The 71,689-nt window shown below is 51.2% G+C and overlaps 1 long non-coding RNA gene across 1 annotated transcript; it reads right to left on the bottom strand.

Moving 5' to 3' along the window:
• Nucleotides 1–19,159: 19,159 nt before the first annotated feature.
• LOC107518330 lies at nt 19,160–60,781 on the bottom strand. The gene is made up of 3 exons (XR_001598823.2): nt 60,627–60,781; nt 60,046–60,363; nt 19,160–21,669 (listed from the first exon to the last, which is right to left on the bottom strand). It is a non-coding gene; the product is annotated as an uncharacterized LOC107518330 (long non-coding RNA).
• Between the last annotated feature and the right edge of the window lie 10,908 nt (nt 60,782–71,689).

Genomic DNA, 71,689 nt, shown 5'->3' with positions numbered 1-71,689 from the left:
TGGGGCTGTGACACTCTCCTGTCAGTGGGGACTGTCACGGACCCTTCCATAGGGCTGTAGCAATGACTGAATGTGCTACTGCATGCAGAACCCACCGAAACATCTAACCCACAGCATGTGCTCAACAGACATTAGCTATTCTGCAGGAGAGGTACGGGGAGCCGAGAGGCAGAGTGATTCACCAAAGCTCCACAGCACGTTAGGGCAGGGCGATGGTCTGGACTCAGCCCCCTGGGCCTCTAGGTGGGCGTGATGCTCACCGCACCGTGGGGCCGCTGACTCACGCGTCCATGGGCTCCGACCCTCACGCATGCATGACGCGCCCAGTTTTGGGCCATAAATATAGCAAGAGCACAGGGACATGGCGCCAACTCTCTGGAGCACCCAAGTAGGGAAAGGGGTATGAGTAACTGAGAACAGAAGCCAGGGGGACCCTGTTATGAAGCTCACAGCACCACCTCCTTCGAGTCTAGCTTTTGTTAACGAAAGTTATCATAATTCATTATGTACGTCATTCACACTGCCGTAAGGCAGTAATGGGCTTGGACTATCCTCTCAGTTCATTTCAACAGGTCACTGCTCTGGTTACAGGCAAGGAGAGAGTTCTGAGATTAGAACGAAAGACAAGTGTGAGGGTAGAGCGGGGTTCCTGGAAAGTGGCGGCTAGAAGGAACAGCAAACGCTCCAGGAGACAGGTCTGAAGGGAAGGCTACAGGCGAGGGGTAGGGGTTACCTGGGATCCCCCTGCAAAAAGAGGAGGATCCGAGTAACAAGAAGAAAGGGAAGTTACATTCCCTGAGCACCTATGAGTGCCCAGCACTGGCTAGGAGCTTCTCTGCACACATGTGTTTGCTAATTCTTTGTGGCAGGTATTTGTATCCCCATTTTGCAAGATGGGGAAACCGGAGCTCAGAAAGTGAGCTGAAGGCTTGTCCGCAAACAGACATCTATGTCCGTGCTAACTCCCCATTCTCCAGCCACAGGATGAGCCTGCGAGTCTTTGTGATATACACCTGTCAGTCTGGGGGTCAGGTTCTCCAGAGGCGCAGACTGCTATGATTACAGTGCATGGATTTTCCAGGGGGAGGGATAAAGAAGTCACCCTTCTCTCTGGAAGCCAGTGTGGGCAGCACTCCCCAGATGCATTGGTGGCAAGTAGAGTAGGATGTGTCCACAGGTTGCTGTGGCCAGAGGGGCTGGTAGAAGCTGGCATCCAAGGCCAAGCCATCCATCTTCCCAGGGTGGATGGGTCAGCTGGGCTGCTGCCTACCACAGGTCAATGGAACGTCTTTGGGGAGATTGTTGTGTTCTTAGAAGGCGTTGTTGGCATGGTGCTCTGTTTGCAAAACAGTTCTCAGTCACTTTTAAGTTTGGAGATACTTGGGGCAAGTTCTTTAATGCCTGAGCATCCATCACATTTCCTTGGGAAAGCCACTTTTTGGCAATTCCTGCGAAAGGGAACAGCACCAAATGAGAAGGTACTGCTACAGAGTTGCTCTGGAGACTCGCTAGATGTGGCGGCATCTTTTTAGGGGCTAGAAATGGAGCAGGAAGGACCCCCTCGTCCAACTCACTATTTAAAGAGTGCGGACACCGAAACCCAAGAAGGTTCTGTGACATTCTCAGGATCATCCAGCCAGCTAGTGACCACGCCAGGACTGAAACCCAGCTGCCCTGACTCTGTGCCCTGGACAGGAAACGTGAGGGCGTGGGGTCCAGATGCAGAAGGCTGATCCCTTTGAGTCTCAGGGGAGCTCGCCAGGTCACTGTTAATAGTCCTGGAAGTTACGTGGGCCCAGCTGGTTAGTGGTGGAGCCCAAATATGAATCTGGGTCTTCTCAGGGGAATCAAGCTCTTACTACCTCCAAAACCAGCACATAAACCCCCAAACTGCCAGCTTGTCCAAAGGGAATTTTCCAGCTAAATCAATGTTCTGAATAGATGGTATAATGGACCTTTGTCCTGTCACTCAACATTTGGGAACGCTTTTCCTGTATTTGAGGTAATTGCCAAATTTCGAGTTTCTATTCCCCAAATAGAAGCCATAAGTCAATAGCTCAGCAATTCTTGACGCTAAGAACATTGCCTAGACTGAGACCTTCAGAGGTTACCATGTAAGCCTTTGATTTGGAAGAAAGAGGAACAGAGCCCGCATGGAACCTTTTCCTGGTGAGGATGGCAAAGATTGGGGGCAGAGGGAGCATCCAGATCGCAGAGCCAGCAGAGCCCAAGGCCACAGCAGCTGCATCCTGCCTTGGCATCTACAAGGCCTGTACCCACAGGCCATGAGAGCTTTGTGCACAGCGGTGATTTGGACACTGTTCCTGGTCCTGTGACCTCCAGGCCCCCGTCTCTGGCTCTCTTGGACATTCTGTGAGCTCTTAACAATCTTTATGCTTTCCATTTCCATTTAAACTAGATAGAGTGGGTCCTACAGTCCGCAACTAAAAATCCTAATCAGTACAAATATCGTCATCATCATGGTGGCTGTGATTTGTATTTTGGATTTAAATCAACTTGGGAAGAAAAGTGTTTCAGTATTTGTTTTTAAAACTTTATGTGCAAGCGTAGTAAGTGTTCATTAATGATTTGCTGGCTGCTGGCTCGTTGGGTAGAGAGATGGATAAAATTCTCATGGTAAAATATGCTACAAGTCTGATATTTCATTCTGGCTGAGTGTTCTTATTTAGATGATTTCAGCAGAATATAATAGATGATTCCATTAAAAGTGGTTTAAACAATAAAAGACACAAGTCACTTCTCATAACCAGAAATTAGAGTGGAACCAGAAATAGGGCAGAGTCAGCGTTGCTTAAGTCAGAGGCTCAATGTCATCATCAGGGACCCAGGTTCTTTCCCAATTTCTACTCCATCTGCTCCGTGTGGAGGTTTTATTCTCAAGCTTATCCCCTCATGGTCACAAGATGGCTGCAGCACTTCAAGACATCACCAGATAGACCCCAATACAAAACACCTGCTACATTTGCAGATTCCTTTTAAGGTATCCATTTCCCTTTTGACAACCTGATTATAATGTATGTAGAGCAATCTTCTTTGAGTTGATCCTGCTTGGGATCCTCTGAGCTTCATGTATTTGGATGTCCTTATCCCTCCCAAGATTTCAGACATTTTCAGCCACTTTTTCTTTAAATAAACTTTCTGCCTCTTTCTCCCTTTCTTTACCTCCCGGGACTACAATTATGTATGTTAAATTTGTTCATGTGACGATGTCTCATAGGTTCCATATGCTTTCATCACTCTTTCTCATTCTTACTTCTTTCTGTCCCTTTTGAAATTTAACTAAGTTATTCCACGGTACTGCTGTTTCTCTATCTATTGTTTTGGCCAAGTGGCTTGCAAGGGCCTTAAACTGACACTAGCCCCATTATGCAAGTGCATGTCATAGATAGCAGCCTAGAGTCATAAGCAAATGTAAGCTTCTATATGATTTCCCAAGAGCCCTTGTGATCAAGTCTCCCCTGCTTCTTAGCACTTTCTCCTTGTGCACCCCTTAGATGAGATCCCCATGAAGGTGACCAAAACCCTAATATTTTTAGTTTGAATTGATTGAATGATTTGAACTTAGCACAGGGACCCCAAATCACTCCACCCATGGACCCTAATACAGTCACATGCCCCAGGTCCTGTCACTTTCTCTGTGGCTATGCCCTGCCTTGACCTCTCTATGTGGGCTCTTGAGGCATACCATGTATTTCCTCCAGCACTCATGAATAATAAGATTTTTTATTCCAATTTCTCTTGTGGTCTTTTGTTGAACTGTGGCTCCCTGTGCTTCACTTAACAAATGCCAATTTAACAAAGTCTTAAGCAGTTCTCCAACTAGCTATTTCATAAGACTTGTCTTCGAGTTCTCTGATTCTGTCTTCTGCATATTCAAATCTATTGTTGAAACTCTCTATTGAATTTTTAGATTTTATTCATTCATTCATTCATTTGTTCATTCAGTTAGTTATTGTCATTGTGTTCTTGAGCTCCAGGATTTGTTTGGTTCTTTTTTGTGGTTTCTATTTATTTATTTGTTTGTTTATTATTATTATTATTATTATTTACCAAACTTCTCATTTTGCTCATGCATTCTTTTCTTGATTCCATGAACATCATTTATGTTCTCTTGCATCTCACTGAGCTTCTTTAAGATGATTATTCTGAATTCTTTGTCAGGCGTGTTGTAGATCTCCATTTCTTTGTGGATGGTTGCTGGAGCTTTATTAGTTTCATTTTGTGGTGCTGTGTTTGCCTCTTCTTCATGATCCATGTAGTCATGTGTTAGTGTCTGTGTATTTGAAGGGAAAAATATCTTCTAATCTTTATACAATGATGTGGGCAAGGAAAGGCCTCTCCCATCAAATCCTCAAGCTGATGGTATTTTTTCTAGGACTGCAGTGGAATGGGGTTGGAACCACGTCACCTGGCTGCTATTGGGTCTGCAGTGGGGTCTGTGGTTGGTGGGCCTGTTGCCAGGGCCTCAGGTGGGCATTTGTTCTGTCTGATGCCTGAGTGAACAGGACTGCTTCCAGGAACCCACTCAGTAGGGCTGGTGCTTGGACAAGAATCTGCTTCGAGGTCCACAGATGGCAGGACTGTTACCAGGTTCGAATACAGGTACGGCTCTCTCTGGGTCCCAGAAAGGGTTCCTCACAGGCCATTGGGCAGGTCCCTGGGCAGGCAGAATTGCTCCTGGTCTTCAGGTTACAGAGCCGTTTCAGGATCTGAAGTCAGGCCTTGGTTGGTGGGCTTGCCTCAGGAGCACAGATGGACACGTCTCCTGCCTGGTCACTAAGTGGACATGACTGGGGGCTAAGGGGCTGTAGCCAGGCCATGGGTTGTTTCAGGGTCCACAGTGGGGACTGAGGTCAGTGGATCTGTTACATGGGGGCACAGGTGGGTATGATTCTTATAGGGTTCTTTGTGGGATGATACTAATGGCAGAACCAGAGCCAATTAGTGCTGTAGCTGAGTCCATGTGTGTGAGGTTGTTTCTGGGTCTGTAGCCAGGACCACAGTCAGCAAGTCTGCCCCCGGAATAAGGGCCTGCCTTTGCATTACGACCCTCGTTGGTCTTAGGCTCCACTAGGCTTTCACAGTCTCCTACCTGGAACCTTTAACTCCCACGAAGGCACTTTTGTCATATGTGGCTGCAAATTATTGTTTCTGAATAGGGAAATGGGTGGATGGGGCCTCTTCTTCCATCATCTTGCTGATGTCACTCTTGAGGTATCCTTTTTGGAGGTGACAGTGCCTTTCCCAGAAGCCTCACCCCACTGCGACCTATTTCTCATGTCTCATTGGCTGATACATCATGTCCTATATTATTTCTTAAACCAGCCATGAAAGGGGAATAGAATTATCATGAGTGGTATGTGTAAATCAGGAATCATTATCCTGGGTGGGGAAGATCATACCTTCTCTTATGTATGGCCATCCAGAGCCTGAACAGAATGGCAGCTTTGTTATAGAGAAGTATGATGCTTTTTTGGGTAACCACGAAATTCGCTGACTGTCTTCAGCGTGGTAGCCCCCGAGCCGGCCACTCCCATATCCTTTCAATCAAGTAAGCCTCTCTCCTCATTTCCTTGAACTTGAAGCCCAGAAATCTGAAAAATGATTTGCTTATGGTCATGCAGCTAGTTCCTGGGAGACTTGCTATTTGAATCTGATTCTAAGTTAGGAATCTCCACAGTGCCCTGAGGGGAAAGCGCTTTACCTGCAATTTATGCAGAGGTCTTGCTAAAAAGCAAGAAAAACCTCAGCACTGAAATAGCTGGTAGGTTGGAGGAGGAGGCAATGTCTTTTCTTGCAGGAGTTAATTTTCTATTTTAATAAACAGTTTAAAGGAAAGAGAAAAAGAGCTTCTTGTTGGCTGTGGAGAAGCCTAACTTTGTGCTGCTGAAATATTGGCCATTTCTCAGGCTTGAACAAAATGCTGCACAGAGGAAAAAAAAATCAACAGCGACTTTCATCGGAAGGAACTACTGCCAGTGGCTAACCGTGGTTCACTAATGGGCTCCTCAGGAGGCTCACTGGGGATTTATTTGTGGGCAGAATTAATTTCTGTTGAGAGGAAAGAACCTCAGCTGCCTATTCTGGAGGGAGTGGGGAGTGGATCTTGCTGATTTTCTTTCCATGTGTCTGGAAAATCTTTCTCCCCAAGCCATGAACTATGCTGGTAAATTGCTTTGAATTTTAAGGCAGTTTTGTTTCTAATTCAGATAAATTCTGTTTATTTGAACTCCCATGTCAGTATCCTGAAAACATCCATGGTGTGATGCGCCCTGGGCCAGGAACTCTCCGGAAGTTCCTGCCTGTCCCAACGGCTCCACTGTTAGCCAGGAGACGATGCTGATAATCTAAACACAGACAGACAATCCTAGTGTAGTGTGCGTGTGAGACTGTGGGTGTTCTCAGTGGTTCCTACTCCCACCTGGGGAGGTGCAGAGACAGGAAAGGAAGACTTGATGGAAGGGGTGATGCCTAGCATCAAAGGAAAGGTAAGGAAGGGTATTTCAGGATGTGGGAATAACATGGGCAAAATCACGAAAACCTAAACACTTCAGTGTCGCACACACTCTGCGATAGCAAAAGGAACACACACAGATCACTTACTGTTTCAGAATCCATCCCAAGGGTTTTATATTTTTAAACTTCTTTAATTCTTACAGCAACACCGCATGGCAGAGATTCATTATTGCCACTTAACAAGTGAACAAACAAGCACAGAGAGAGTAAACAACGTGGCCAAGCTAAATTCATGGCAGAGGTGGGATTAGAACTCTGGCAACCCATCTCTAGACTCCCTGCTGGGCCACCTCTCTTTTTCTTTAAATATGTAAAATTTATTCTTACATTGTATTCATTTACTATTGGAGCAACATTTATTTACATGATAAACATATATTTGATTTAAATTTCAAAAATAGGAGTTTACATTTTCTTCCAGACTCTCAGCGAATTCTCTTGGGCATTCCCACCCTCGAAGCAGCAGCATATTAGAGAAAAATGAACCACAACAAAATGTGATTGGAGCAAACTGACCCCATAGGGCATGTATTTTGCTGCAAGTGGCATCTGGGATGAGGAAAAAAAATCTTCGTTTGTTTTGGGGATCTCAACACATGCTGAAATTGGCCTTCTGATAGTCTTCTTCTATAGTACTAGTGAGATTGACGGTGATATCTACAACAGAACTTTACAGTTCACTGAAAGACATCTAAAGTCTCCTTTGCTTCTCACTACACCTTTGAGAAGGAATCATGGCAATAGTCTTAGTTGTCAATTCACAGGTAGGAAGTGAGGTTCAGAGATGGAAAATGAGTCAGTGCATGTCATACAGCAAGCAGGTGACAGGGTCAGCCCAAGAAACAGGGCCAGTAAAATTGGTACCTGCCAGCAGTAGATGGGAGGCTTTGAATAAGGAGGTGTGTAGGTGCCAGGGGAATCGAGGTGATTTTAGGAGAGACTAAACAGGTATGGGTAATTCTCAACACTTCTCCTTTGATGCCCATAAATCTGAAAGATGACAAATGGGTGTTCCACTCCCATTTCTTTTTAGATCATGGGACTGAGAGGAGGTGCAGAGAGAGGTCAGAGATCCACTGGGGCAGAAGGTCTGGAGCCCCTAAACCTGTAGCAAACAGAACTTGGAATGGGAAGCGACAGGAAAACACCTGTCCGTTTTTTGGATGGCGACAGCTTCACCCAGAGTCTTAGGAATAAGGCAGGTATGGGTTCAAACTGAAGTATTTATTCTCTCCGGGCTTCATCTGAAGATAATAGAAAATCTATCCTATAATGTTAATTGAGATGGTATATGGAAACATTTTGTGAGAGTGCCTGACACATGGTAAATGCAATTTATGTTAGTAATTGGTCGCTACATGTCGTTGGGATGTTTGCGATAATGTATGTCAAATGTCTCACTTGGGCAGCTTAACAACTGTGCTAAAAGGTACTTACTACTGTGCTAAGAGCCAATGTTTATTGAGTTGTTTCTCTGTGCCAGAAACCACTCTACAGACCTTTCACATACTAAGTTAAGTGATTTAATCATCAGAATAACACCATGAGGTAGGTACTACATTGACTTTATTTCACAGAGCAGGATGCCCAGAGAACTTGAATAACTCACCCGGGGTCTACACAGCTAGGATTTGAAGTCAAGTGTCCTTCCTCTGGAAACTGCATTCTTAACCACTGTACTAGTCTGCCTCTTGCTGTTTAATATTAGTCCTACTGTTGCGACATTGTTGTTATTACTTTTTTTGATTATTATTCTTACCATGATGCTTCCCATCAGTGGGTGCCAAACCAACAGCGATGGTTTCTTCAAGAATAGTCTTAGCGTAACTGATATTTCCCAGCAGTTTCCTTGTTGCAGTTTGGGTGTGCTCACCAGGTAAGCAGTGAGTAATGGGGAAAATCCTGGATGGAGTATCTTGTTTGGAATACATGTGTATCCCATCCGACTGTAGATCCTTGCAGCAAAGACATATCTTCTTGAAAGATGATAGAGCCCCCAGCTGTCATAAAACAGATCAGCACCACGGAGAGCTCCTCCCAATCACCAAAATGGAACAACGGCTGCTGGTTAATGAAGATGAAATCAAATCTCTGGTTCTATAATGGAAAAAACTTCAATTGATGGAGTGACTTTGATGTGCCATACATGTCGCATACCTGATATCATTTCATTCTTACAACTAGCCAGCCCGGGCGGGTGTTGTTATTCCCATTTTGCACATGAGAAGACTGAATTTCAGAGGTGACGCAACCTATTCTTGCTTGGTCCCACGTCTAGTAAGTAGAGAAAGCGGGGTTCAATCGGGTCTTTTAGCTTCTAACTCTCTGCTTCTTACACTAGATCATGATGCTTGTGATTGCCCTGGTAAGCCAGTCGTACGTTTCACTTTGCCCTCCTGACCAAGAGCCGCCCCCACAGGAACCCTTAGCCGTCCAAGCTAAAGGGGATTTGTGCTACTGCTTCTCCTCCTGCCGTCCCTGTCTAGTCACTCACCTGGGCTTATCCTCGTGGACATGGCCCTCCATGAGAGTGGACCATGTATCTACACTGTTTACTAGGGTAGCTCTGGCCAGGTTCCAGCATATAGCGGGCAAGCAACAAGTATCATTGAAGAATTAAATGAAAGTGTGAGCGAATGAATGAATGTGTGACTTGCTTCCAAAAGCTCTTTCCCCAAAGGCGTGGCCTCCAGCCTCTTGCCACCCTCCTTTTACTGCTTCCTGAGCTTTATTGGTCGCCTCTTTGTTTCTGACGTTCTGACAAAGGCAGGGTGGCGAGGGGACAAAAAGCAAGGGGGTTTCTTCAGGCACATAGGGAGCTGTTCTTTGCTGAGATGCACAACAGAGTCCAATAAACCTGCGGGGAGACCAAGCGCTCCATGTGGAGAATGCTCTCCTGTGTGTGTGTGTCTTAGAGATGGGGCTGTAACTTTAATCCCTTCATTAATTGTTGAGCACTACTGCATATCAGGGACTGGTCTGGACACCAAGGAGATGCTCCAGCCACACTTGACGTCTTTTAACCCCCTACGTATGCCACACACCTTCGTTTCTTAGCTTTCTGAAATTCTGTTCCCTTTATGGGGATACTGTTCCCTCAGCCATGTAGCCCTATACCTGGATGATCCTATTCTTCCTTCAGGTCAGAAGTCAGTTCCTTCTGCGGGAAGTCATCCTCTAACTCCCTGAATCTGGAGTCAGTGCTCCCTGGGCTGCCATGTTGCCCTGGCTTCCCTCATCTTTGCATTTCTTAGTACTCTGTAATGTAACTTTAAGCTTCCTTATCTGAATTCTCCCCCAGGAGACAGTGGTGGGGAGGACGAGGGTTCCCGATCTGCTCTCTATTGTAGTTCCATGGTACCTGGCAGGCATGTAGTAGGCGCTCAATAGATATTTAATTGAATAGTTAAAATGGAACATACGAATGAACTCTCTGAGCAATAAAGAACTATATAAACATAAGTCATTCCCATTGTCCTCCTTTGGGACTGCAGAGGAGCTCATCTCCTTCTTACTCAGATAGTGGACCCTGAAATCATGAGTCCATTCTGCTGCTAACTCTTCTGTATCAGATGAATGACTCTCCTTTTAACCAGTGTCTACTGAACACATATCTCTTCCCAGGAACTGTTTTATCTTTTTGTATACATTAGCTTATTTGATCTTTAAAACAATTGTCTGAAGTAGGTGCCATTATTAGTATCATCTTTATCTTACGGGTGAAGAAACGGAGGCAGAGAAAGGTTAAGGAACTCGTGCAAGGTCACACGTCTTCTGTACCAGCCGAGGCTGTGGTAGGAGACAGCATACACAGACTGGTAAATAGAGGAAGGTTCCACGAAATAATAGTTTGTTAAGTTGAAACATGAGCTTACCAATGTTTGATCGTTTTTGACCTTAATAATGGCAATTTTATAAGGTTAAGCCTAATACCAATTGAAGGGCAGGGTTCAGGGTAAGCAATAAATGATGATGCAGTAAGTACCCTGGGGCCACTGTTAGGTCTGAAAAGGGAGAAGCGGGAAGAGTAACCAGAGCTCAGAGGAGAGAGCTGGATGGAGAGGCCATCTGACAGGAAGTGTGGCCTCGGAGGAGCCCCCAGTCACCCACCAGGGAGGAATCTGGGGTGGCGCTAACCTCAGCCTGCCTCTTCTCAATTCCTTCCGTCTCTACCAGGGCTGCCCATTGGCTGAGCTCAACTGGAAGTCAGAGTTCAAGGGTGCCTGTTGCTGTAGTCCACTGAGTCCAGCCTTTTGGGACCAAAAGCAGAGTAGGGAAGGGCAGAGAGTGATCTGGAGGGGCACGTAGAAGACGTTCAGCATAGTTAGTAAGTGACAGAGCTGGCCGGCAGCTCCAGACAGGCTGGCTCCAGGGGCCGTGCTTGGAACCAGCACGTCTCACTTCGAACTTGGTGGGAAGAGCAGTGTGTACAGAGTCGCTGGTGCACCCAAAAGCTCCTCTCAGTGATTTCCAATGTGCTTCTCAGATGCTCCGCCCCGCCAATGAATTATTCACCCTTCATATTAATATTTGATTTCTAACAAAAGAGCTGGTTTTAAGAGTGCCTTGGCACAGAATGGAGCCAGTCTGAGCCCAGGGCTGTAGCCCAATCTTTGCAGGTCTGGCTCACCTCTGGACGATAAATATTTTAGAGGATATATATATATATAAGGGCCTATGCCATGTTTCATAAATATTTTAGAAGTGGAGGCTGGCTGTCAAGATGATGGTACATTTATGAACATTGATGGCATCCAACCAATTGAAGTCAGCTCACTCAGACCACAAAATATTGACCCTGGGAAGGGTAGAGAGAGAGAGTCTGGAATTTAAAGAGCCCATGCTTTGAGGAAATTTTGATATTAAAAAAACATCAGATTCCAGGACAATCCAGCATTATTAGACAGTGACAGAAAGAGATGGGAGCATATGTACTTACCTATGTGCCGGTAGGTGTGCCCTTGAGCTTGAGATAGCCCCAACCTCTCTCTCCCTTCGGACTTGTTGTTTTCTCTGCCTAGAACATCCTTCACCCTTAACCCCATCACAAAATCCTACTCATTCTTCAAGTGTTGCCTTTTCTAGGAAGACTCCCATGATTCCCCATTTTGTCTCAGGGCGAGTGAAGCATCTTAGGTATTAATATATTTAGCTATCTGTTCTCTTCATGGCCAGAGACATGTAACAATAATCTCTGGAACCTCTGACCTAGCGTGGTGCCTGGAACACAGTAGGTACTCCATACATTGAATGAATGAATGAATGAATGAGTCCATAGACGCTGCAGTTCCAGAGGCAGCTGTCCTCAGTGTTGGAGAAAGGGCTCGCTGGAGGTCTGTAAGAAATTCCACTGAACACTGCTGTGTCTGTTCTGCGGGTACAGCAGGGGGCATCAGCTGGAATTCTGAGTGCCCGACGACGGCAACAAGGGATGCAAGAGATAAGTGCCCTGGGATGCTGGGTTCCTTCCCGGAATGCACATGTGCCTCTAGTCCCCTGAGGTCAGTCTGCCTCTGCCCTTCGTCCCAGGGAACAATGAGTAGAATTCTTTAGCAACATGAAGCCGAAGCCCAAAGCCTTTGGTGTTAGACAGTTCTGGTTCAAGTTCTAGCTTTGTCACTCACTCGGTAGATGGCTAACCCTCTACGAGCCTCAGTTTCCTTGTCTATCGCATGAAGATAATTATACCTGGCTGTCTGAGCTACTGCAAGTTTTAAATGAGATCATATATGCAAACTTTTGAGCCCATATTCAATGATGAATAATGGAATTATATTTCTTCTCTCCTTATTTAGATTGTTTTTACCTAAAACCAGTAACATCAAGTGCAGGAGTCTGCATAGTATTTTTTGCTCAGAAAATAATTGGGTTTTATCTGTTACTGCAGATACAATACTTGCCCTAAACAGGATACCAGAGTTCGGATATGAAAGCAAAGTCTGAATTCTGACTCTACTACTTATAAGTTATGACCTTGGTCAGGTTGCATAACCTAACTCTCTTTTTCTCTCTCTGCAAAACAGGGATAATGAAAGCACCCACTTCGTAGGGAGCTTGCAGTTTCGAATGAGATCAGGAGCATAAAGCACTTAGCGCAGCGCCTTGTACAGAGTAAGCGCACATCAGTATTGGTGATTATTAATGTTATTCTCTGCAAGAGGTTTTGGATCTTGAAACTGTTACTTGTATCCTGTCTGTCTTTGCTCCTTGTATTATAACTCCTTTAGGGATCTCATGGGGCAGAGAGGCTGTAGTTAAAGTCAGGTTCCGAGTATTTTTCAGGATCCCTCATTATGATATTTCCTATGAGCCCCTCCTGTCATTTTTGATGACTGACATAGTAACAGACTATAACACGTAACGATGGAGAAGACAGAACTAGTTCCCCATTTATAAAGTGGAGCTAATAGCACTTGCTCCAGAAGAATGGGGTCCCCCAGGTTATTTCCTACTAAAGCTTTGCCAGCACCAGGATTGACTATGCTGCAAACATGACTATTGTCTCTCAGGTGTTTTAAGCAAGAGCCCAGGCTCCCTAAATTAAATAAAGTTCAACAGGGAAAGAAATTGTTTAATGCAACCTTAACGTTGCATCTTTGCACATGCCCTCAGCAGGGGACCTCCGTGGGCTTTGCACACGTACGCAGCTGGGCGTTTCTGCTCTTGCCCCCCAGAAAGAGCTCTCCCGTGAAAGGCTAATTTATGAGCAGGGAAAGGAAGTTGAGTGATGCCTGGTGGTGGCGGTGAATTTCTCTCAAGCATTGTTTCAAGTAAGTACAGTTCAATAAGTGTTTGCTGAGTACCCGCTATGTGGCAGGTACCGTGCTGAACACTAAGGGTCTCAGGGAGGTCGGGTGGGTGTGGCCACAGGGACCTCAGTCTAATAGAGATGGGGTGAGTCCTCAAGTCCTGTAGGCCAAAGCAGGTATGCTACTTCCCACCCCCCCAACAGGACAGAGGGGCTCCAGGAAGGAAGAAGAGGGGCAGGAAGGTGGGTGGGACCACGTCGTGGAGAACTCTGAAAGCCAGGCCAAAGGTCTAGCATCACTGGAGCTCCTGAAGCAGGAACATGGCGTGATCGGAGCTCAGTGTCAGGGAGACCGGCCTGGGGTGGGGGGCGGGGGGCGGGGGGCGGAAGTGCCGAGGCCGGACGTCAGCCCAGGGAGCAGGGTGGCGAAGGAGCTCACGCTCCAGGACCAAACGGCCTCGATTCAGACCCAAGTCCCACCAAGAGTTAGCGGCGACCTTTGGTGAGTCCCTTAACGTTTCTGTGCCTCAGTTTCTCCATCTGTGAAGTGGGGCTGATAACAGAACCTGTCTCATAATGTCGATATGAAGACCGGCTGGAGCGATGCTCCTGAAAGCGGCCGGCCTGGGTTTGGATCCAGGAACCGCTGGCCGTGTGTCCTGGGTGGACCACGCCGATGATCAGAAACCCTAGAATAACCACCCGGGTGTGGGGTGTTGTGAGGCTTAAGCAAAGCGATGACGATATACACCACATTTGGTACTGTTCCGGGCACACGGCATTCTCCAACAGAAGCCCGCCCTTGAGACCGATCTGTGATGAAGGGAGGGAAGGAAGAAGCAGACGCAGGGAGGAATCACGGGCCCCCGTCCACCGGCCCCTCGGTCACCTAAACCAAATCCCAGCTGGCGGGGCAAGCCGGAGGATCGGAGGAGCGGCCCTGCGCACGGAGAGAAGGGCCCAGGCCTCTACGACGGAGTCCAGTTCCGTTCATTACAACCCACGTGACCTCTGCAAGTCATCAGCTTTCAGAGTTTGTTTCCTCATCTCAAGAACAGGGACATGCAGCTGGGCTGCTGCGACAGTTAAGTGAGAATATCACAGTGCCGAGGACAGTGCCCGGCACAGACAGCAGCTCTGTCTCCTCACCCCAGCCGAAAGCTGGAATGGAAGCCAGGAGAAAGGGAGGATACGCGTTCGCTCATTCATTCATTCATTCATTCATTCAGTGGTCACTGCTTGCCTGCTATGTGCCAGACACTGTGCCTGCCACCTCCTGGAGCTTCTATTTCAGTCACAGGAACTTAAAAAACTCTGCTGGCATTAGAGGCGACAACCTGACAGGCCCAAGGAGTCATGTGTGCTGGAGTTTTCCAGTGCCCTCCCAGATCCACTGTCCAGTTTTCTTCCTTGGTGACCTGAATGGACTGTCGAAAGATGTCCTCGTCCTCTGGCTCTCAGTGGGTCCGCCCGGCGGGGAGTTCCAGCAGGAGACTCCTTAGAGTCGAGAGGGCAGTCGACACCCACTGTGAGATCTGATATCTGTTGTGTCTTGTGCCTCGATCAAAGCCATTATTTAATTTGTTTTTAGCTATGGGAGAAAGTGGGAAATGGAAGCCTTCGAGCTTGAAAAGAATTGAAGTGACTGACGGAGATTTAAAAGGTCCTGTAGCGTTGAGGACAAGGACACCTTACCCCCGAGTCTGTTTTTTCATCAACAGGACTTCAGAAGCACTTCCCAGGTGTGTGTGAGAGGCGACCCGGCCGTGAACGACACAGAGCCACTGCGGGCCCTCGGCCGTGGCAGTGAATCGCCGTTCCGTGACTCACTCAGGTGACAAGTCATTTCATTCTCACGACGAGCTTATGCGAGCGTATGCAGCCATCAACACTCCCGTCTCACCAGGAGGACTGCTCACACGGAGAGGGACTGAGTAACTTGCCAAGGTCTGCTGGTGAATACGCGGTAAAGGCAGGACTTGAGCCTAGAGAGGTGACCTCTAGGGCTTCGGTGCTGATCTCTGTGCCATATGATCCCCCGATAAGTTACAGCTCCTGCCTTCTGTCCTTCGAATTCCGCTGGCTTCGCCCCAGTCCCCCCTGCCGTGTCCTCCACACCTAGTTCTGTCTTCATCGTAGCCTGACAAGTTACACAACCCCGTGGGGTCGATCGTGCCAAAAATTTGGAGCGATAGCCCACACATGGACGTTTGGAGGCGTGTGCCCGAATCTGGGTTTTGGAACAAATCTTGTTCCTTAAATGCCTGACAGTCTGCGTGCCAGACTTCTGAAGCCAACAGACATTCTCCACCTCGACAAGGATTCTCAGGGCATAAACCTAGTGGCGGCTGTAAAAGAGGACAGATATCTCACATCACATCGCTTGGCAGGAAAGGGTGCCACACTTCCAAGCGCCATCAGAAAAATGGGTCGTGTCGACTTCTCACCATCTGGCAACCACACCCTCTGGAGAGGCAGCCAGTCTGTAACCCAAGGCGGCCTGTAAGTTAGGAGCCAAGCCCGGCCTGGCGCTTCCTTCTGGTGTCATTGAGGAGGTAGGTAGTTCTCATCCGGGCATGCCACCTGCTCAGAGTGTGACTTCGGGCTGGTCACTTCCCCTGCCCGAGCCTGTCTCCCCAGTTGTACAATGCAAAGGGCGGACTAGAAAGAGCTAGCTGGAGGGCCCCCTGGCAATGTGGGATTATTAATTTATGGGTCCATGCATGTCAGATAGTGGGGGGTTCAAATGCTGAAGCAGGTCCGTAGGCCTGCAAGCTAACTGGACATCAGCATCTTATGATCGGATGTGTTGAGTAAGAGATGGTCGTGGAGGAAGGGCGAGGTTCGGGTTCTCAGGAGCTCAGAATAGGGCCATGACATTCTTCCTCCTACCTCGTTGCCCACGGACCCTGACAGAGTGTGAGGAGAGAGTCTGCGTGGTTGTCAGCTTGGGCTCTTTTGATCGCTCGTGACGGGTAACGCAAACTTTTTTTGTAATATACAATATTTTATTTAATTACATTTATTGGGGTGACATAGGTTAATAAAATTATATAGGTTTGAGTGTACAATTCAATCATATATTATTCCTGTATTGCATTGTGCGTTCATCACTCAAAGTCAAACTTTTGTCACCATGTATTTGACCCGTTTTAGCCTTTTCTACCTCCCCCCTCCCCCTTCCCCTCTGGTAGCTGCTGAACTGTTGTCTGTGTCTATGAGTTTTCGTTTGCTTGTCTTGTTTGTTGCTTTCGGTTTCATATCGCACATGACTGAAATTATATGGTCTCGACTTTTTCTGTCTGACTTATGTCACTTAGCATGGTTATCTCAGGAGCTGAGAAAACCGAAAAGTCACACACGAGGGAATAAAACTAGACTACTGTCGCCATATGCCGAAATGAACTCGAAATGGATCAAAGATCTAAATAGAAGACTGGAAACAATAAATTGCCTAGAAGAAAACGTAGGTACTAAATTCATGGATCTTGGTTTTAGGGAGGAGTTTATGAATTTGACCTCAAAGGCAAGGGAAGCAAAAGCAAAAGTAAATGCCTGGGACTCTGTCAAAGTAAAAAGCTTCCGCATGACAAAAGAGACCATCAGCAAAGCAAAGAGGCAACCAACCAAACGGGAGAAGATATTTGTAAACAACACCTCTGTTCAGGGGCTAATATCCAAAATATGGAGAGAACTCATACAACTCAACAGAAAACAAACAATCCGATTAAAAAATGGGCAGAGGACCTGAACAGACGCTTCTAAGGAGACCTCCAAACAGGCCAATAGACACGCAAACTTCTTTTTAGTTCCCTGGACCAGGAAGGGAAGCGGGCCCCAGAGACTGGCCCTCAGCCTGGGCGGCTCCGGCTGCAGGAATGTGGGCTGGCTGGAGAAACTGATCCCCACATCTCATGTTCAGCCTCGAGATTGCAGTGGCAGCAGACACTCAGGATATATTCTCTCACGATGATGCCCGAAGCTCCAGAGCGAACACCCAGATGCCAAAGCAAATCCCGAACCTCTGCGTGCACCCCACCCGCTCGCATTCCTTCAGCCAAAGCCGGACCCGAAGGGAGGAGCTGGAAGTTCGCCATGGGAACAGGGGGAGAGAGGAGCACGTGACGCTGCTTCACAGGAGTGAGGAATTAGAGCCATAATTCGATCTACCACCCTGTCTGTGATGGCAGTGCTCTCTGGTTATCTTACGCCTTCAGGCTGTGCATGGCCCTAAGGTTTCCCCAGCCCTCTGTACATCATGGATGCTCTCAATATATTTATTCTTCCAACCCAGATCCTTCCCGGAAACTCCTACCACCTGGCAGGAAGCAAGAGAGTGCCGGGGGCTGAAAGAGGTTGGGGGAGCAGCGGTGGCGGATACAACAAAGGATGCGGTATACGGTCCCTTCCGGGAAGGCCTTAAAATCTCTATAAACCTTCCTTTCTCGAGCTTCCCTTGAGACCTCTGCACGCCCCCAGCTGTGTGACTTTGGGACTTGATTTGTCTGGGCCTTAGTTGCCTTACTGATTAAAAAAAGAAAAAAAAAGAAGAAATCTTGGGAAAAAAGTGTCTCTGCCTTGTCTCTGGGGCTTTTTATTTGGGAGTTTAAGTCTCATTCTTTAGCTACAAAGGTGAAGGCAGCAGTGCCCGGAACCTAGGCTTGACTCCTGGCCACATGACCGAGCAGTCCTGGGGCCTTTGCTAAGTCACCTTGCCCTTCCAGGTTGTGTTTTCCGCATCAGTTAAGTGAGGTAAAAATAGCTCTCTGATAGGATTTGAGGCCATTTACAGGTGGCGCCCCATTACAGCTGAAGGAAACCTAGGTTCACAATTCTTGTGACCTGCCTGTGGTCACCTAGATCGTAAGAGACAGTAGTGGGACTCGGGCGTTAAGTGTTTTCCAGTCATCCGCAAGCACCCTGCGCCCCAAGCCCCCAGGCGACTCTGCCGTGGCATGCCCAGCCCTCTGCTGCCAGGACTGGGCTTTCTGAGTCGGTTTCCTGAGTAGAGGTGAAATGCATCAACTCAGCCACCCTCCCCTGGCCAGCTGTACCGTCGTCATCAAGGAGAGGCAGGGTCGATGGGCAGCTGTGTGCTGTGAGACTGAACTAGTCACACGGCTCCAGCGGGTCTCAAAGCTGCAGCCTGGGCCCCGTGTGGTGCTGACGGCACATGGCCGCTGAGCCGGAAGGTCTGATTCTGCTGGTTTTCAACCATTTGAGCTTGGAGAGAAGTCAGCTCGCCTTCTGGAGCCTTTCCCTTCATCTCACAGAATGAGGATAAGGACACATGGCCCACGGGGTTGTTGTGAGTGTCCCATAGTCTCGGTGGGAAGTCCTGGGCAAAGTCCACTGGCCTGGCGTTGTTTCGGCTATTGCTGTTACTGCACAGGTGGGCTCAGCCCACTTAGACTCTGAAGAGCCAGGGCCCCTGGCGGCCCCTCCCTTCCCCATCCTTTCAAGATGCCTGAGGATCCTGCGTTTGCCCAATGCCTGTTCTCAGGCTCTGCTAAACGAGAACAGAAATAAGGCGAGGCACGCTCGAGTGACGGACGGGGGGCTGCTGCTTTGGGGGGCAGTCACCAAATGGGCAGATTTATTTCCGGGCTGTGGATAAGGACAATCTAGGAGAACCGTTGGGGAGCTGTTTAGAAGGCTGGAAAAGCAGTTTTTCCTCTCAATAAATTTCAAATTAGTATACTTGAAAAATCACTGGGGCTTCAATGAGTCTAAATAAAACAGTTTCAGTTCAACAGAGACGCATTCAATTTTTTTTTTAATAAAATAAAGAATATATATAGGCAAAGGAATGACACCGAAGTTTTCAAAGACCACAGTGTTCGGAAAAAAAAAAAAAAAAAGAGACATCAATACTGCTTTTTCCACTGCACCTTTATTGTTTACTCTGTTTGCTGTTCAGAATTTTCACAGTCTTTCTAGAATCACACAGAACCTGTTAGACAGCTCCCTCCCCTGACGTCCTGTTTTATTTCTAAGCAGCCTCCTCTTGTCCCTTGTCCTGATTTGTAGGATATCCCGCCAGTGTCCGAGGAGTTCTCGGGGGGTCCTTTATGGGGAGAGGGCCCGGGAGGGAGGTGTGCAGAGCTGGCCCTCGGCAAAGCCATCGGGCTTATGTCCTGACTACTGAGGGCTTTTTCCTGCGATGTCCCCACCTCTCCATCTCTTTTTGTCCCTGCAGCCTCCAGGCCGTCACCGGGCTAAGGAATCGGGCAGATCAGGGTTTGTCCTGACTCATTACTCATAGCCACGTGATCTCAGGGAGGTTTCCTAATCTCACTGAGCCCTCCTTCCTTCTTCTACAACAAGGGGGAAAGACTCCCTCTCTCAGGGTTACTGTGAAAATTCAATGACTTAAGGACTATAAAGCATCAGACACGGTGCATGGCACAAGGTATGCCCTAAATCCTTCAAGTGGGGAAGGCACCTGACGAGTCACTGTCAGAGCCAGGTGCTCAGGGCTATTTGCTTTATAAAAGAGTCTGGTCTCTTGGAAGAGCCCAAGAAATAACTCTCTAACAGTGGAATTTCAGACACCACAATACCGGGAGGGACAGATCTGGTGGCAGAGGCCTCTGGGCATCACTCGAATCCAGCCAGTCAGGTGGCTGCTTCTTTCACCCACGGGCCAGGCTGGCACTGGCAGAAGGAGTCCTGACCCTCTTTGGAAGGCCCTGCCGCTGCAGCCAGGCAAAGGCCGGCTCAGGGAGCCAGGAGAACAGAGCAAATGCATATTCAGTCATCCATCCCGGCCAGAGGGGAAGCAGCTTCACGTGGGTGGAAACCAGGGGCTTTAAGAAGCGCAGCAATCCTTTACGGCGATCGGCACGTCCCTTCTGGTGCCCTTGAACAGTCACCTGTCCCAGGGGTGTCCTCGGAGCCCGAAATAGGGAGTCCATGTGTCATTTACATCCCACCTACTTCGAAAAGGATCCCGGGTGGCTCGCTAAGAGGACTACGCACCTAATGCTGATCTTTTCCCTTCGTTCTTTCACGGCACAAGGCCCTTGAAATCAAAATCTGATCAACAAATGGTCACAAGAATGAATGAGAATGCTGCCGGTAAGAAACTGAGTATTCCATCCTACGGTAGGTCTGCGAATATAGCTGCACTGTTCCTCAGCGGTGGTCCTTTGGGAATTTCTATAAGCTGATCTATCGCTCAGCCTTTGTTCATGCATAATTCTCAATGAGGATATGGTGCATCTAAGGTCCCATGCCCACAATCCCACAATCGTTTTATATCTTCAGTATAACAACACAAAGCCGCTCAACAGACAATCTTAAAACATGCACCAACCAAGACCATGGCTGGTATTATGGATAAATGTCGTCCAGACCAAAGAGAGACAGGGGGTGGATGGGGGGGGGGGCGGGTGGAGAGAGAGAGAGAGAAGAGAGAGAGAGAGAGAGAGAGAGAGAGAGAGAGAGAGAGAGAGAGAGAGAGAGAGATTTAAGATAAGAGAAATAGGGCTTGAATGACCACACGACAGAACATTTGCAGTCCGGGAGGCGAAGCAGGTAAAACCAAGGAGAGCTCTATGAATCCAGGAGTGCCTCTCCCAATATTTGGTTCATGCTAAAAAATAGAGCACATTTATTAAAAATATATATTTATAAACCTTGATATGAACAGAGACACACGTCAGGCCAATGAAAAAAAGAAAAATAAGTCATCTCCCCGGTATCAAATAGACACGTTTGAAGAATGGGACGCCTGTCGAAGGGCCGCCCCTGTGGTCTTCCGTTCTAAACAGCCCGTCGCGCGCAGATGCCATGCGTGTCCTGGGAACACGCGGGCGAGCTGCGTCCGCCCCGTCCCTCTCTCGGGATACGCGATCTCTGGCTGCGATCTGGGGCGATGAATCTCCGCACCCATCCGCTCACCGCCGGCGGCAGGGGCCGGTCTTCCACGCGTTCTTCCGGGCCGCCTGCCCAAGACGCTGAGTTCCTCCTTGCTGCGCGAGTGAGTTTTGTTGGAGTCATTGTGCTTTAGGGTCTGCTCCCGGCAGCAGGATCGGTTTATCTTCGTGACCTTTTATAAAGTTCGAAGGTGCATTGGATCGAGGGGTGTGCGTAGGTCACGCCTGCTCGTTCGTGCAGTGTCTGGTCATTGATTTGTCGACACACAGGACTCCCGTCTGGGCCATCTCGAGGCGTCCAAGGACCCTCTGGGCCATTCACAGAGTGGTGTATATGTACACAAATATGATAACGATCAGGTTCAGGATGGTCCCGATAATCCCCAGCATCGCCAAGACACTCTCCTCTTTGCTCTCTTTTTCTTGGCCTCCTCTGTCTTCATCATTTCCACTCGTGATTACCATTTTGGTTGAAAATGTCTTTATCTTCCTCCCCAGGCTAACCTGTAATTGGAAAGAGGCAGCGTGAAAAGATTATTGGTGATAAGCGCTCTCTCCATCTCTAGGCAGAATTGGTCGGGGCGGTGATTTCAGACCCGGGGACAATGTCACAGGTGGGAGCGGAAAATCACCTGCGGATCCGATCTTGGGACCCAGTGCTCTTGGCCGTGGAGAAATGGCAGCGCACGGGCTTATCAGTGTCAAGGATGACTGTCCTGACACTGGCATACAGAGATTAGGTCGGGAGTCTAGCCTGGAGGCCACTGTTCTCCTGGGCTTGTTTACCCCTCGTCCTCGAAGCAGAAACAGAGATAGCTGCTATCTAACATTGCAGGCTCTCCCATGCCAGCGGGAGTTTTACACACGTCCACATACTGGGTCACACCCGAGAAACGTGCCGGCCTGCATGCGCACGCGAAAGGTGTAGGAGGGCGTCACAGTCGTACCCCTTCCGAGGCCTGGCTGTGAGATGGGCAGGGGTGGGCAGGACCTAAGGGAGGCGATTGACCGAGGTCAGAAAAGGCGGTTAGGGTAGAGGGGAGAGCACCATGAGACACCTGCACAGCCTCTAGCAGGAGTACGCACTCGTACAATCATTCTGGAAAACTCTTCGGTATTGCCTCGAAAAGCGAAGAAACCTATTCTACAACCGGGTTGGGTACTTGTTCTCCTAGGTGTAAACCTTAGAGAAATCCCTGCACCTGCGCACCTGGGGAAAGGGGCAGGAACGCTCCTTCGACGAGCTCCATTTGTGGTGGGGGAGGGGGAGTGGAAGCCAGAGGGGGACGGACGGACACACGGCGCCGTTCAATGCGCATGCCCCTGTGACGGAACAGCGCACGACCTCGAAACGAACGAGCAGGGCCCACACGTGGCGAGGTGGATGAAGCACCAGCGCTTCGTGTAGAGCGAAAGAGCCCGTAGCAGAAAAATATGTGCCGCGGAAGTCAGCTCCCCGAGACTCCAAACGGGCGAAGCCAAACCATGCATCGTTTAGAGGCGCATGCATTGATTTTTATAAAGAGCGAGACAATAACGAACACGGAATTCAGAAGACCGGCTTCTCAGGGGTAAGAGCTGAGTGGAAGGCCCCCAAATGCCGTTTTCCATCATTAAGCTGTGTGGGGAGAAGGACTTGGGTGTTCATTTTTACCGTTATTAAATTGTAGATGTATGTTTCAGAGGTTCTTTTGCATGTATGACATATTTTGCAACAACTAAAATAATTTCATTTTATCTTTAAGATAATTAACGTGGCCATCCAGCAGGCCCAGGGGGTAGCTGAGGTCTTCTTTTCCACCGATTACTAATCCAAACCACATATAAAATGTTATCAGTGTGCATGTGGTGGCAGCTGCCCGTCTACTTGACGGGATGTAATGGAGACCAGGCAGACCCACCCCCCGCCCCAGCTTCATTTCTTCTGTTAGAGAGCTGTGCCTTTAGAGCCAGAGGCCTTTCGTGCTCCAGGGTAATAATGGTTGATTTCATGCATCAACTGGGTTAAATCACGGGGTGCCCAGACACTTGTCAAACATTCCAGATACGGCTGTGAGGATGTTTCTGGATGAGATAAACATTCGAATTGGTGGACTGAATAAAGCAGATGACCCTCCCAATGTGGGTGGGCCTTGTCTAATCAGTTGAAGACCTGACTAGAAGGAAAAGGCTGAGAGGGAACTTCTCCTTTGAGCTCGGACTCAACTTTATCCAGCCTTTGAATTCAAATAGAAACATCGGCTTCTCCTGGGTCTTGAGCCTGCTGGCCTTCCTGCTGAAGCTAAACCGTCATCTCTCCTGAGTCTCCTGGTTGCTGACTTGCCCTACAGATCTTGAGACATGAGCCAATTCCTTACAATAAATCTCTATCATCTGTACTATCTATCTATCTATCTATCTATCTATCTATCTATCTATCATCATCTATCTATCTATCTATCTATCTATCTACCTACCTACCTACCTACCTATCTATCATCTCTTTCTCTTTCAAAGGTTCTGTTTCTCTGGAGAATCCTAACTAATACAGGGGTCATAGGCTATCTCAGGGCAAAGGGCAAACGTCCAGGAAGGATCACAAACAGGAAAACAGGAACCAGGAAGGCAGGGGGCGTGGCTGTGAGGCGAAAGGCCTGCGCACCCCTCCCTCCAGTGTGAGAGGCTCAGAGAGGACTGGCTCCTGCCCCGAGGGCCGAGATCTGGTTCGGAACACAGCATGTAGGTGAATTGACTTCTGCGTGAAGGAGAGGAAGGCTATCAGTGACGCCCGGGGAATGAATGCCACGTGCGTGTGCGCGTAAATGAAAGAATGAGCATCTTACAGGCGGAGTCCCATTTCCTTCACAGTCTTGGTTGACCAGGTAGCAGAGAGTGGCTTCCTACCCCCACAGCTCAGCCAGGCAAAGCTTCCGGTTGAAGCTGTTCAGTTTTCTATTTTTTTTTTCTCTTTCCTAGTATAGCTCTCAATGGTGTGTAATACACATACAGAAAAGTTCATAAACTTTTAGTGTACAGCTTGAAAAATGTTCACATCTGTTTAGCTAGCACCAGAATCAAAGAAAGGAACCTTCTAGAACGCCAGGAGGTTCCCGTGGTACTCTATTCCATTCGCTATCCTTTTCTCCCTTTTCCCCTTCTCCCCCAAAATGTCATCTTGACTTCTGAAAACACCCTAAGTTAGTTTTGCCTGTCTGCGAATTCTGTAGAATTAGAATCAGCGGCATGTCCACTTTGGAGTGTTTCGCCCGAACGTTCTGTCGGCGACATTCACCCATGGTGCTGTGTGTAGCTGTGGCTCATCCGTCCTCACTGTGAACAGTATCTCACTGTATAAACAGACCCACAATTTATGCATTTATTTTACTGCCGACGGGTTGCTTCCAGTGTTAGGCCATTTGTTATGCTGCTATGAACATTCTCATACATGTCTGTTGGCAAACATACATATGCATTTTCCCCAATGTTTTATGTAAAATTTTTCAACATACGACAACGGTGGAAAAAACTTCACGAGGAGCACCCAACCTCTAAATTCCACCATTAACATGTGAACTACGCATGCTTTACCGGATCCCTGGCCACGCGTCTCTCCATCCACTTTCTCTTTTGGGTCCATTTCAAAGTAAACTGCAAATATTACTTTCCCTGAAATACTACAGCACGCCCATATTAACTAGACTTCTATATTTGTTTGTAATTTTTTCTTTTGAAATAAAATTTAGAGGAGTGCAATTTGCCGTTGGCCACACACACCCAGGACAGGAAAACTGGGGTCTAGATACGCGTGTGTTCGGCTCTGGTAGATACAGATGCTGCTAACTGGTTTCTCAAAGTGGTATCTGCGCCTACGCGTGGGTGCTAGACTGACTCCCTCTGATTCAGGTGACTCCACGGCCCCGCCTTTTACGAAGTCACAAGAGGAAGTACGTTTGAAATCCACTCCCTTCTCCGCCCCGAATGGAGGTCTCTGCCAGCACCAGCTACCCCTTTAACAGGTTTCTTGTCTGAGCTACCCTCGAGAGGGTAAGCGTTTGAATCTCCACTCCAAAGCGCCATCGCTTGCATGGGCCCGGCGCCCAGAAAAGTGGTGCTGCCGAGTTACCTGGCATCTCCCGGTCTCTGCAGGGCCAGGACCAGATCGCCAAGGGTCGGTCTAAAGAGACGTGATTAGTGATGCCCTTAAAACCAAAGACCCCCTCGCTGTGGTCACTCAAGCAAAACAAAGCGCCTGAGGCGGAGGCTGCTTGGTTTCAAGGTTTGAGTTAGCCTCTTCCCTGAGTTAACCTGCGATAACTCTGACTCACGAGGCAGGGAGGGGGTGGGGTGGGGAGCAGATCCACTGTGTTTACTTTTGAAGGCTCTGCAGCAAACCAAGGGCCCCGAAGAGGCCTCCTCTGACTCAAACGAGTTGCATCCCGAAACTTCAGTTCTCAGGTGCTTGAGTCATCAGCCTCAGCATTTCCCAGTGGAAACCACGCCGGCCGCTGAAATGCCAAGGGAGCTACCGGGGGAGAGACGCGGCTGGAACGTAATTTTCTTTGGGAAAAGTGGTCCGGCCAGGGCGTTGAGAAATGAAGAGCAGGGGAAGGAGGAGGAAGGGGCCGGAAGATTAGCTTGGCAATCAGAGCAATGATAGAGCTGGGGGGGGGGGGGGAGGAGCAAAACCCAAATAAAACAAAAAAGCGAAGCTCAGGCTGGGTAAGGCCTGACATGGAGTCTGCTGCATAGGCATAAATTCATTCATTCACTCGCTCGTTCGCTAGTCTTTCCTGCCAGGGGCTGGGTAGACGGGAGGATGCAGAGAGACAGAAATGGAGTGGTAAAAAGGTTCTAAATTTAGATTTGGGTGATGGCTGCACAACCCTGAACGACACTACAACCATTGAACGCTTTACATAGGTGGGTTTTGTGGTTTGTAGACTATATCTCAGGGAAGATGTTTATTTTAAAAAGGTAGCATTTGCCATGGTCTCTGAAATATGAAGTATCTAGAAGTAAATCTAACAAAAATGTGTAACATTTTTATAAAGAATATTAGAAAACTTTACTAACAGATGTGAAAGCAGACCTACATAAAAAAGAAGGTACGCCATCTTCACGGAGTACAAGATTAATATCCTAAAACCATGAGTTCTTCCTAACGTGATCTATAGATTGACCACAGTTCCAGTCAAAATGTCTACAAGGGTTTTGGGACCACTTGACAGGCTCATTCTAAAATGCATACAAAAGTGTAAAGGGATAATAATAGCCCAGATATCTACTAAAGAAGAACTCGGTAGGGGGACTTGCCTTATAAAATGTCGAGAATTATTACATAGCTTTAGTAATTAAACCTTAGACAAATAGGCCAAAAGGACGAAAACGGAGCTACGTGTGCATGAACACCGCCGACCGGTGGGGGGAAATGGGCCTTTGGATGACAGTGCTGGAGTCACCGAGTGTCCACATGCAAAAATAAATGACTTCTGACCAGTATTTCATCAGTTCCAGATGGATTACAGACAACCGTGAAAGGAAAAACTTAAAAAAACTTTCAGAAGACAATATAAGTGAATATCTTTATGACATTGAGGGAGAGGATATCTCAATAAGATATAAAAGCTGAAACTATAAGGGAATAGTAAATGATGCCAATAACATTAAACATAATACTCCTTTTATCAACAAAAATCAGAAAAACGAAGAGCTAAGCCACACACGGGGATACACATATATGCCTGTGTATATCATATATAGGATATGTGTATATATCGTATATATATATATGTATCATACACATGATGTTAATGTCAAGTTAACAACAAAGTGACAAACTTCCACTAGAAAAGTAGTCAAAAACCATGTCCAGGCACTTCTCAAAAGAGTAAATAATCTCAAGAACATAAACCTCAAAAAACACAATGTCTATCAGATTGGCAAGAGCTAAACAATTCTACGAAACCACTGAACACTGACAAAGGCCATAAAACAACAGGGACTCAGACACCAGCTGGAGTACAGCTTGGTTATGGTCACTTTGGAAAACAGGATGACATCATCCTGCAAAGCTGAATACACTCCGACCCTGGCGACCTGACATCCAGTTCTGGGCACCACGTCCTGAATACACCTGCACCTACGAGCCAAGGTGCGCAGCCAAGAGCAGTCACGGACAGCAGCGTCAGCATTCGTGACATGCCGAAAAGCACACGGATGTCCCTCTGCAGGGGCCTGAGTCTACCGTCGTGTATTTACGCACTGGAATTCCAGACAGGTGGTGAAAAAGGTTGAAACCTGCAACCGGCATGAACGAGTCGCTAACACAACGCTGACTGGAAAAGCACGGGCCGAAGACGGCAGAAAGGGCGTCCGCATTTACACGGAGTTCGGAAGCGCGAAAAGCCTAACGTTATGCTGTTTGGAGAGGTGAGTGATAAAATCACAAAGAAACGCAAAGGAACGGTAAACCCGGAAGCCAAGGGAGCGAGTAGTGCTGGGCGGAGAGGGGAATGGATGAGATCGGCGAGGGGTGCTCGGGGAGCCCCTCAAGTACTGGTGGCATTTAAGCCGGGTAGTGGGGACATAGGTGCTTGCTCTTTACACCTTACGTTTTCTAAACAGGCTTCTGTTAGCCGTCCAATCATTAATTAATCAATTAACGAAGCCATCACTATTACGACTGGTGGTTTCTTCTGCTATGCGGGAGCCTTTGGTCTCCCGGCGCCCGTGACCTTCTTTTGGCACCGGTGTCTCCATTTCCTCTGTCCAGTTACCCTGCCCGGTGGCTGCCGTCAGCCAAGGCGCCGGTGGGACGGGCCTGGATCCAGGCGAAGCCCATCAGAAGCTCTCTCCGGAACTCAGTCTTAGGGTGACAGAAGGTGGGACAGCTAACTGTCAACGCTGCTCCACCTGGCCGGGCGGCTGAGTTGAGATTAGCAGCCGCCACCCGGTGCCTGCAGCCAGCCTGACTTCTGCCCTGTTTTAAAGGTCAGAGCACCTTCCTTCTACCTCGCGAACTGCCTCACGGCTCCGCCACAACAGTGTGTTTGCTTCGCGCGGTCAGAACTTCTTATCAGGATCTGCTGCTTGCAATCAAAGGGCCTCTACTCGTACAGAGGGTTATACAAGTTTATTTCTTTTGCTTCCTCATTTGACCTTTGAATTCCCCCCAGAACTCTCCTAAGTGCTCACTGACCCTCTTGAATACCGCCGGTCACTCTGGAATTTACCACCTGTCAGGACGGCTTACTCTGCCTGCTGACAGCTGAGTCCGGAAAGTTCTTTGCTTTAAAACAAAGTATCCTCGCTGTAGCTTGCCCCGACTGGAACTGCCTCCATAACTAGGAACTAAAAAGACCCCAGCGCTTGTCAATCGTTGGCCAGGCAACACCTCGATTGTTGAAAAATTGATATTTGGTGGGAAGAAAAGGCAATGTTGGCCTCATAGACACCTGGGATCGGATCTCGGCTCTGTGGGTTTCCAGCTGTGTGACTTGGCAAGTCGTTTTATTTCTCTAAGACTCAGCATCCTCATCTGTGAAGTAGTGGTAATACTTAGTTTGTGAGATTAAAGGTAATGGTTGCAAATTGCCTACCTCCATGACTGGCAGCTACTATAATAAAATGATGATGATGATTGAGGCTCTTTCATATGGCCCCATGCCCCCCTTTTGCTCTCTAGCTAAGCACCTCATTTTCTACTTGTCTATATAGCTCCTTCTAATCATGATCCCTTTCCTGGAAAGGCTCCTCCTAAAATCACAGTGTGCATAAAGAAAACGTTTCTCCAGGAAAGGCCCTGTCAGCCCGATCAGGGCAGGGCCACCCCCTGGCTCACTCTGGTGCAGCCCACCCCCTGATGCTGCCGAGAACCACGTCTGCTGTGGGGCCACCACACAGCACTGTAGATTCGTGGCGCTGCAAAGCCACCTTTCTCTCTTCCTGTTGGGGGAGGAAGCGTTTTGAACCCAAGGACAGAACTGTATTTGGATCGCATGACGTTTCAGCCGACTGACTTCTGCCTACGCCCAGCTTCAGATAATCCACGAACTGGACGTGCACACCCTCCACACTGTTGTCTGGACGACTCGCTTCCCAATTTTGGACCAGGCGTCCAGGTTACTAGTCATTCATTGACCCGCACTCTTCCAAAATCCATCGTTCTGTTACTTAACTTCTGCCTACATTTCTGTCTTTTCTACAAGGTACCAGGAAGTCCAGTTAGGACTTCTAGGTCTGCTAGGCCGGTGACCCTGCCAGAGAAGGACATGGCTGAGAGATGGCCAGTCTTAGGGACCCACACTGGGTCCCCGCACCCCCTGCCCCCTCTACTTGCTTGGAGAATCCCCTCTTGATCGCTTCTCTACCCTAGTTTCTCGGAGCTGCTTACTAAGTCAAAGCTCTTTCTTCAACAAGCCACTCTGTGATTGATAATAAACAGGGAATGAAAAAATCAGGGGATTATGAGCCCCTAAAACGTTGCACAACAGTTAAAGATGATGGTGGCAAAGTGCCATAAAGGAAGATGCCTACACTATATGATAAGAGGAAAGAACACGAGATATTAAAATTCAGGTCTGCTTAGGATTGCAAATAATATTTTTAAAGCCTCATTTGTTCAGGGAAAAAAAAATATGCCTGGGGAAGAATATTCATAAATGTTCTGTAATGTTGTTGATTAGGTTATTTTATTTTTATCACGTTCAAAACACACATATACGGAAATAAAACTAGGAAGACTCCGAGTGCTTCTGTTTTCCTACAATCCCGGGAGAACCTCAGCACCCCAGTGACTAGAACAAAGCATCCGAGGCCAGTTCTGCCAGGAGACATCTGTGTGTCAGGATCTCTCTGCTCAAGAGGCTGAACTGTGAGCTTGCAGAGGGGTCGCCGCTGTGTCTGAAGATGGCCAACGAGAAAGATTCTGACAGCCCTCGTTAGCACGGCTGAGCTGTTCAGGCTGAATGAAGTAGGCTTCGCTGTCGTTTCACTCTCGTGGAAACTTGTTTTCCAAAATAATGCCAGTCTTGGAACTCGACCTGGGCTCCCCGATGCGCTGAACGGTGCCACACCTTCAAGACAAGGGACCGTTTTATTTGAACTCACCCTGTGACTCGCTGACTGCCCTCTCTGCAGCGGCTCGGGCTCCACTGCCATTTCAAGTATTTGTCCGTCCTGAGAACATTTCTGTATTTGAGGGTAAGGAAGGTTCATTCTGGTCTTATTTACAAGGATAAGAACCTGCCGGAAATTCAGCAGCGCCGGGCGACAAACTGGGTGGTGGGTGCCGGAGTATTAAAGAAGCATCAACGTCTCCCTGGAGAAGAGACCTCAGTGGTCGCCTGAAACGCAGCAGCGGCCCAGGCTTCCCATGAGTCTTCCCTGAGCACCCAGGCTGAGCCAAGCCCCGCGCCAAGCACTGGGCATACGCAAAGAGAAGACGAGGCCTTTAGTCCTCAAGGACCTCACGGCCCAGGGTGGGGAGGCACAAACAGATCGCTACGGCGATGGGAGCCCCAGGGCATTGTGTGAGCCCCAGCCGGCCTGGGAGGCCACGCAGGGAGCTCTCCCTGGAAGATGGGGAGAGGGGAGAATCTAAGCTGGGACCGAAAAGAGTGGCAAGCCTAGGGTGGCTGATGGTGGCAGAGGAAGGGCACCTCGTTAGGACACCGACAGGTGCACAGAAAGAGCGTGCAGCAGGCCGCAGCGCGTCTGGCGGTGAGGCTCGCGGTGAGCGGGGTCAGAGCCGAGGCCGCAGGAGAAGCAGACACCAGGCAGGGACTCCCGGCAACCATGCAGGCGCATTTTGGAATTTATTCATAGTTACTCGGCAGACGCAACGGGTATGTGGATGTTCGTTTCATATTTATTTTCCCAGCCGTACATATACACAATTTATATTCTTTTTATATGCATGAGATACTTCATCATAAATTTTAAAAACCCATTTAGCTCCTAAATTCAGACCGCAGTAAGTAAAAATTGCTAACTTGCTCTCCAAGATGAATGCTTGGACCTGGTGGCTCCCAGCTCTGCCAGCATTCCACGGTGAGACCTCGCTCCTGGCCTGCCGAGGCCTCGGGATCGGCTGGGGCCTCCCTCTGGGTGACAGACGCTCTGCACCCAAGCGAGGTTCTTGGCAGGGGCTGGACAAGAGCTCTCCAAGGGACGAACTCTTCTCTAAACACACCCAGCCCAGGCGGCCACCGAATGGCCCAGCTGTCATTAAATGGCTACTCAAGGGAATGGCAGCCAGGACATCCCTGGTGACAGAATTTACTCCTGGGAATTCCAAAGAGACACCGAAGGAAGCGAACATTCGTAAAGCGTTCACAATTATTATTATTGATAACAAGTAGAGCGCGGCCCTTCAACTAACTGCCAAAATGTCACCGGATCCAGCTTTGCATGGGGCCTGTCATGACGTGGCCAGTAACTAGCCGCTAATTAGTAAGTGCAGGGCCTGAGCCAGGCACCATATTGTCATCTAGCCAGCCAGCCGGCCATTCGAGGAATATTTATTGAGCGCCCAATATGTGCCAGGCCCTATCTGAGAACAAAGAGTTTCAGCAGCAGCAGCAGAACGGATAAAAGGGTTATTCTCATTTTAGAGATAAGGAATTGAGACTCAACACAATTACTGAACACCTACAGTGTGCCAGGCACTGTCGTAGGTACTAAGGATATAGCACTGAATGAATAAGACCAAAAACGCATCAAAAACAGGGTCAGGACGGAACCCAGTAGCCGATTCTACTCCCGGACACTGCCCATCTCCTGCCTGCCCCGCCCCCGAGTCATAACCCCTCCCCCTTGTTCCCCGCGGGGCTCTCTCACCAAAGTGCATTTGCTCAAGCTCTTCTTCTAGGCCTGGACAACTGATGCTCATCCTTCCAGGCTCAGCTCGGGCAGCAGTATCTCCAGGGACCCCTCCTTGATGTCAGGAGGCCCCCCAAAGACCACGTCTGAGCATCTCCTGCCCTGTTCCGTAACCATCTCTTCATCTGGGGCCTCCCCCACTAAATGAGAGCTCCTTAGGAGGAATGGGCGTGGGTCTGATTCATCTCCGTGTCCTCCAGTCCCTGTACCTGGCCAGGGCACTGAGCGAGTGAGTGAGTGAGTGAATGAAAAGATGGAACTCGAGCGAGCCAGGGGAGACCCAGCTTCCAGGTCAAGGGAGGGAAAGTCGTGGGAGGCAGCAGAATGGGTGACGGGGACAGCCCGGTTCAACCCGCCTAGCCGGACCTCCTTGTAAAGATGTAGCGAGCGGAACGGGTGTCAAACGAGCCTGCCATCTGTCCCGGTCATCCAGAGCGAGCAGGCTGGGCTAGTGTGTGTGTATGTGTGTGTGTGTGCGCGCGCACGCGCGCGCGTGCGTGCAGGGGCAGGATGCACGTGGGGAAGGAGAGGGTCATCAGCCCTGAAGTGAGGTTGGACAGACCGGTCCTCCTGCTCTAGCGATTCTGGGCACCCTCGTTGCCTTGTCCACCATCTATAGACAGCGGCATTACACGGGCTGCGCCCAAAGCCCCGGCCAGGCTGGCACCCGCCTTCCTGCTCTGCTCCTACCTGGGAAGAGGCCTCGCGAATCTCCCTCGGCTCAGCCTGACCGTGTGACCAAGGAGAGTATGCACCCAGATGATAAGGTACAGAGGCCCTTGGCAGACTTGCTCGTTTTCCTTCCCACCTTGAAGTCTGATGAAAAGGAGGCTTAGTTTGCTGTGTGTGGAGTAAGGAAACTTTAAACACTGATACAAAGAGGAAAAACAGCTCCCTGTACTAACACTCAAGGGCAAATTAGTCAGTATTTCCCTTGCTCAGATGAGAGCACATCTTTCAGTTGTAGGAAAAATTAATGCTATTAGCCTAGCCGTCCCTGAGGACCACACGTCATCAGGGAGCTTGCATCCAGCAGTGGAAACGAGACGCAGGCCCACCGGGTCGCCCTCCACCCCCACCGGCAACGCCACCCCCGCCTGCCTGCAACTTCTGCCGGGCCACGCACCCCACTTGCCAGTAGACCGACCCCCAACTGCCAGCACCAACCGGAAGTAGGGAGGGAGCCTGGGACTCTGAAGAGTTGGATTTAGGTCCGCCCTTGGCTCCCATCGAGCCATGTCACCTTGAACACGTCACGTCCCCTCTCCAACCCTCATCGGTAATTGACTCAGGACGAACGTAGACCATTGCCTTTCAACAAGAAACTAATATTTCCCAACTGTGGAGGGTAGAGCTCACTGAGGGGGAAGCAGTCAACACCCCATACGACGCTCTGTGTACCCCGTGCCCGCCGGCAACCCCCTCCTTGGGTTCTGTCCCAAAGATAACCTCCAGCGCTCCAAATACACGCATCCGGGTTTGCTCACTGCAGCATCGTCTGTAAATGCAGAATTATGGGACGCAATCAGGACCCTAGGCCGCCATCTCTCCAGGGCTGAGGCTCAGGGCTCTGGGCTCCAGTCACCTCAGATTCTGTGTTTGGGGGCGCACACCTGGGCCTTGCCAGCATGCACCTACACGCGCCTCCCAGAACCAGGCGTCTGGCTAAGCGAGGGCTATGAGCTCCTGTCTGAGGAACTGCTGAGCCACGCAGGGCCCGGGCCATCGGCCTTTCGTGCCTGTCCTCCGCCCTCCGGGGAAAGAGCATCGGCCTCCAGAACCTGCCTGGTGGCTGGAGCACTGACCATGAGGCTGCGGCTCAGGCCAAGACCAGGGGCTCAGGCTGCCCGCCTGCCCAGGACCAGCTGGTGCTACCTCACCTCTCCTGCTCCCTGTCCCTTAGCTCTGCTCATCCTGTGGCATGTCCTGCCCAGGGCCCCACAGACCCCTGATGTCGACCACTTGCCTGGCCTCGGTCTGTCTTGCAAGTCCTGGCCTGAACCAACCACCCAGGCCAAGCGACCCGTCTCCAGGTGTCAGGGGAAGCCTCGGATCTATATGAGGGACCTAGCAGACCCCAGGTGTCTGCCAAACCCCACTTCCCAGCTGTGGTGGATTACGAATGACCACAAATCCTCTGACACTCTGCTATTGAGAGGCAGGGGCCTGTGTCCCCTTTTCTTGAGTGGCTGTGACTCTGTGCATTTTCTGGGTCCAACCTTAAGAGACTGACGACTTCTACTTCTGTCTCCAGGAACACTCCACTCTGGGGAAGCCAGTCTCCCTGCATGAAGCCCAACTATCCGAGACTGCCCGCCGTAAGGAAGCCTCAGCTAGGGCCGTGGAGAGAGGTGCCCAAGAGGCTCGGGTGTGCCTGCCACCCACGGAACTGCAAGAGACAATAGCAGCTTTTGTTTGAGCTCTTAGTTTTGGGTTGGCTCCTTACACAGCAATAGATAATAACACCGGCTAAAAGGCTTTCGTTTGCAATCCTTAAGGAAAAGACTTTTCTTCTCTAAATGGCAGCAAATACTGCCAGAGAAATTGGCTAGACAGGCAGACAGAGACTTCTAGGGGAGCGGCACAGATTACACACGTCGAAGCGGGGGTCCTAACCCCCGCCGGGCTGGACGTGAATGGCATGAGCGCGATCGGGGACCAAGCTGGCTGCCTCAGTGATTCGTGTCCAATGTGTCGCTGTCTGTGTTCGCATGGGTGTCGGGGGGTTGATTCTGGACTCCCGAAGCTCAGTTCCGAGTCCTCACGGATCCAGAGAGTCTAGCCGGGTCTCTGGACGTGCGGTTTGGTGGCTCCTCTCAGGGACAGTCCCGCTTGGCCGCGGCGTCAGCTCCCTTTCTGCTGGCCGAGTGACCTTGGACACGCTGAGAGCGGCCAGCGGAGTCCTCAGGTTTATTGCGCACTTTGTATCCTCGCGACCACAGAACGGGAGGACGTGCCGCCACCACGTTTTATAAATGAGCGACGTGGGGCCAAGCAAGAAGAAGGGACGTCTCACGGCGGGCCCCACGGCAGGCAGGGGTAAAGCGCCAGGACTTGGACCCCCACATCTGGCGCTGAGCCCATGCTCCCCAGCGCCCTGCTACACTGCTTCCTGGCCAGCGGCCACCAACCTCCCCGCCTCCTTCACCCGGATCCTCAGTTTCCTTGTCTACACACTACCTGATGACCACTGTGTGGATGACACGGGAGCACACCCACGGGGCGCACACACAGCCCCCCCTTTCTCCACCGCCGAGCTGCAAGTACAGGAAATTTACTGAGAAAATGTATGTTCTTCCCCCACCCCTGCGCCCCAATGTCCCACAAGGAAAAGGAAATGAGAAAGAGAGGTGGCCAGAAAGTCCTTTTAAGAAGCGGGCTCCCCACCCCATATTATAAATCCCCAGCACTTGGGAGCCCCTGTCTCTAGACACCCTGGGGGGACATCAGGCTTCCGAGGAGCATAGCTCCTGCCACTGAGATTTCTTAGCTGGGCCGGGCTAGCTGTAGACCAACAGTCTGTATTTCATGAAGAATTTTCTTTGGAGGGCTGAGTGCATCAACATTTCATTTATTCAAGAGTTATGCATTACAATGTGATTTTTTTTTGCACCACAACCAGATAGCTGGGTGGGTTTCACCATCTACAGAGATTAAAAAAATATATGAATCTCATCTCTGCACATGGATCTCTCCAAGTGTGTTCGGGTCCAGGCTGGAAATAGCATCTGCCTGAATGACAGTGTTGAAGAAACTACTGCTGGCAATGCAGAGAAAAGGCAGGGTTACAGTTCTGATCCAATCCGCGTCCAAAGCTAATGCGGGAAAGCTTTTGAATGGATTTTGTTAGAAGGTATCACTACTGAAAAAATATACATGAGGCCGCTCCTGCCGACCTGTCCCAATTCCTCTGCTGTCCCCCAGGCACTCCTGCACCAATTCTACTAACAGCCTCGGCCTTTCTTTTGAATGCCACCCCAGGACCTTTGCACTTCCGGTTCCTCTGTCGGAACACACTCTGCCCAAACTCCCGCGCCGACTCGCTCTCTCTCAGCATTCAGACTTTGCTCTGATACCGTATCATCAGATAGGTCGCCAGACCACCAAGTCTGTAAAGGTCTCCACGCTTGTCCAAGTGCCTGACTTTATTTTCCTCAAAGTACTGAGCACTTTTTGAAAACATGTTCATCTTTTATTCCTCCTCTCCACCTTGAAGACAAGCCACGTGGTGGCAATTCTTGTCCCTGCTGCGGCCCCAGTGCCAAAAACAGTGCCGAGCGTATTACAGAGACAGTAAACCCTTTTGAATGAATGCATAAGCGCTCATTTTCCAGAAGAGGAAGTTGAGGCTCACTGGGGGTAAATGATTTGTGAGGAGCCAGGGGCATCAGCCCTGGGCTTGTCTCCAGCCCAAATCCATCGGAATAACTTCTGCACTCTACATCTGCATAATTTGCATTACCTGACTCAGTGCAAGCACCTGGTCCCCTGAGGTCTCTGCTCCCATCTACTTGGGGACTGGAGCTCAGAAGATGCTCAGAAAACATTCGCGGAAGGAGGTCTGAACGCATGAGCAGAATCCCGTCCCGACTCTCTGGGAGAAGTGGGAACACGGGGTTCTTCCCACCTGACCACTGAGGGCCGCTCACCCGTCTCTGATAATTTCGCCGCAGGCCGCCCAGGTTCCTGTTGGAGCATCTCAGGGATACAGGAATCGCCAGCCCCCTGAGCAATCGCTCTCGACGGTGCCAGCAGTTGGAGAGTCTCTACACCGAGCAGCCCTTACACAGACAACGGACCTGCTCATTTCTCTGCTAAGCACATGCCTTCTGGAGCTGTTTCTTGGACAGCTTCCTACCCATCCCAAACATTATGTCAGAAAATAAAAGAGAGAATCAATAAATGATCACCGAGAATAAAAAGCAAGGAAAAATATGATCTCGAACGATGGGTAAAGAAGGCCAAAAAAGCAAAACGCAACAAGCACTTATAAGCCACACGCGCTCAGTCTTGTCCCACCACATAAACAGGCCATGTGTTCCCTCCGCGAGCCTCTGTCTGCCGGTCCGCAAAGTGGGGCCTGGGGCCAGCTGGGGTCACCCCTTCTACGGACATGTTGCTTCCCCTTTCTTGCTATTAACTACTTGTGAACAGTACTCAGAAATTCGGCACCATGTGGCCTCCACATACTCCCCACCCGGAACCCTCAGCCACCTCCTCGTCGAGCATGGTGAGAGCAAACGTGAATTAAGCGCTGACTGTGTACACGGCACCACGTCCACCAGCCGAGCAGGCCGGTTCATTCACTCGGCAGCACAGCCCTGTGCATGAGCTGGGTGCGGTGCCTTCATCACACAAGGGGCCCGCCCCGGAGGGGTGAAGTCACCTCCTGCCCAGGGCACCTTGGGATGGGCCCGGCACCTTTGCACCTCTGGCCTCTGACTCTGATCCCAGCCACGGCTGCCCTCCTCACGGGCTCCATCTAGAGACACTCAGCGCGTGCCACATGCAGAGACCGAGGCTCGGCCCGGGGCAGAGACTCGGTCTTAACTGCCTCTGCATCCTCTGCACTCCTTGTATTCAGCACAGTGTTGTGCTTACAGAAAGATTTCACATACATTTGCTGAATCAACCAAAAAAAATAAAGGAATAAATAAAAGTCCGCCGTGATTGGCTCCGTCTCGATCCTGCGTTGCGTGAGTTACAGGACTCTGAGCTGCGGGGCTGTTAGATGCTTCCTTTCGGTGATTTTATCGTTTCTTCTCTACGAGTCGGGCTGTTGAAAGGAGAAAGCTCCCAGGAGCAGAAGATGGGGGTAGAACCAGCTGCGGTACCTACGGTCGATGTTTGTTTACTCCACGTTTTCCTAATTCTGCATCCCGCTTGGGAGTCATAAACCCCCTCTCGAATTCCCCCACATGCAGGTGGAAGCCCCAGGTCCTGGGGTCTCTCTCAGTGACAGTTCACCACAGGCACTAGTGGGTATGCCGGGGCCCCCTGCTGTGGTACCCCCCAGTACAGGGTCTCCTGTCCTGAGGGGGAGGAGCCTGAGCCTTTACCGGGGTGCAGAGAGCCAGGAGTGAATTCTGCAGGCCTGGCCCTTGGTAAAGGACACTGGTCGGGGACCAACAGCCGCCACAGAAGGGGTCGTTGCATGCCCGCTGACAACCGCGAAACTCGGGAGGAATGGCAGCACACCTCCGACTGGGGCAGCAAAGACCAGGGGATGGGAAACCTGACACCAGCCGGAGGGAGAATCAGAGAAACGGAAAAAACGAGAGTTTGCATCTGCCCGGGTCACGGGAAGAGAAACGCCCGGGTCTGGCCACTGGCCAGCTATGCGACTTCGGGTAGGCAGGCCACTTCCCCTTTGTAGATCTCGCTGTGTCCATCTTTAAAATGGGTTGGGCTGGACGAGGTGCCAGACGACGTCTGGGATCCCTTCCATTATTCGGCAGCCGCCATTGAGAAATACGTGAGAACAGAAGAGGGTCAGAAAGCCAGGCATCTCTTGAGGCCGCCGAGGTCTTTTCCTCCTTTGCAAAGACGGCGGGTCACCTGCTCTCACCTGGTACTGCACAGAGCACCCTGCATCTCGGCGATGCTCTCTGACTACCCTTGGCCTCTCCTGCTACACTTTGGGGAACAAGCAACGTGTCTTATTGCTGTGTTCCCAGCCCCTAGCGTGGAGCTTGGCACATCGTTGGTGGGCGGGGCTCTGGCAGGTGTCTCCAGGATGGCTCGCGACCCTCCTGGGTGGAGACTGCCAACTGTCCCACCAAAGCCACACTCCACTGTTCCCCGACACACAGCCAGGCTACATTTCCCATCGGCCCTGCAGTTAGGTGTGGCCACGTGACTGAGGTCTTGCCGCAGGACGAAAGCACAGATATGCATGCCAGCACTCGGGAGGGCGTATGGCCGAGCTGCTCTCCGTGCCTGCCCCCAGCCTGGTACAGGTGACAGTGAGGTCCTAGAGGATGGTGAGGCAGCAAGATGGGGAAACCCGGGTCCCAGGACCACCGCCCAGGACACCTGCCAGGGTGATTTATGAGTGAGAAATAAGCTTCCCTGTGTCTGAGCCGGGACACCTTGGGGTCGTTTGTTACAGTCATTTTGCTTGCCCTGACTAGTATATTATCTTTGCCCTTTAGAAGATTTAAAGGAAACCTGTTGGCTTATGAAAGGAGAAGGCGGCGGACAAGCTAAATGTATTTGTAATGTTTCCTTTGCAACTGGAGTTCCCAGGGCTTTGAGCGTCAAATTGCTCGTCCTCTCATTGACATGCTGGCCCCACAATTCTCCCACAACCCGCTGTTAGAAAATTTCATCCAGTTGGCGAAGCGGATGAATCTGGGCCTAAAATCAATCGAGTCTTGTGGAGAACAGGTACTGAGGGCCTATTGCGTATAAAGCGCCGAGATGGACGCTGTACATTCGCTGCCTATTTTTATAAACCCCAAGTCGTGAGGGCTCTGAAAAGTCCACGTGCAGTTAGCACAGCCCGGTCAGAGGCAGCAGAATAGAAGAATGGATGCTCGAGAGCTCCAGAGCCTCTGAGATGCACAGACACGAGGGGAAGGACGTTCCGGCAGGACGGCGGCGGGCCTGCCGCCCAGGAGGAGCTCAGAGCTCGCTGTCAGGAGGCGTCAGCCACGCATGCAGAGGATGCAACACCGTGCCACCGAGAGGCAGAGCTGCGTCAGAGAGAAGAGGCGCCGACCAGAAATAAAGAGGGTCCGTCGGGGTCTGACTCCCAGCTCTGACATCACCACTCATGTGACTCTGGGCCTTATTCAATCTTTCTGTTTACTGATTACCTACGACTAACCTCAACTCTGGATGAGTAGGCCCACGAGGAAATGAGCTACAATAAGAAAGAGAAAGATTAAGGTAGACACAAAAACTGACCATCGAGGAGAGAGGAATAATTCATGGATTAAAGCCAAACAAAACAAAAAAACTTTAATAGTCCACTACTCGGTACTAATAACTAAAAAACGAAAGTAGGTTCTAGGACAATGAGCAATCAGATAATAGGAAAAGGCTCTCAGAAATTAAAAACGTTAGTGGTAAAATGTTTTTAAAAAGTAAAACAAAACAAAAAGATGGACTGGAAAATGAACTCAATGAAACCTAAAATAAATAGCAAAAAGGCAAAGAAATAAGAAAACATGAGAAAAATGTAGGATAATATAGACCTGTTGAAGAAGACTCGAGAGCCAACAAATAAGAGGCTCAGAAATGCAGAATGAAAAAAAATAGAGATTAAAAAATCAAGCTCATTATGATCTCGCAGCACTGAAGCCTGGGTCGTCAGGCTACAAGGGGTCCATTAGTGTCCAGGAGGATGAATGTGTGAAGGATGTCCTCACATGGCGTGCGAACATCAAAGACGGAGGAAATTTCCAGAAATCTTCCAGGAAAGAAAAGTAGAAAAAAAATAATCTACAGAGGACCTAGAATTAGACTTTTCATCAGCAACGTGGAAAGCTCTCGAGTCTTCAAAATTCTGAACCTGGAAATCTACCCGCAGTGTGAGTGTGAAATGCAGACCTTTTCGGACAGATTCCTTTCCGTGTCTCTTTTTGCAGGAGGCTCCAACCCAGGGAAGAAATGACCTCTGGGCTGCAGGTGTATGGAGGAAGTGATGAAACTCAGGGCAGGAACAGAGAGGGCAAAAAACCAAAAACAAACAAACAAAAAAAACAGGGAAGGGCTCAACAGAACAGTGGGATGAAAAAAAAGGGAGAGTATGAGAAAAGGAAGAGATGATAAAGGCAAATAATGCAAGAAGAAAAGGAGAAAAAAAGAAAGGCAATTAGAAATTCCAGGAAAGAGAGAGAGAGAGAAAAAAAAAAGCCCAGAAAACAAAATCCTGCACAATAGTCATGTTCCAAACAGGAAGCAAACTGAAAGATCGCGTGATTTTATGCAATGGATGGAGTGCAAATGAAGAGACCCCATTCGATTCTGTCATGGGACATCCTGCCTTGAAGCTGGTCCCTGGAGAAGGAAATGTAATCCCAGCATCAGACACTTCTGATATAGCAATGATTATATCGAGGCCACCGACTGTTTTCGATTATTAGACTCATGCTATGGAAAAACCATATAGGTAGAGAAGACAGGACAGGCTGTGACTACGAAGGAGCCCGATGTAACCTCAACCTCAAGGTAGAAGGTGCGTGGAAAGGCAGCGCAAATGACAGGGAACTAACAACCTCATCTTACAAAATGAGGAGACAGGGGCACAGCGGAAGGATGATGGAGACAGACATTTATTCAAAGATTGAAGCGTAACTGATAGACACGCTTCAGTAAAAACAGGTAAGAACGGGCAGAGAAGCAGTCACGTCCTTTTTCCACTTCTGAATGTCCACAGATAGGGTCCAAAGGTGACAGATCCACTGCCCGGATGCAAATCTTGGCTCATGTGGGAAATGGAGAGGGTCGTGGTGAGGATGAAATGGGTTCACACGAGTTACATCCCCAGGACAGTGCCTGGCTAGAGCTCAAAATATATCGGGTTTTATATTGTACAACCGCCTACACAATCTGATTTATTATAATGTGCATACGTTGATTAAAAAAGAACTTTAGTGTTAAAGAAAAATATCTGCCAAGCAGAACTATCTGAAGGAACAAATGCAACAGTAACCTTGAATCAGGGCAGACGCTGTAACAGATTCTTTTAGAGATGGCTAAGCACGGCAAGGCGGCTTGCCACGGGAGCTGTGGGGAGGGGGGAAGCTTGGGTGGGAAAAGGCGTTCCAGAGAGAAGCCTGGAAGAAGATTCAGCTTTCTGAGCTCCCAAACTGTTTACAAACTGTAGAACTCTCTACCGCTGCACTATATCAACGTAACAAAGTATTATTATTTTTTTGCAAACAGAAAAGTAAAGTCTATGCATCTTTTGGACAGCCTGGACACTTTATAAAGAACTACTTGCAGAGAGATTCAGACGCTGCCCTACTGTTTAAGTTATTTGCAGAGTAAGGCAAACGCAGCAGCTTTCTTTCCGTTTTCATGAAAAGAGAAACATCGGAGGCTTAGAGAACAGTCTCTCCAGAGCGCGGGAGGGCCTGGAGCTGCTTCCCTCAGAGCCAAACAAAGCTCCGGGAGGTGGGGCTGGACCGAACCTTGCTGCAGAAGACAGTCCAGTGGCCGAGGAGTGAGGCCTACGCACTTACCCCGCTTAGCTGGATCAGCCCTATCTCTATTTTTGGGGCCCTGCCTCAGTCTCCCCATCGAGCTGAACACTGAGGCCCTGACACTCTGCCTGGCTCCCTCCAGTGCCCTCTCTCTACATCACTAGACTCCGAGGCCGTTTCCTCCCGCTGCTGGCTGCTGCCCTGTTCAGGCCGGTCCAAGAAGCCGAGGCCGGGTAGTGCAGAGGGGTGCGCACAGGAGTGGAGCCGGAGAGAAGGCCGGGTCTGGATGCCGACTCAGCCACTCACCGGTAGCATGACCTTGGGAACGCTGCTTAACCTCACTGAGCTTTGGCCCTCTCAATGATTCATTCATTTATTTAACAAATACTTTACTAAGCGCCTCCCTGGGGCCAGGTGGCAGGCTAGGTGCACAACGCATGCTGTATGCTTGCAAGGAACTTAGCGAGTACAAGGCCACTTGGCAGTGGACCTTACAAAGGGCAAGCACTGTGCTCAGAGCCCAGCCCGCAGCGGAAGGGGCAGAGTCACGGGGAGGGTGATGCTGAGCAGCTGGGACCCGAGCTGAGCTCTGAAGGAGGCGCAGAAGAAGGGGCGTTATCCAGAGGAGCCAACAGCAGTGCGATGGCTCGAAGGAAGGAAAAACGGACTTAAAAGAAGTTCTGAAGGTTTGGGGCCCAGAGTCGTGGTTCTGAGGGAAGATTCCAGAAAACTCTGCCAGGAAGACGAGAGGCTCTGGAAGCCCCTGAGCCTACCTCGTAAGGGTTCTAAGTCATTGAAAAGAAACGCAGATGTTAATTCCCCTTTGTAGAAAGGTTGTGAGGGGTAGGGAACCATGACCCGGGGCAGGGGGGTGACCTGGTATTATTACATATTAAGAACGGCCCTGAAAAACGTGACCGACTCGTTGACTTGATCACCCCGCTGCTTGGACTTTGGTTTCCTCGTTTTATAACTCTCCACACCCCTGCCCCCCTCCCACACCCAAAAGCACACGCACGCACACGCACAAACGCACTCTGCGGACAGGGAGCTGGACTGGGGTGCCGGCGGTCCACCCACCAAATCACGTCTGCGTACCTGTCTGTCTCTCCAGCCCCCAGACCTAGCGCTGCGCGCCTCTCACTGGCTCGGACTAAGTCCCAGCAGCTTTGCCTAGAGCCCTCCTCCTAGGAGAAGACACAGACTTGTTCTTCCTGCCTGGCCAGTTGTTACCTCCTTTAAGACGCAGCAGCTCGGAGAAATCCCCTCCTGGGAAGCCTTCTCTGACCCTCACTGGTTTCAATGCTGGTTCCGTGTTTCTGCACTTACCTGGCTGGCAGCATTTGTCATCATCCTGTAGACGCTGCTGCCTGTCCTGACTCCCAGCACGGTTAGAGCTGGCCCACTCTCCTCTGCCCTCTGCTCCGGCCCAGTGCCAACAGAGAGGAGGTGCGTGGCCTGGGTGAGCATCCACCTCCTGGGCCCTATGCCGTACCTACATCTAGACCTTCGCTGCACGTGATCCCGCCCCCTCTGAGGTTTCTGGGGGGCCCGCACGCTCCTTGCCACGAGCTCTTGAAGCTCCGCCATGGCCCGAAGAGAAGCAGGTCGGCTTGCGGAGGACCTGGTTCTTTCAGGCAGGCCTCAAGGGTTTTTAGAAAATGTAGAAACTTGACAATCTATAGACCCACAGCTCAGCACCTGCAAAAGGTCATGGGCTCAATTCCAAATCTCCCTCCTCAGTCGACTGGGAACAGTTTACGACGAGAAACAAAAAGTGTTTTGATGAGCGCGGCTGCTGCCAGTGGCCCGCAAACCCGGTCCCTCTCCACGTCCCGCACCCCGATCCTCACGAGGCTGGATGACTCCCTCCCTCCCCCGCCGCCCTGGGTCAGAGCACTCTGGGCCCCAAAGGGCATGCCTCTGTCTAACTCATTTAGGGGCACCCGACCCCTGGCACAGACGTGGCAGGGAGCGTGTGCTCGACGAGAGCTCGTTAATGAAGCGGCACCGTCTTGTCCCCCAGGAAAGCAGTGCAGGCAAAATGGCGTGTGCTTCGCTCAAAGGGGACCCAGTCCCAGGAGATGAGCTTTTCCTGCCTCGAACGCCTTCAACATGCCCCTGGCCCTCCCACCCGCCCTCACAGCCACTCGCCCAGCTCGGGACCCCCTGGCACCTGCCTTTTCCCCGAGGAGGCTGTCCACCCAACATGGCCAAACCGGCTTTCTCCTCTGACTCACGAGCCGCGAGGGTGTCTGCATGCCAGGCACCGTGCTAGACCCACCACATGCATCAGGTCTGCAAGGCTGCATCAAGGCTGCACCTCAGGCCACTTACCAATGACGAACCCGCCCACCCAGCAAGGCAGGGCACGGCCCAGCCCGGTGGTGCGTCTCTGCCCTGGGCATAGGCCAGTGGGGAGCTTTTAAAAGTACTGGTGCCCAGGCCCCACCTCAGACCAGTGGAATCATAATGCAAAGCCAGGCGGCCCAGACACCAGCATTTTTTCATTATTCTCATATGCGGCAGGGGCTGAGGACTCCGGCACCAGCACGGCCTCGGGTGGAGGGTGTTGTCTTCTTAACTGTGCACCTACTATGCACCTGGCACTCCGCCGGCTGCTGGAGGAAACCGTGGTTTTTCCGAAGCAGGCCCTATCCTATGAACAGTCAGACGGCTTTGGGAATTGGGGCTACGATGGGGGTGAGCTCAGATGGACCCTCAGAGCTGCGAGGAGCTAGCTGAGAACGGCCACTTTGGACTTTTCTTTGCAGCAAACTTTTCCTTAAAGGACAGACGGCCAACATCGTCAGGTGTGCCAGTCCCTGTGCCTACCCGGGCTGCCCCAGGCTCCTGTCTCTTCAGACCCTGAAGTCCTATCCTTCCCAGGCTGCCTGCTGCGCTGCCAACAGCATGCTGTCCAGAACAAGGCTCCCTGCTGCCTCCTGCGCCTCCTCTCGGGGTCCTCTAGCCCTCGGAAGGAGACCCCTAACAGAGCTCTCCAGAGGGTCCCCGTTCCCCAATCTGGTCTCCTCCAGCAAGAAAACATTCCCGCCCCTGGGCCGCAGCCTTGGCAGGTCCAGAGCAGAACTCGTCTTCCTGTACTCACTTTTAACTGCAACGAGTTTTACCAGGAGGCCACCTTCCTGGTCCAAACCCACTACCCTCTCCTGTGAGCCATTCCCACTGGGGCAATATTGCCACCCTCCCCGCGGCTGGAGAGCAGGGTGCCATCTTGGCCTGCGTAGGCTCCGTTCTGCAATCGAGCCCCGCCGCTTCCTCCTGAACCAACCCCCCAGGTTAGAACCAGAGCTGGTGCTTCTCAAGTGCGCGGTTTTCATTAACGCACGTGATCTCGTCGACCGTTCCAGCTGCTCAGAAAGTGGAGGAGTCAGAGTCACCGAGCACCAGGCACGTGGTGACCGCATTTGCAAACACATGGCCGCTCCCCGGCGTCTGAAACGGAGGTGGCCAGATGTCCCTGCCCCAGAAATCTCCATGATCTGATGGGGAAAAGAACCAGACCAGCTCGAACGTCGAAGCTGTGCCTCCTCCCCAAACACAGCTGCCCTCGGTGGCCCTGAAGGCAGAAGGACGCCCTGACCGAGCGCTGTGGCCGGTGCTGCCTGGAGCCCTGAGGAAGGCTGCCAGCGCCAGGCGGGGACGGCCTGCTCCCCGGAGCACAGGATGTGCCCAGAGCGCCGCCCACTCACTGCATCCGGGCATCGGCAGCATCCCAAACAGATGCCACCGCGGCGCAACCTGTCCCCGCGGGCTCCCGGCTGGCAGCAGCCGACTCCGCACCCAACCCGGCAGCGGGGCTGCAGGACACGAGGACCCACTGGGGGCATGTGTGAGGCACAGGGGAGACCCCCAGGGACCAGACAGCACTGACTACTCACAGAGGGCAACTCCGGGCGAGGGCCTTGCCTCCCAGGGAGCCACCCCTCCCCCCGGCGGTCTCTCATCATCATGGGTTGAATTATGTCCCCTCAAAAGACATGGTCCAGTCCTAACCAGTGGAACCCGTGACTTTATTTGGGTCTTTATCGATGCGATCCAGTTCCAATGAATTTCTACTGGACCAGGGTGAGCCCTAAGTCCTACGTCTGTTGTTCGTATAACAGAGAATGTGGGGGGGGGGTGTGGACAGAGACGCGGGGAGGCACACAGGGAAGAGGCCACGTGACGACAGAGGCAGCCATCAGAGTGATGCCACCAGAAGCCACGGACACCGAGGGTCGCCGGCCACCGCCAGACACGAGGAGGCAGGGCAGCTCCTTTCTTGGAACCTTCCGAGGGAGCAGGACGTGCCGACACCTTGATTTTGGACTTCGGGCCTCAGGAAGACATTTCTGTTGTTGTGAGCCACCCGGCCTGTGGCCCCAGGGCACTAAACACTCAGCAAGAATACATGACCACAGAGCCACGACCGGACCCCCCCCCCCCCCCCCGCCACACACACACGCAATACACCCCAAGTATTGTGCATAACGGGGCTGCGAATTCCGTATGCGGCCGCTGGGGTCAGCGCTTGGCAGTGGGGAGACCCTGGGCCGCACACCTGCTCCACCTGTGTGACCCGGCGTCTGCTCCCGAGGCTGCCTGCAGCTTTTCGTCATCTGTCATTCAGGCCATTAAGTCCCACCCACCTCCTCACAGAGCTGCCACTTTGACTGTGCCCCATGAAAGGGCTTTATCACCAAAAACTCCATGTGTGAACTAGCCTTACGGAAGGGGCCGGAAGTTACTCTAAACGCCAGGGACTTTCTCCTAGAAACGAATCGACGTTCAAAGCTGAGCTCACTCTCACGGCCACCCCAGAGGCAGAGGGACCTCGGTGTGGCTTCCAAATCAGATGTGTTTTCAGGAATCGGTCAGTCTGACCTCACCTGCACGTGCCAGACGTTGGCTCTACCTCAGAGTGTGGTCCAGCACAGATCTCTCCTTGCGAACGCTGCTCCAACCTTCGCGTCGACGACAGGGTTGGTTATCTCCCTGAATCTCAGATTAGGTCATGCTGCCTCCCTGTGCCGCAGCCTTCCTCGCTCCCCATGCTCCCCCAGACCTCCGTCCACGCCCCCGTGTCCGTCCCCCCCCTGCAGTGCGCCTCCCCTCCTCCGGCCGATGCCCCTTTCCTGCTCCTCAAGGCCTGACTAAGTCCACAACTCTTCGGGGAAGTTTTTTGGGTCCCTCGGTTACAGACTAAGCAGCTTGCTCACTTTGCCCTCCGCACACCCACCTCACGGGCGCGCCTCTGCCAGAGACGGGACTCACCCATCTCCCTCACCTGAAAGGACCCCTTTTCAGGCGTCGGCAACCTGGCACCAATTCCTCTCCTCCTCATGCTCCTCGGACAAGGCGCGTGAGCTCCCAAGCCTCACCCTCTCCGCTTCACAAGGCGGAGGCAGTAACAGTGGCCGCAGGAGACTCGGGATTCAGCAGTGCACGCCAGGCTCCTGCTGCCCCAGTATCCTCACTGACGTTAGGTGACCTCCGCAGGCTCCTTAATGCCCGTGGGTCTTTGATGTGTGCCCACAGACCAGGTCAGACCTACGACCCAAATCTTAGTTGTCGTTGGCGAAACGAAAAATCCAAGAATAATACACACTGACTGGTTAATTAATTAAGCTTAATTAAGTGAATTTCTTAAAGATGATTAATTTTGAAAATACTAATATTGAGGCCTTCCTATTTTTCTTATTATTTATCGTAGATGGTGGCGACAGAAGGCAGATTAAAACCTGGCAATCCCAGACCCATTCCTCGATTAAACAAACTTCCTGACCTACGTGCACCAAAAACCTGGCAACTGCGACCCTAAACCGTGAGAAGGTGCCACTTCTTTCTCCCATCCCTGCGCACCCTTCCCAGGGAGCTGTCCCAATTACAGCCAAGGACGGGCCCCTCTCCCTACCACGGGACCCCACCCGCCCAGCCACAGACCAGAGGCCCCCGCGCCCTGCCCAAGGCAGGCCACTCAGCTTCTCTCCCAGGACTCTCGGCCTCCTCCAGAGGACGGAGTGAGTCGTGAGGCCATGCAGATGGAGGGCTGAGGCTGCCATTCTGGGGTGACCCTTATTTGGCCGTGTGCTCAGAGGAGCAGGAAGTGAAAACCGAAGATGTGAGATGGGAAGAGGGGCGAGGTGCCGGCCAGCGAGGCCTGGGGCTCCCGAGAGGAAGGCGGACGTCCTGGGTGCTGCTGCTGTGTTCAGTGACCGCGGCTCCGCCGTGAAGCCAGCCCGACTTCCTGCTCCGGTTTCCATGAAATGCCGATTCCTTATCAAAAATCTCCCATTGATTATAATAACTTATGTGTCGATTTTTCTGTCTTTCTGCCCCTTCAAGTCCATAAGGACAGAGACTGGGTGGGTCTTGTTGGCACATAACAATTGCTCAATAAGAACTTTCGAGATGGATGAGAGAATGATTATAAGCTGGCTGGGGGCGTCTAATTCTTGCCACCCCACGTGCTAATGAGCACGATGCATCGTCTCAGGCCGCGGCCTCAGTAAAAGCCGCCCCTCTGTGCGGCCGCCGCTCGACAGCATTCGGGGAAACGGAAAGTAGGGAGCGTCCGGGGTTCTGCTTTCAGAGAGCAGAGACCAAGCAGAGGTGAGCACTCACAGGAGGAGAGCGCTGCTTCCGTCCCTCATCACCAGAGAGGCCCTTCCCTGTGACGGACGGCCAGACCCGGAGTCACCAGGGACATTCGGCTCCAGTTTCAGGACCGGCCCAGGGGGTGCAGACAAGAACCTGGGGGTTCAGTCCAGGAGAAGAAGGTGGCTTGCGAAGTAGGGACCAGAATCAAGAGGAAAGCAGGGCAGGTAAGGGGAGGACGGGGAGGGGAGGGGACGAGGCGGGGGGAGGGGGCTGAGAGGCGAGGTGCGGGCGGCCCGGCTTCTTCAGTAAACGCACCGGGCACCACCGTGCCCAGGGGCCGCAAAAACGTTTCCGTTTCTTTTAAAATTAGAAGGAAAAAAAAAAAAAAACTTTGGGAATGTTTTGATATCGAATATTAAAGATGCATCTTTATATTGACCTCACTTGTAAGACGTCATTTTGACGTGTTTTTATGCAGGAAGGGGGTCACGAAGGGGACCGTGAGAGCAGAGCCCTGGTGAAGGGCGGGGCGGCATGGGGAGGCGTGGGGAGGCGCGGGGAGGCGCGGGGAGGCGAGGAGGGGTGAGGAGGGCTGGCGACCCCGGGCTCTGCATCGACGCCTCTGCGAAGCAAAGGCGCAGACACCTGGGCTCCTGCACAGCTTCGCTGCTTCTTCGGGGAGGATGCCCGAATGGGGAAGGGTGCAGGGGTTCCTGGAGCTCTGGTCTCTGCAGCGAATGCAAGGTGGCCAGCGTTTAAAGGGTCAGAGAAGCGACAGGATGAGCTCGGGATCTGGCCGTCTGGGTTCCACCCCATTCTACCCTCTGCCGACATCTGCCCTGTGCAAGTCACCTGAGGAAGACTTCCAGATAATTCTAGCCACAGTCCGACTGCGGTCCCACGGGAGGGCCCCAGCAGGACTACCCAGCTGAGCCCAGGCAGCCCCTGGACTCGTGAGCAAAATAAAGGATGACTAGTGTTTGAAGCCACCGTTTGGAAGTGTTTTACGTGCAGCAGTCAATACACTCTGTGCCTTAGTTTCCTCAACTGTAAAGTGGGAGTAATAAAAATAACTCCTTTATTGAGCTGTTGCTCAGATTAAATGAAAGAGTCCATGAAAAGTACTTCTTTAGCACAGGGTCTCCCGCTGGGATAAGTACCCAGTGTATAAAAGCTGTGGTTATCATTAATTGTTATTATTATGGTCATTGTACAGAAAAGAGAAAACAGCTTGAAAAGACCAAAGAATCTCACAGTGAATTAGATGCTCCACAGTCTGACCCTGAGAAGAGAGTCAAATAAAACGCACGCACACCCTGGGAGTGCCTGCGACAGCCTCCAGAATCTCGAGGAAGAGCTGGCCTTGCAGCGTGGGAGGTGCCAGGGCCTTGACCAGAAAGAGAACAGGGACCGAGGTCAGATGCTCGAAATTGCTTCACAACGATCAGCGCATGGCACCCGCACATTTCCCACAATGCTTAGCACCTCCCCCGGGGGATCTTTTTACAGCTCTGCTCTTTCATTAAAATAAGACTAGATAAGATGGTGAAACCCATGAAATTAGCCTGCAGGTAGAGATTACTTCTGTCCCAAACTGCAGTAATGTACGAGCCTCTCAAGATTACTGCTCTAATACACGCATTTACCGGGTTTGAGAATACCAGCCTGGGAAAGTCTGTAAACAGTTCGACAATTCTTTCACGATGTGCGTGCGCGGTTATGACGGATGCACTTTATGAGTGGGAACTGTACTTATATATCTGCCTAATAAAGCCTTGAAGGTTTTACTGTTTTCAAGTCAGTCAGCAGAACTGCCAGCAGCTTCTCATGCACTTGGGAGAACCCCACTTAAGGGGAGAAAAAAACAACAACAACAACAAAAAAACAGCCAGGAGAGCGTGGTGTCTCCAGAAACTAGTCCGGGTTGCCTGCCACGCCCATCCCTCACTAAACCGCCAAGCGGCCGGGGGAGGGGCGGGGGGGCGGGGGCTGGCTAAGCAAGCGCTGTCCGTGGTGCTGAGACGCAGGGCGTGGTCGGCCGGGAGGAGGCGGGCACTAATGGGCCGAAGGGGCTGAACTCCAGTCTGTACAAGGAGCTCTGGGAGCCAGGGGGACAGGTTTCCTGGGACAACCTGTGGAGGGTTTTGTGACATCCAGAGCTCCAGAGACCTCGGCCTTGTTTCTTTCCATGCCTAGATCCCGAGAACCATTCCAAGTTGCTCTGATACTGCCCTTCCTCGCATTAAACATCCATGCAAAGCTTCAGCCACTAAAGGACTGACAAAAGGGCCGGAGAGGTGGGGTCATGCCCGCTCCCCTCCAACAGTGGTGGCCCAGAACCCTGGCTCTGGGGCTGGCTTCCAAGAAGAAAGGCAAAGGAACAAGGAGAGGGCCGCCACGTCCTCCGTGCCCGGCGGTGTGAGTACACGCTGTCCATGTCTGAGGGGACTTCTGCCAACATGGCATTGGTCGGCCTTGGAGATCATGACAGACTCCAGAATCACTTGATACCCTGCTTGGTCACTAGCCCATGGTGCGACCTTGAGCCAGTCGTTTCATCTCTCCGGGTCCCAGTCTGTTGCCCTATAAAGGGGGCCAGCGAGAGCGTGGGGCTGCATTCATTTCCCTGGCCCACATCCTGGTGCAGTGGACTCTCCAATGCGCAGCAGCTCTTCAAACTGCCCGGGCTGCTTTTCTCACGGCACAATTTGGCAGTCAGCCTGGCCTGAAGAAGGCTCTTTGCCAGGCCCAAACTCCCCAGAAACAAAGAATTTGCCCACTGGACTGTGGAGCATGCTTTCTCTCTCTCTCTCTCTCTCTCTCTCTCTCTCTCTCTCTCTCTCTCTCTCTCTCTCTCTCTCTCCTCCCCTCAGCAATGGGAAGGTAGAGTTTAAGAACAGAGGTGATATAACTACTAGTAATCCCTGGGACAGTCTTCCTCACATCCCATGCTCTGCAGAAGTCACCTGTCCTGCCGAGTATGTTGATTTCAGAGCAAAGCGTCATAGAGAGGTACATGTTTTGGCTCCTCACACTGACCCCCTTTCCCGCCCATTAAGCTGGCCGTTGGGGGAAGCTCAGGGAAGCTGGCTGGCGAATATATGCCCTGGATTTTCTCAGCTGTGGATGTAGGTCTGGGAGCATTGTTTTTAGGCCAAGAACAGCCTGAATGCGTTTGCAGAGGCACAGGGAGACCCACGGCTCAGTGAATCAAGCTGGGACACTGCCCGCTCCATTTCCTATTGGCCGGAGTCCACAATGGCTGGGCAGCAAGTACCACAGCCAGCGGCTACCTTGCTTCCTCTCCCAGCCCTAGCAGGGTCAGTGGAGCTGGGGTCTGAACAGTGCCTAGAGGATCACTGATCCAGACAAGTGGAACCGGCATGATCAGAGAAACAGGGTCTGGAGGTCACACGGAGACGATCAAGTTCATTCCTGCCTAGTACGTCTTCTCGAATATTTTACACATCTTCACTATAACGCAGGAGTTACAGGGAGAGCATGAAACAGAACCATCTTTTTAAAACAAGCATCCTCACTCAAACATCTCCCATGAGACATGGCACACTCTTTAACATGGCCTTCAGGGTCCACTGCCATCACGGAAGGACAGATACACCTGTGCTTCTATAGCCGGGCGCCATGGCACTACGCCGCCACCTGCCCACCCATCCCTAGTGGTCCAGCCTGTGAACCTTTCCTCACACCTTCCTTCCTACCTGGACTGCCTTTTCTCCTCGTCTCTGTTTGACAAATCCCTCACTCATCTCCCGAGGCTCATGTAAGATGCCTCCACCTTCCCCACGCGAACCCGTCCTTCCCACCTCTGCCTGCTCAGTTCGCGTCAACCATTCTACTTAGCTACAGGTAGTTACATAACACATTCCCTCGACCACCTCAGGCCACCGAGGACGGGAAGCATCTAGTTTACCTTCATCCTCCACACCGCTCTGCCTGACGGCCTCTCAGTGAAGGCTCAGTCAAGGTGTCCTATGCAGGACTCTGCGTAAAGATCAATGCTGAGTGAAAATGTTTCCTTCCATAAGCATCAAGAAGCAGCAGCTGCCACGAGCAGAGCCCAGAAGGGCCTGACGTTTATGTGGTTTTCTCACGCCGATACGCTGCAGAGCAGGCTGGCTTTGGGAAACCCGAACCAGGGCCACGCACTGACCACATATCCTGTCTACCGAACTCCTTACATCTTCTATATCTACACTCATGCACGCATTCAGCTTGCCTCGGAGACAGATTTTCTGAGATGGTCCCTCTCTCCCTCCTGCTCACCAGGCGATGGATACTTCTGAGTTAAGCAGGTTGCTTAACCCAGGCCCCAGAAGAGCCACTGATAAACAGGACAGAGTTCCTGTTCCTCGATGGGAAGAGGTAAAGGCCAGAGGACTGCTGTCCGGGCCTCACCATTCCACCGAAGCAGATGCTGGAGATGACACCAAGCGCACTCTGCTCCTCCAGAGCTGTTGTGTCTCCCACGTATCGAGGGGCCTACGACGGTGCCTGGATAGAGCTGCTGCTCTGTAAACGTTTGTGGAAGGAAGAGAAAGACAGAGGAATGGTGGGGCCGTTGGGATTAACAGCGGCTGAAGGAACTGTACAGCCCAAGGGGGTGGGGTGTCAACCTATTTCTAGAAACTTCCTCTGAAAAAGATTTCTTTGACAATCCGGTCCGGTGATGAGTCACCCTATACCACGGTGCCCAGAGTGAAAAGGCTGCTGCCGAAATGACTTGTCCTATCGGGGAGGGCCCGGAAGCTGCGATTTGCCCCAGTGAGCATCTGTCCACATGGGTCGTCAATGCAGGGGTGGGATGGAAATGGCAGTGCCCAGGGATGTTCCCCGCTCTCTGAGCGCCCCGCCTTGCCAGTCTCCAGGTCCCATGGGCTCTCACGGAGTGGATACCCGGCAGCTGTGCGGGTTTTAGGACCAGCACGGAAGGCAGTGTGGCTAAAAGGGGAGGAGCGAGGGGCAGTAAGGGGTCCTGGAGGCCTTCAAAAAGCTGCTGGCCATCGCTCTCGGGGGTAGAGGGAGCACTGGAAAGCTCTGGGCAGAGGAGCCCTGTGGTCCTTCAGAAGGCTCCCTCTGGGTGCCCGCTCGAAAGCGAACTGTAGAGGACAGTGGGAAGCAGAAGAGTGGTCAGGAGAGGGAGGAGGGTGGCCTAGTGGCCTGGTGGGGGACGGAGGTGCCGAGAGTGGCCAGCGTGGGAAGGGGCGTATATCCTGAGTATTTTGGAGCAGGGAGCAGCACTCGCTACCTGTGAGAATGAGCGGCTCTCGAATTTCAGAGATGAGAATTACTTGGGAGAGTGTTAGAAATACAGCTTCGCCCCCAGAGGTTCTGATCCGACAGTGTGCGGGAAGGTCCCAGGGATCCGTCTGTTAGTAAGTTCGCCCGCTGCGTTCACTGAAGTCGTCCTCAGACCACACTTGGAAGAAAACACTGCAGTGGCCTAATGCTTGCTCTTGACAGCCGGGGAAACGGGCGGAAGGCCCGAGTGGGGTGGCAGCTTGTCCCCAGGCACCCAGGTGAGATAAGAGAGAAGGTGGCCAGGCTGACAGGCAGGGCCCTTGGCTCTCCGCCTGGGCTCTCTCTCCCTACCCCCCCATCCTCCATTCCCCATTGCAGCAGCCAAGTCCTCCAGACTTTTGATGGAGCCCAAAGGGCAGTGTGAACAGGAGCCGTGTAAGGACACACTGTGGCTATCTTCCGTCCACCGCTGGAGCCCCAGCGCCAGCAGCAGTGCCTAGAACAGAGCTGGTGGTAAGAACGTTTTCCCTGAACTGTTGATGAACGACACCTGTCCATGGACGATTGACAGGAGTGGACCCGAGTGATCAGGCAGGACCAGAGCGGGCACACCCATGGCGGAGAAGATGGCTTCACACCTGGACAGACGAGCAGAGCAGCTCTCTAACTCCACAGGGATGTTCTGGAGCAGGTCTGAGGAGAACCAGCTTCGGGGAGAAGCAGCATCGGCATCTCCAGAGAATTTTCGGACCGAGGCAATGAAGCCTCAACGTTCCCCTTTAGGAAGCGAGTGTGTTTTTCCACTCCCGCGTTCTGGAAGGAGGACACGGGGTGTGGGCTTCCATCTCCACCTCCAGGCCTTAACGTTGCAAAGCCGGGCTTACTTTTTTTAGAAGTATTCAATAAACCCCTCTCGGCAAGTTAACGGGAACTGTACGCATTCATGAATCATTCTAAACGTGTGTATTATGGTCTCCAGGCATTCACTTTATTATAAAAATATAAGTCTTGATGATATGAACCATTAAAAGATGACTGCCATTATCATCCATTTTCTGTATGAAAAGGAATAAAAAATCTTTTGGGGCGGCTCGCATCAAGGCCAATATGAACTTCAACGGTTTATCCATGGCAGAATGAAGCAAGTGTGGCCCAGACTATATTAACACATATAGGCTGAAAACCTGGGAACGATGGACAAATAAAAGGTATTCCCTATTTGCTCTCTTGCTTCGGGATGCTAAACGAGGTACACATAGCCACTCACCACAGATTAAGAAACTATAGCGGCTGGGAATACAGAGCCCCTCCCTGATGGCGCCATCTGACTTTGTGATCCAGGTTCCAATAATGCTCGTCCACAGAAGATTCAGCCTCGTAGATACCAAGACACACCACTCTTAGTCCAGCTCGCGAAGGTGCAGGCTTTTAACCCTGTGTCACCTGCCACCTACACTTGTCACAAATCGCATAGGAAGGCAGCATGAAGACGACTAAAATTCTGTGATTCCTGATGCTGGAAACAGTTGGTAAATTGCTCCTCCTTACCAAGTCCAAATAATCGTTCATAGTAATCACAAATCAGAGGCTATGACTTCGCCGAGTCCTTTCCTTTCTCCCCGGGCCCCTGCGCGTTCTGAGGGCTACTTCTGCACTTTCTGCCATTCGGTAGCCATAGGTACTAGAAATCTGGCCCAGAGATGAAGCTACTGAGCATCTGTTCTCTCAAGATCTGAGGGCAAAATGGTGCAGACTCTGTGGGTCTCACCGGGGACATGCAAAGTTATTTCTGATGCACCAAATCAAACAACTGTGCTGGCTGCTAGGGTGTTTTGATATTTTTAGAGATGAGCGATGAATCACAGTTGAGTTTTCCAACTCATTCTCTCTGTTATTTCTCGTTAATCATCTGTCACGAAAACTTGCAGCTCTTGGTATGTAAGCAACAGGAGGGAGGGTCCTGTTTGTCAAGACGTCACTGGCAGTCATGGGCAAGGCCAGCACAGGGCTGGAAGGGTCCTCAGCTGCCGATGAGGAGAACCAGTTTGAGCATCATTACGAGAATGTAAGGACCTCCCTTTACTCTCTGTAAATTGCGTGTTGCTAATGGAATTCTGGGATCCCTTGTCCTGCGTAGGGATGGCACTCATCCAGATATGCAGGCTTCTCAGTTACAGACAGCGGCAGCTGTACAAACGTGGGTGGGCTTCCACAGGCCACACACATGTCTGACAGGACATGGGATGGCTTGAAAAGTTCTTTAAAGCCTACAGTTCCTCCTAAGTCCTGCAAACCTCGCCCCAGTCTACAGACGGCTTAAGTGTTACGAGAAGCTTGCACAGAGAACCCAGCAAAAACACCACTGCCAAATCTACAGACTTCTCACTGTTTTTCAGCTTCCGCTGAGTTCAAGGCTCTAATTAAAGTACTTTCCATTTTCAAAACAACTGCAAACAGTAATCACATACTTCCCCTTCTCACCTTCCAGGAACAGCATGAAACAGAGGCAAAACCTTCAAGTCCCCTGGACAGGAAGTTCTACAGCTGGAACATCACATGCCTCCTACCCCATTGACCCACATTACATAATGGCCCCTGCGGCTCCCGTCACACGAACCCCAGAGGGTCACAGCTTATCCCCGCCCTCTCAGACACGTGCTGAGACTCCACAGTGCAAGGAACTTCCCTGATGGGGAAGCTGGCATGATCGCCTATAAGATGAAAGTATCCTTGTCACCTCTTCGGAGTCCCCACTTAAGGTAATAAGTAGCGTGTTTTAGAATGACCTGTCCCTTGCTGTTTATATGGATGTCTAATCGGAAACGTTATGTAACCTTAAAGTACGGAGCATTCTAGAGCTATTAATAACCAGCAGCGTCCAAACTGAGGACTCTTCGAGCTTAGAGTCGGAAGGGGTCGCCTTGTACTAATTTGCACACATGCGTGTAGACAGAGACACATGCAAACACCCACGCTCCCTGCAGACATGCAAACTGAGACCTACAGAATGGGAATAACCTGTCCTAGGTCACAAAGCCGTTGAACGGCAGAGGCAAGAACAAATCCCAGGTTTCCTGGCCTCTGGAGGACGTCACTTCCCTCTCTACCCGCCGTAGGTAGCTGCGTGCACCCCTCACACTGCGCAAATGCCGCAGCACTGGGCACGTCAGCTCCCACCGAAAGAGTTCATGACCGAGACTCCCGGGGAACAACGGGACGCCAGCAAGGGCGCCGGCTCACAGTTGTTGTTCATTCGTGACACATGCCCCTCCTGTCCTCCCAAAGGAATTCTAAGGCACCTAACACCTGTTTTAACGCGAGCCCATCGCATGTACGGTGTGGAAGAACTCAGCTTTTAAAATCTTCCAAAAAAAAGAAGTGCGTTTAAGAAAGAGCTATATTGAGAAGGGAGAATTTATTTTTATGGCACATTTTCATACCGGAGCAGGGGGTGGGAGGTGGGTAAGGAGAATAAACGGGAAAGAACAGATGACGACTTACGAACTAGAAATCAGGGATGGGAGTCCCGTTTTACCAAGCAATTCGGTTTTGGGTATCGGTGGTGCGCTATATGACAGAAAAACCGTCCTTTCATAATTACGTTTTCATTTTCAAAAGTAACTTAATGAAGATTGTTTCTCTGCATTCGTTCTTACTCAAAGCCTCACCAGTTCATCACGAGGAGCTGAAACACACAACGCTAAGAGATTAATCTGCCCACGTAAGATGCATCGCTGGCTGTTCGCAGACCCTATGAGCTTTGAAAATGAAAGCTCTGTGAATTTCAAACAGTCACAAAAACCGCTGGGGGCTTAGTTTCTAGGAAAAAGGTGAGACATATCCATTTCATTTAGAATTCAGTGACACTTTAAAAGGTTCATGAATCCACATCTTTGAAAGACCTACAACAACCCCATTAAGAACCCGCAGCTCAAGCTGATGAATTTAGCTGTAACCAACAGGCAAAGACGAAGCCAAGGTCTAAACATCTCCATGGCCCACCTTTCCTGTCACAGTTCCTCTGTCCTGGCGTAAGCATATTTCTCCTATCACCAACATAACCAGCAAACAACAGAGTGCAGAGAGTCTAAGAACGACTTCATTTACATGCCCTAATTGTTTACGCTGAGAAGGTTTCACCTATCTGCTGTGACGGGCTCTTCTGTAAGGGGCAGACAGGTCGGCTCACCAGCTTGCCCCTTTCTAGACGGCTGGATATCCAGTTCGTGCATTGTATTTCGTCAGTTCTTAGGAGACAGTGCCGTCTCTCCAGTGAAATGCCTAACCTGTCCCATACCCCCAGTCTGGCACCAGGGGACGTTTCACAGCCACCATGCTCCAGCCTAACGCACAGCCCACCGAAGCACTGCTCAGGCCACACCTCCTTTGGGTGGAACCCGAGTCTTGCGGCTTCCTCCCCACCACGTCTTCACCTTGGAAATCAACGACATACTCAGGGCAGAGCCATTAGTTCAAGTACATGTGTCCGAACAGCTCACACACCCCAGGCCTGTAAGCCTCGCTTCCCCCACTCGCAGAAGTGTTCAGTCAGAAGGGGTCTGGGAAGTCACCCAGTCTGCCTCTGCTCCTTTACTAACAGGGAGACTGAGGCCCCTTATTGCGAAGGGACTTTCCCTGCACTGACACCAACGCTGTACAAGTTATGCAGCCGAGCCCAACATTTGGTGACTCAACTGATGCGACGAGACCCTCAGACCAGAACCGATCGCTTCCGCGTGGCTTACCCCTTCAGGGTCGGCCGAAACGCACGTAGGAAACAGTTACAAGCCCCAAACCAGAGAAACGGGGGCAGGCAGAAGGCCTCACGTCCACACGACACCCCCCTTTTCTCCTGGGCTGTGTGAGGACCTAACACAAGGGGTCGGCCAGTGTGATCCAAGGTGAGATTTCAAACAGGGGCGGCTCCTGCCCGGTGGCCATCTGGGATCAACCCTGTGCCTGGTAAGTAACCAAGACTTACATGACCAGGGCAGGTAGCCTGATGAGCCCTCACTGCCACCCGCCTTCCCTCCCCCACCAAAAGGGTGAGGACGTGGTCCCAAGGCTGAGCGTGTGCTGGGCACACTCAGCGTGGAAGGGGCACACGGGAGAGACTGCACACTGCCCTCCCCAGCCTTAGGAGGCCTGCGAGAAACGGGGTCCCAGGAGAGACGGCACCCGGAACACGTCCCGCCACCGGGGTAGAGGTGGCCTCATATTTATGGTCCACATTAGGGGGCAGCAGGTGCGTGATGGAGGGACGGACCAAAAAATACATGCTACCGGCCATTTATTTCACCTCAGCAAACACTCACCGCACAAGTATTTTCTCACACACACACACACACGCACACGCAGTGACTCCAGAAGGAAGCAGCTAGTAGAAGACATGGGAAAGGCGTGTTTGTTACAAAGAGATGGGGTGCACGGAGAGTAGAGCACCCTGGATTCCACTCCTGGTCTCCCACCTCCTGGTCCTGTGACCTTGATTAAGTCATTCGACCAACACCTCTGGGCCTCAGTTTCCAAATCTGAGCCATGGAAGAAAAGCAGCCTACCTCCCCGAGTGGTTTTGAGGCACGGTACCCAGCACCACCTGGACCCCTATTCCGTGGCTGCTATTTATGAGTCGTCTGCCCTCCCTCAAGCCCAACACACACACACACACACACACACACACACACACACACGCACGCACACACGCACGCACAGGTCTGAACCCAGGATGCATACATATATCCTCATATAGACCAAACAGGTCTCCGCCCGCCCTCCTGCGTGTCCAGCCCGCATCTGCCTCCCAGATGGCGGAGGAAGCACCGGGTCTGGAGGGTGTCCAGGCAGTTCAGCCTCCAGGCAGTGTTTGGGGGACAGGGGAATGAAGGGGTTCACTGGGGAGCTCCGCAGGCTTCCGGGCTCTGGGTGGGGGCCGGGCAGGGGGCTCAGAGGCCGCCTCTGGGCCGTGCGAAGGGGCTTTGTTCCCGCGGGGGAGGGCCTGGCTTACCGAGCAGCGCATCCGGAGGCGGGCGGGGGGCGCACGGGGCACGCAGCAGAGCCACAGCCTGGCCGGGGCCCGGGGCCCCGGAGCCGGAGGAAGGCGAGGACGGGGAGAAGGAGGAGGCTGCCGCTGGCTCCTGCCTCATTCTCCCGGGCAGCGCCGACCCGCCGGCCGCCGCCGGCTCAGGCTGGCCGCCGGGCGCGGAACCCCGTTCACGCTGCTCATGTCCCCGTCCGCCGCTGGCGAGGTGTGCGCGCAGCCGGGTCGTCTCCGGGCGGCGCCCCGGGGCTCCTCATGCCCCGCGCAGGGGCTCGGCGGGAGGACCTCGGGTAGGCAGCGCGGAGGGAAGAAGAGAAAGAGACAGCGTAAGAGCGCGCGGAGCTGCGCCCCGCGGGGGCCGGGGCGCCGGGCTGCACCGCGCCGCCCCGCCCGCCGCGCCGCTGCGCCCCGCGCTGCGCGCCCCGCGGGGCGCCGGGCCCCAGAAACTTTAGCACCTGTCCGGCGGCTGCGGTGGCGGGAGCTGTCCCGCTCGTCCCGCGCCCCCTGCTCTCGCCCCGCCCCAATCCTGGCCCCAGAGCGCAGCTTACCGGTCGCGACGGCGACCGAGGAGGTGGGGCGCACGAAGGGGGCGAAGGAAGGGGCCGGCCACGTCTGGTCCCTGCAAGGGAGGGGCACCCCGGCGGCGGCGATCGGCCAAGGTTAACGCACCCTGCGAGGGGGCTGCGTGCCGCCCCAGTCTGCAAGCCTGAAGCGAGGGGGGTCCGCGCGCCCCCCGCGCCCGCCCTGCGGCGCGCTGCTGACGCCGAGCGCGGGCTTCCCCGGCTCCGGGTCTGCGGAGCCCGCCCCGTTACCTAGCGACTCGCTCCGGGGAGCCCACGCTGACGCGCGCGACGAACTGGGCTGCGGCAGCCGAAGGGAGGGAAGGGGGAGCTTCGGCGGCGGAGGGGGGTGCGGTGCAGGCTGAGGCCAGAGCTCCTCCCTCCGCCGCCTCCTCAGCACTGGGGAGGGGCCCGGGGAAGAAGTGGCCTCAGCCTGGCCCTGGAGGATGCGGGACCCGCGCTGGGAGAGGGCGGGTGTAGGGAGGCTCGGAGATGTTCCTCCCCCACTCCCTGGGGATGCAGCAGCAGGTGGCGGCGGCGTGGCGGGTGGAGACCCGGCGCCCACGGGCACGGAGATGCGCCCCGCCCGGGCGGGAGCGCGGCGAAGGTGGCTGTGGGCGCGTGGGTGTGTGTGGCAGGCTCCCACCCACGTGGCGTATTGGGGACCTGAGGACGCGGGCGAAGGAGGAGGCTCCTCCCCCTTCTGGTCTCCCTCCCTCTTTCCTGGACATTTTGCTCCTGAGCTGACTGTCTCTTCATCATGGAAGCGCAGGTCGCCCAGCTCCCTGCCCCGAGTTCCTCCGACCTTCCTGAGAAGGAAGAACGGGGCATTTGGAGGCAGCTGCGTGGTCATCAAACCAACGCCCTGGGCTGCGCCTGCCCACCCCAGCTTGGGAGCCTTCCAGGAGCCTTCCTGTTTCCGGATTTGGACTACTCGGACCAGAATTTAAATCCGAACGCTTCTAGTTGCTGCGGTATGTAGACCGTTCCCCAAGTTACTTAACATCTTCGGTAAAATGGAGTATTTGCTCACAAAGCTCACAGCTAAGTATTAGCACGTAGGTGTGAACATCTGGGACCTCACCAAAACACACCCTAACGCCCAGTGGGCAAGGATGGTGACCCATCCTGCCAGCAGGTAGGGCCACTGCTTTCACCTGTAAACGAGGGAACTTGCCCAAGTACACTGGGTATCTCAAAGCAGAACTAGATCCAGAACCCGACCTCCTGGTTCCCAGGCTCCCACGCCTCACCGCTGCACCCCGCTCCCCCTCAACAGCTGGGTGCAGGGACTCTCATTTCCCAGCTCCTCAGAAGACCTCCCAATTTCTGCTACAGAATAGAAACCTGCCACCTCCCCGCAGAGGACGGAGCCCATACCTCTTCCCACTCTGCTCTCTCTTCCTCTTTGATGCGAATGTGGGAAGAAAGAGGCAGAAGATAGACCTTGCAGAGAAGGATGGGGATCATACCTCCCCCCAGAACACCCCATATTCTTGGTGGGCCTCAACAGGGCAGATTCCCTTCACGAGGGCCTTTGGGGACATATCACGACCAGAGTGGATTTTGTTGGTCCAGTGAAAGGATACATTCTGCAATTATTATTAATATATATATTTTTTGAAATGCCAGTAACTCCCATTGAAAAGTCATACAAACACATCCAATCAGAAACCTGTGTCATAAGAAACTAAGGCCCAAAGACAGCACTTTTCTGGGAAAAACACTTTGCATCCCAGCCCATGTACAACACTTGAGATCCAACATTTCCCAATGAAACCGGAAGCCACACCTTTGAATTTTCCGGCCCATTTTTGTGGGCAGTGGCAGCCAGGCAGCTGGTTCACAAAAACTCCAGGACTGTCTCCTGGTGTCACGTTGGCAGCCAGCTGTCTTCAACTCAGGCTTCCAAATATACAGGTGCAACTGAACATCTAATTTGATCTGGGAACCCAGCACTCGAAACAAACAACCTCAGCGCTTGCATCCCGTGTCCAACCAGTCCAACCATGTCCAGCCACTATTCCAGGAAACAAGGCAGCCTGTGGGCAAATGTGATCTGGCGGGACCAGTATCTTATTCACAGTTCTCAAAGATTTGGGAAATATTGGCTTGTGTCATAGCCGAAGCCAGAGCGCTCATCCCTCACCTAACGAGCAAGCAGCGGGGCAGGAAGGCCTCGAGTACGTTGCATGACCACCCCTCAGGCTCTTCTCAGCAGAGGCGGGGTTAAAGAAACCCGCAAATCGCCAGGGCCTCATCTTTACAGAACGTCCATCTGCCACGTGGTGGTGGAACGCCCCCTCCAGAATTTGCAGGGAGCATCCACTGAAGTGAGGCACAGCGCTGGATCTTGGGGGTGCAGAGGTGAATCCGACAAGCCCTCTAGGTCCTCCTAGGGGCGTTTATGGAGGCTTAACCCACGCCAGGTACTCCAGGTACTAGGGGGTTTATCCAAGAGCGCATTTTAACCTCCCGAACACCCGTAACATGTGGCTGTTATCTCTCCTAAAAGGGAGCTCACAGAGGTACCCTAGGTTCCCGAAAGTCACACAGCTGGCAAATAAACGACGGACTTGAGAGTGGCAACCTGGTCTCCCTGACCCCAGAGTTCACATTCTTAACCATTACTCCGCCTTGTCTGTCCGGCTACAGGAAAATGGACACAGTAATAATACAGAACGCACCTACCTGATGTTTAGGATCACAAATGGGATGTGCGTGCTCTCAATAAGAGATAGCGCTCATTAGCACTAGACCCTCAGTTTGGTTTTGAATTGATAAGCTCTATCTTATAGGGATTACCAAGTACGACTCGCAGAGGCTTAGACGAAAGTGACTACATCGATTGGCAAGGGCTGCAGCCGGCTACTCGGAGGAGGTGGCATTTGAGTTCAGTCTGGAGGCATGAGTAGGTGTGGGGTGGGTGGCGGGGGCAGGGGCAGGAACAGGCTGATCAGGAGGAATAAGTGGGGAAATGGTGGAAGAAGTGGCCCGTGCGGGCAGGAGCTGAGACACCCAAGACAGGAAAGCAAGATGGACAGGAGCTGGGGGAAGCCATGGCTGGTCACCTCCCTGAAGGTATGGGGAGGGAAGGCCATTTGCTGAGCGGGGCCTATGGCGTGGTGGGTGTGGAGCCACAGTGGGGCTGGGAGCCAGAGGAGAGACCCAGCCTCCAGGCAGCCACCCAGGCAAAGATTAACCGGTGGTGCCTGGCCAGGACCCCTCCCGTCGTTCATAGGGGTCTTGATCCCTGCCAACATCCGCACTTCGCAGGGCCGCTGCGGGGTACACTGAGGGCTTAGCCGCGGTAACGGTTACGTCACTGGGCCTGACCGGTTTACCCATTCTTGTTTTGTTTTTTTCCTACAACTCAATTCGCCCATTGGCGCATCATTCGTTTACTAAATGTTTATTGAGCACTCGCTATGTGCCCAGCACTTTGCTGGCTCTAAGCATTCAGGGGCGAACATGCCTTGGCCCTGTCTTCAGGTTACTCACAGCCTAGTAGAGACAGGCACCAGTCAGCCAGACAGTGCGACAGGCCCGGGTATCCGTGCTGCAGGCTGCGTGGTTGCACGAAAGAGGGGCCCCCTGCCTGGATTCGGGGTGTTGAGAAAGACTTTCTAGTAGAGAAGCTTCCTAAGATGAGAGAGGAAAGGAATGGGTTAGGGGGAAGGGGAGAATGTTCCATGCTCAGAGATAGTAGTCGCAAGACCCTGGAGGTGAATTGTGGAGAACTTCAGATGCTAAAAATCACATAGCCCGCTGAGAAAAGCCAAATCTAGTTGAAACTTTTAGAGAATAACTCTTTGTAGTTCAACCGGATGTAAGTGTATGATGTGGGGTTGAGGGGAGCGGGATCTGGGGAGGAGGAAGGAAGGAATTCCCTAGAAATGGTTCAGGAAAAGTTGGAGGCATACCTCCGCTTTAAAGAGCAGCATCTCTACTTGTTAATGACTTTCCAGTTTTCTACAGTGCTTGGCAGTTTTCGAAGCCTTTCACGTCCCATTTTTCACTGGCCCTCATCACATACGCGGCAGGGGGGTTGGGATGATCCCTCACCCTCAAAGCTGATCCCGGGAAGACCCCATGACTTGAACCTGAGACTTCTTCCTGGGCGGTGTGGTCCTGATAGTTCCTAATAATTTTATTTGACTCTTTATGGTTGGCCGAGCACACCCACTTCCCTGAGCCTGGTTCACCTGACCGTGTTAGAGCTCCAGCTTCAAGGAGAGACACCAGCAGAGCCCCGGGTGAGTAAGGGGCCTGGAAGGTCACACGCTTGGCTCGCCAGTCTATGGCCTCCGGGAGAGGCAGCAGTGTGAACCATTTGCATTCGTGTGGGGGTGACATAAAGCACAGGTAAAATAAAGTGAGGGGGACTCAAACGCTGTTTTGGTGTAGGAAAGGAGGTTTTAGGATCTTAAACCTTCCTCTGCAACACCCATATTAAAGCGGTTATCAAAATAAAATAGCCCGGCCACCCACACTCAGGAGCAGGAGGAGAGACTTGGGATCAGGACCCCTGAGGACAGACGAGGTAAATGAGGAAAGGAAACAGATAACTTGGAAAGAAGGCATCATCAGCTTTGAAAAAACTCTCGAATTATAGAAGAGAGTTTGATGAACTCCATGTGTGGCCCCAAAAAGTTGAACTTGGCCACCAAGGAGACAACTGGTTTTTCTGGACAAGGAAGGGTAACCGATGATCGATTATCGGTGAACGACAGTTCATGGGCCAAATCTGGCCCAGTGATCGACTTCATAAACAATGTTTTATTGGGGCACAGCCTGCCCATTTATTTATGTATTGTTTTTATGGGCTTTCGTACTACAAAAGCAGACTGGAGTATTTGCTACGAAGACTGTACGGCCCACTAAATCTGAAGTATCTAGCATCTGGCACTTTGCAGAGCAGTCTGCCAACCCGTGAATTAGAGCAACTCAAACACCAAATGCGCTGCTTTGGCAGGTAGTGAGTTCCCTATCATTTGTGGTATTCAAGCAACAGCTGAAGTCCCATTAAGCAGTGATGTTTAAAAAGTACCCAAATGATCTTTATGGTCCCTTTGAGATCGCCAGAGTCCAGCAGTTAATGACAATTATTCTAACTTCTTCACTGTCTGTCAGTCACTATCATCGCAGCTATCGATAAATAATTCATCTACAGAGCAGCCTCAGTAGGACCTCAGGTCTATAGTTTTTCATCACTGGACCTGAAGTCTGTCAAAGAGAACAATGGCTTCTTCCACCTGTTTAATATAAGATCGATGACATACAGATTCAGGCAGTCTCAAGGGTGAACATCTGCTGAGAATCTCTTTACACCTAAGCTTCTCCCAGTGGGAAAGACACACTTGCGTGTAAATTCACTGATGAATGACTGCGAGGATCCTTTCTGGACCAGCAATATGCCCATGAGGCTCACAGGTCACTGTGCATTTAAGAGGAATTAGCGATGGTATAAACTAATCTAGCTCCATTAGGCTTCTCTTGGGGTCTCTGGGGACATTATAATGAACTCAGCGGCAGACCTTGACCTGGGCAGAGCACCTGCCCTTGAAGAGCTGGTCACCTAGACCCCAGCTAACCTGGCCAGAGTGTGATGAGTAGCTGGTAGATCCCTAATCTCAGGGAGAGACTTACTCAGCCAGGTGCATTTACCCAGCACGGCAACATTCCTGCACAGCACTATTAACAGGAATTTGCTTTCTTTCCAATTGTGATCACAAAGAAAAGCAAAATGGTCTCTTTAAAGAAAAAAAAGAAAATCTGTGGCCATTTCACTATTTTTTTTTTCCTCAGCCAGATTGCATTGCAAACAGGTTTAATTTCCCCATAGCAGACAGTCTTGCAAAGACTGTGATGGAAACAAAAGAAAATTCGCTCGTGTAGTAATCCACAGCCTGTGTGCAGAAGCAAAGATTTTCCAGGCTACATGAATGAAATGCTGTTCCTCGTGTCTGCACGGAGGACCGCTCCTCCGATCCTCGGGGGCCCTGATCCAGCTCACAGCACGGCGAGCTCCGGGTGCTGATTTTCCTAACGCCATCACGGCATTGAGGTTTTATTTCTTTCCCCGTCAAAGTAAAGAGACGGTGGTGACGAACTCATCTCACATTTTTGCATTTCAATTTTTTGCTGGCTCCACTTTCGTTTTTCAGGTGACCCTTAGATAATCGAGGTACTTGGCTGCGGGTTGCCACTGGCGGGGGTTCCCCAGCTGGGAGCCAGACGGACACCCCTAATCGCCCTTCTCCTGCGAAGTGTTCAGATATTATCCAGGCCCTGACGCATCCAATCGGAGACCATCCGTGCTCAAAATCCATTTGAACCAAAGTTATGCCAGCTCTAGGGGAGATCTTAGTGTCTCTCTGTGTTTATGGAGGACTTTAAAAGGCCACAGAGAACGCCAGGGACTTCCTCCTGTCACAAACAGAAGCAGCAACATTTAAAAGGCTTCAAATGCTCTGTGCCCTCACAGGGGTTCCCTAAAGCAGTTACCCCGCTGTCTTCTCTTCCCATCAGTGTCCGTGACCTGGACTGTCTAACCTCAGTGCTGAGAGCTCATGTCCAGCATCACCTTTCTTCCAGGCCACAGAGCACATGACCCTTAACTTGGTTTTATTTCACTGAATCCCTCAGCTATAGCTTGGATGGTGTTAAATTCTTAAATGAGAGTTGATTCGTGTGTGTGTTTGTGTGTGTGTGTGTGTGTGTGTGTGTGTGTGTGTGTATTTACGACTTACAATGCAGGGGGTGAGGTAGTAATAGCCTGGTTAATTACAGATAAAATGATTCCTAGATATTTTATTGATAATTACCTGGTGTCAGCATGCTTGGTTTCAGCTCCCAAGGTAAAATTGGAAAGTACTATTAAATTAATCGCCCCGTGTACATTCAAGCACACATTACCTCATTCCAAGGATGAATATTAACGTAGTAATTTACCTCTGCTGGAGAGACCGTCCCATAAAACAGACATTTCCATAAAATCACTAAAAATATGGAGTTTGGTCGAAGTCGCTCATTCTTCCTTAGTCTCAACTATTCATGCTAATTGCTCTGAACGCTGACAAATACTCCTCAGCGACAGGGAGCCGTGGTAATTAAGCGATAGCTCGCCGCAGAGCCGATCTGGGCTCAGAGACCGCTTCTGGAACCTGCCCGCTCCACCCCACACGCTCGGTTATCCACGTCCTCCGCGCACGTCGGACGAGCCACCGCGCTGTGTGTCACCTCGGTCGTGTGCAAGGAATGAGTGTCCTCACCACACAGAAGGCACAGGTTTCCCCACCTCGTCTGCCCAATCAAGGTCCCTCCTAAGACTTTTATTTGTTCCAACTCATCTGCCAGAGGCGGAGGCAGATTAGTCCCGTCTGAGACTCTGTAAGAAAACCAAGTTGAGTTGGAAAAAGCGAGTTTTCTCCCACTGGATTGCTCCAGATGAGTAAATAAATTAAGAGGGAGGGGCTTTGGATCGGTTATGGAGAGGTAATATCTCATAAAGCACACAGATGTGGAATCGCTAGGGTGATTACATTTAGACAACTCGTGATAGGAACTGCCAGGATACACAGATCCCGGCTGCAGTTCCTTCAACATCATCATCATCATCATCATCACCAGTCATCATCCTTGACAGCATTTAAATAAACCTCTATTCTATGCCAGGCACTTTCACGTACATTATTTCAGCCTAAAATTGACAGAAACTCTACAAGTCTCTATCATTACCCCCATTTTACAGATGAAGAAGCAATGGTTCCAAAAGCCCAAGGCTATTCTTAATCTTTAAAAATCTAAAGTTAGTTGACGACTATTTCAAATTGTTAGCAGTCATCGATTTACTGATAATGGTAAAACATATTTCTATCTGACCAGCCAAAAGCTATAACTAATAACATGCAAAGCATTCTGCCACACCAAGGAACATAAATACAGAACTTCTAAGAAATTACAAAAGAAAATTAGAAATTACAGAAAAAAAAAAAACAAAACAAACAGTGCTTGAAAGACTTACCTCTTTGCCTCCTACACAGCACGTATTTTAAACTACCTTTATTTTCAGAGTTTATCCACTCAGAACACTTGCTTACTGTACCTACATTTGATCAAAGAAAACAATATTCTTCTGTCTCTTATCTATTTTTTTCTAAGCCATTAAGGTTTAAGTATCAGCAACCTTGTTAAAACATTGTAATCTGTTACATTTTCAGAGATCATTGCATATACAAGTCCAGAGGGTACCTCTTTGTTAGCTCCCAACCCATTTCCGTCTTAAGTCCTTTCAAAGATCGCTCGCTACCTGTGCTTCGTAGCAGTTACGTGCAAACAGCATCTCCTGCTGCTGGCTGGAGGAGCCCGGAAAAGGCAGATAAAAGCATAATCAGTAAAAATGAAAATGCCTTTATGATTTCTCCACTTCCCAGTGAAACCGTTGACGTTTTAGAAGTGGATGGCATCCCATTCGTGTGTGTGACGGAGTGTGTATGTGCTTAATCAAATGGCTGGAACAGTTGTAAGGCTGGAGAGGTGCAGTGACAGTCGAGAAAAGAGCAGGCAGCAGTGCGTCCCCCGTGATGACTTGAGCTCAGGCTCCTGCAGGGAAGACGGGACCCCCCCCCAAAAAAAACCATGAAAGCACAAGTACAGCAGGATTCACCCTACGGTGTTCAAATCTGTTGGGTCAGCCACACTTTTCTGGCAAAGGAATACATAATATATGTTTACCCTGTTAATTTTAAGTGTTACATCTGGACACTGGCTAACACCCAAAGGTCGTAACCTCCATCGGGGTTAAGGATGATGGAGGGGTGATCAAGAAAACGCAAACCTTTTTTTGTTACAGTAACTTAGGGAAACGCTGCCTTGAAAAATGAGTACAACTTTGCCCTTCTCCCTTTGACATAAGATAAATGAATTAATATGTATCACAGATTCAACCACAGTACTGGACCCGGGAAAGTCTTTGGTGAGCTGTTTTTGGGCCAGCCTGAGGAATTAAAGAACTTAAGGCATCTGGAGGGTTTTTTTTTTTTTTCGTCTATTTTTTCCCCCCTTTTTCCGGAGATAAATTTCTGGGAGCAGTTCATGGGCCCATATTGATTTTTCCACTAAGTGGCAATTGTGAAGAGCTCGTAAAAATTTACCGATGGTTATTTCTCCTATGTGCGTGGCTGGTGGCGATGGCTGGGTGGCAGAGGTGGCAGCTGTTTATTGGACACCCGCCAGCAGCCCCGCAGAAGGCCGGCACGCCCCCTCTTATTTAATTCAATGCTTCTACCTGACCTGAGAGGCAATGCATACCTTACTGTCCCTTATAGAGAAGAAAGCCAAGGGTCGGAGATATTAAGAACCTGCCTAAAGCCAACTGTGAGTTATCCGTCGCTGTGTAACAAATTTTCACAACACTCAGCGATTCACCGCAACACGCGTTGGTTATCTAATGGTTCTCATGTGTCAGAACTGTGGTCTTGGTTTAGCTGAGTCCTCTGCCTCCTGGTCTCTTACAAAGCTGTGGAGAGTGTGTCAGCCAGGGCTGGGGTCTCATTTGAAGACTCAACTGGGGAAGTATCTGCTTGAGGGTTTTTTCTCACATCACTATTGGCATAATTTCGTTTCTTGAGGGAAACTGGACTGCAGGCCTGTTGGTCAGAGGCCACCCTCCGTTCCTGGCCACATGGGCCTCTCAGGCACTGCAACTTGCTGCACCATGGTGTACAGGTGGCGATGACAATAGAGAGAAACTGCCAGAAGGATGGAAACCACAGCCTTATGTAACTTAACCATGGAGGTGACGCTCTATTACCTTTTCTGTATCGTATGAGTTAAAAGCAAGTCACAGGTGCTGCCTACACTGAAGTCTCAAAATTACTCAAGGGGAGTATTCCACCCAAGGGGGTGGGGTTTGGGGGGATCTCTGAGTCTGCCCGCCACACCCGCCCGTCCAGTTCTAGTTCCCTTGCTGGCATCCAATCTCCAGGCTTTCTCTCCCATTGCTCCCTTCGCCTCGCCAGCTCTTTCTTACCCTCAGAGTCTCTGCTGCAGCCACACCGTCCTCCAAACAGCCACCTCTGGAAACTCCAGCTTTCATTTCCCTGTCTCACTCTAATGAATTTCTCGAACATGGAGAGCAGCAGACGTGGCGACAGTAAACTAGTCTTGCCGTAAACCTTTTTATTTATTTATTTATTTACTTACTTACTTATTTGTTTGTTTGTTTGTTTTGGTGTACACTTTCAAGGGGCCCATATCCTTAAACCAGGTACCATGCAACCCCAGGGTTTGCGGAGCTTCTGCAGGGCTGGGCAGGCGTTTTGGGGAAGAAAGGGAGGGAAGAGTTCTGAACCCAAAGGATCCCCATCCAAGCCAAACATCATCCCCCTAGCATTAGGATTTTGAACACGAAAGGGAAAATTTTACCCTCAGATCTGCTCAAGTTCTAAAACTTGAGATGTGGGTCTGGGGGTCTTAGGGGTCACGCTTCTTATACTATTTATCAACTGCATAACATAATACTGCAAACCCAGTGGCTTAAAACCACACATATTTATCATCTCATCCTGGCTGTGGGTCGGGAGTCTGGGCACAGCTTTGCTGGGTGTCACCTGAAAGCTCTAGTGGGGGCGTCTCTTGTTTCTCTAGTCTCATCTCAAGGTTTGAACAGGGAGAGATCCTCTTCCAAGTTGGCGCAGTTGTTGGCTGGAGACTGTCCTCCGTTCCCTGCCACACGAGCCTCCCCAGCATGCTCCCTGACTTTATCCAGGTGAGCAAGAGGAAATACACGGGAAGAAAGATGTTACAGCCTCATATGATATGGCCACAGAAGTGACATCCCATCACCTTTGGCATAATCTGCTGGTCAGAGGTGAGTCACAGGTCCTGTCCACACTCAAGAGGAAGAGCTTACACACAGTTACGAGTGTCAGGAGGATTCGTATAGTTAAGGGTTGTCTTAGACTTTGACTACTACACACCTTCTGAATAGAAGAACTCATTCTGGAATAATGTAGAAAGAATAAGGAAAGAAGATCTGAGGGTCTTAC

The sequence above is a fragment of the Rousettus aegyptiacus genome, unplaced genomic scaffold, assembly GCF_014176215.1.
Source record: "Rousettus aegyptiacus isolate mRouAeg1 unplaced genomic scaffold, mRouAeg1.p scaffold_m13_p_3, whole genome shotgun sequence".
Classification (NCBI taxonomy): Eukaryota; Metazoa; Chordata; class Mammalia; order Chiroptera; family Pteropodidae; genus Rousettus; species Rousettus aegyptiacus.
Note: the sequence above shows the minus strand (reverse complement) of the source record. Positions and strands in the feature narration are given on the sequence as shown.